Raw genomic sequence first — 72,089 nt, forward strand, 5'->3', positions numbered from 1 at the left:
GTTCCAACACGACTGCACACCACTGCACAAAGCAGCTCCATAAAGACATGATGAGTGAGATTGGTGTGGAAGAACTTAACTGGCCTGCACAGAGTTCTGACCTCAACCTGATAGAACATCTTTGAGATGAATTAGAGCAGAGACTGTGAGCCAGGCCTTCTCTCCAACATCAGTGACTGACCTCACAGATGTGCTTCTGGAAGAATCGTCAGAAATTCCCATAAACACTCCTAAAACTGTGGAAAGCCTTCGCAGAAGAGCTGAAGCTTTTACAGCAGCAAAGCGTGGGCCCACATCATATTAAAGCCTCTGGATTAAGAATGGATGTTACTCAGGTTCATGTGTGTGTGAAGGCAGATGAGTGAATACTTCAGGCAGTACAGTGCAGTACAGACAGTAAATGTTACTGTTGATTTAAAGTTATTTATTTGACACATTTACATAATGATCTATAATCAAAGTAATGTAGCTATTCAACCCTGTAACTATATTATTTTTTATCAAAGTAATCATAAATCACTTTTTCATGTTTGACATTTTTCCTTTTAAATAATTTAAATAATCATATGAACAATGTTTCAAAACAAATATTTGAAAATAAATACTTAATTTAATTTAAATGAAGTCATAACTTAAATCAAATGGTTATTCAGTTAGAATGTTTAGCTCTAATTGCAGAGAAATTATAATTAAAAATAAATTAATGTCATTTTTTCAGCTGCCTGAATGTTGGAAACAGAGTTTCACCTAATTTAGCAAATAACAAATAAAACCTATAATATAAATTATACCTTTGATGCCTGAGCTGAGCCAATCAAACTCTCATAGTTTATTACATATTATTGATAAATATGTAACAGAAAATTTAGAAAGAGAAGGTTTACTTTTCTAAAGGTTTGAAGCCAAAATCCTGAACTGACCCTGATCAGCAGGCGGTGACTTTCCATGTGCTGATCTCTTCTTTCAAACTCAGCGTGCTCCAGAGCAGGTTAGATCTGCAGCTCTGAGCTCCAATCTTAAACTAAGTCCATCACAATTTGGGATCCTGAGAGTTTTGCTCTGCAGCATCTGGGCTAAAGCCTTCCACTTGCTGCTACCACTTAGGCACAACCAGCTGTGACATCTTCTACTGTATGTGGTGCTGTGGCTCAGTGGGTTAAAGTGCTTGTCTAGTAAACAGGAGATCCTGGGTTCAAATCCCAGCAGTGCCTCAACGCTAATTGTGTCCAATTAGATTTACTGCAGCCCTGTTTTGGAGAAAGTCACAAATAAGTGTTGGTTTAATCTTCACATGATCAATTTGAGTTTCAAATTAAGAGCCAAATGAGCTGATTTAGAGTTTCCAATCAGCTGCATGTTTTTGGATAATGGGAAAAACTGGAGAACAAACTGCAGGTTTTTGATGCTGTAACAGGAATTTCCCATTTTTGGGTGTCAGTAAAGTAGCCTCTAACTTATCATCTAAAAATAGGCAGGAAATGTCTGAGTTTTTCCTTTAATTTGTCCAAATGAGTGAACAGAAGCAGCCTGAGGAGCCACTGCTGCAGGTGTTTCTGGGATGTCTGGATCTAAATGACATCTCAGGCTCAGCTGCTGAGACACAGACAGTCAAAGAGGCGTCAACAGCAACAGTGTGTCAGATGTTCCTGCTGCTCAGCTCTGAACTGGCCCCTGACCAAAAACACTCATTCCATTGTAGAGAAACACTCAGACTGACACTGAGAGTGAGAGCAGCTCAAAGCTGAGGGACAAACATGAAACAAAGTCACTGTGAGGACCAACTGGAACCAAACTGAGCTCCAACTAAAGTTTACAGAATCACATCATTCAAATATGAACCAACGTTTCAGTGCAGTGAACTCACTGTAATGTTGAGGAAAGCAGCATCAGAAGATGGAGCACTGAGCTCCTAAAGGGATGGACGTGCTCAGCAACAACACTCAGGTAGGCTGTGGTGTTTCAGTGATGCTCAGCTGGTACTGAGGGGCCCACAGTGTGCCAAGAAAACCTCCCCAAACCATCACAGCACCATCAGCCTGAACTCTTGGTCCAAAGATGGAGCCGTGCTGTCATGTTGTTGATGCCAGATTGTGACCATCTGAATGTTGCAGCACAAACTGAGACTCATCAGACCAGGTGACGTGTTTCCAGGTGTTCTTTATCTTCTGTTGTCCACGTCTGCTGAGCCTGTGTGAACTGTAGCCTCAGTTTCCTGTTCTTAGCTGACAGCAGGGGCACCCGCTGTGGTCTTCTGCTGCTGTAACCCTCTTCAAAGCAGCCTGACCTTCACCTCTGACCTCTGTGTTAGAATGCAGCTGGACAGGTGTACCTAATAAAGTGGCTGGTGAGTGTTAAATAGCTGCTGATCCAGTGAAAGTTGCTTTGGAAGGTTGCTCAGTGAAGTGAGCCTCAAGTTTGTGCATGCAGCCACAATGAGAGCTGCTCAGATCCTCTGAATACTGAGGAAAGCTGCTTCAGTGCTTCCTTTATTCCTGCCTTTATCAGAGGACACACTGGAGCTTCCTTCATCCAAGGAAAGAAGAAACTAACGTCCCATAACTGAGGAGGGACACAGATGATGGAAATGTTCATTAACAGTGTGTTTTCCATTTGATGCCATAACCTGCTGACATGTTTGAACCTTCAGAGTGTGTTAAAGTCATAGCTGAACATCAAACTGCTGCAATCACATCACATTTTTATAGAAAAGCTTCATTCAAAGACTCGGAGCTTTACTCACAGCATCAGTGTGAGCTGAAGGCTCGCCATCATTCAGGCTGCATTAGTTGTGTGTGCTGCTGTGTTGAAGCCTTGAGGATCATCATGAATGAATGTGACTGAGTCCCAGAAAGTCTTCATAAAGGAGGAGTTACACTGGATCATCTCTGCAACAGGAAACAACACTGCAACAACACGCTGGACAAACATCTAAGAGTCCATCTTCAGGACTTTGGAGTTTCCACCCAGCAGACTCGTGTCATCCTCCATCACATTATTAATCAGTGTCAGAGCAGTCTGAGGCTCCTAACTCCTTATCAACTCTCCTTCACTCCTTTCCTTCAGCTCATGACGTTTTCCATCCACATGAAGGTAAAGTGATCAGGAAAAGGAGGAAGGACGGATTTGGACTCATTTCTTTGGTAGCTCAGACTCGACTCTGGAGCGCCCCCTGCTGCGCTCCCGGCTCAATCGCAGCCACATCTTGTTCAGTGGGATTCACCGGAAGTGGGATGTGTCTGCCGTGAAGCGCGCATGTGTGTGCTCGCTGACCTCTGTGTGTTTGGAAAGCGTTGCAGCTTCATCCCGCAGCTTGTCATCTAAAGGTAAGCAGGAGCTAACTTTAATGTGAGTTCAGTTAATCTGGAGCTGAGCTCCTGAATGAGCTCTTCTGCTGCTCTCCTCGGTGTCTGTTCACTTTATTGTGAACACGCTGAGAGGAGAGTGAGAGAGTGTTTGGAGACAAACACCAGCTAATCATTAGCTCAGCATGCTGGGAGAAGGTGGAGCAGAAACTCTGTTTTTCTGCCTGCTCCAAACCTCTACAGCCTCGTTTCTATTTGAAGGGAGAACAGGAAATGGATGAGAGCGATCTGCTGCAGTATCAGGGTCACAATAAACTTTATTGTCCAGCTGCTGTGGATGAACACGTGAGTGGAAGTGAACTCCTAAAATACCGGAGTCACGCCATCCGCGCTTGAAAAAAAATTGCGCATTTACATCAGTATATGCGGTTCAACCCGTGGTGCCTTTAGGTTCACCTCGTAAATTTAGTGATCTATAGTTTAACAGACTTAAATAATGTTATTTAGTGCAGTTTTGTAATAGTTTACATATTTTATACAAACTAATGTGATACACAACAAAAACAACAGTATACGCGCATATTTACATATCTCCAAGAATATCATAATTATTCAAAAATGCATAGAAAATAGAAATTAAATTGTTTTCTGCAAACTCCACCAAATACTTACTGAACATGTCCTCCACTACACCTGAGACCATTTTCAAACTAAATAGCTTTAGGAATATGAAATTATGACATCTTGAAATCACAAGAATTTCATCATACACTGCTACATCAGCAAATATTCAAAAAAGCGTAGAAATTAGAAATCAAATTGTTTTCTGAAAACTCCACCATATCGTCATTAAACATGTCCTCCACTACACCTGAGTCCATTTTTAGGTCATATAGTTTTAGGAATATGAAATTATGACACCCTGAAATCACAAGATTACCCTCATACACTGATGTTTCTGCAGATATTCAAAAACACGTAAAAAAAAAAATTGAAATCAAATTGCTTTCTGTAAGGACCACCATCACCTTGGTTGTTCTTTTGTATAAGAAGAACAACCAAGTTATGAACAATTAAAGAGGCTAAAACATCAAATATTGCATAGGTGTTTTATAACAATATTATTATTTTCTTATTAGCTGCAGAAGTCAGCAGAAGTGGCAAAAACAATTTGATGTGAATTTTCTATGTATCTTTGAATATCTGCTGATGCAGCAGTGATTGTGTCCATATTTCTATTTCTACGTTGCAAAATTTTTAAATGTCTACAGCCATTTCACTTGAGATTGACTAAGGATGTACTTGAGGATTGGGTGAACAGGAATTTTAGGTTAATTGTTCATAACAGCTTGATTAGATCTTTTTCACGCAGTTACAAGCATGTACCCACATATTATTGAATCTAGGTATCATAATGCATTTGACTTTTCTGATAACTATCTAATAGTAGCCAAAGGCACCTAAAGGCACCACGGGTGGAACCCCATATACTGATGTAAATGCGCAAATTTTTTTTCAAGCCCGGATGGCGTGACTCCGGTGTTACGTCGAGCCGCGTTTCCCCATCAGATACGGTTTCCCCAGCGTCTCTGCGCCGCCCACGCGGCAAAAAACGCGCGTGCTTGTTCAGCGCTCGTAACCAGCGCACCGTGCTTGCGCCGCAAGAAAACTACGGACACCGTGAAAGCTCAAACAACGTGTTTCGGCGAAGTTGTCCCACTTTTTGCAAATGCGCTCCCATCAGATACGTGCGCTCTCTCTCTCTCTATGTTTAGATGTTGATAGATAGATCTCTATGTTTAGATGTTGATAGATAGATAGATAGATAGATAGATCGATCTATATAACCCAAAACTGGGTGAACACATCTTCATAGCCTAATAACAGCCATCAGATACCGTTCCCCCTGTTTTAAAATGTCACATTTAGCCATCAGAGTTTGATCTTTTAAAGTTGGAAAAAATCAGAAAATAAATATCTGATGGCTGTCCCTGGGCCATCAGGAAACGTTCCCCCAGTTTAACACAGGGGGAACGGAATCTGATGGCTGTCCCTGGGCCATCAGAATGCGTTCCCCCAGTTTAACACAGGGGGAACGGTTTCTGATGGCTGTCCCTGGGCCATCAGGACGCGTTCCCCCAGTTTAACACAGGGGGAACGGTTTCTGATGGCTGTCCCTGGGCCATCAGGACGCGTTCCCCCAGTTTAACACAGGGGGAACGGTTTCTGATGGCTGTCCCTGGGCCATCAGGACGCGTTCCCCCAGTTTTACACAGGGGGAACGGTTTCTGATGGCTGTCCCTGGGCCATCAGGACGCGTTCCCCCAGTTTTACACAGGGGGAACGGTTTCTGATGGCTGTCCCTGGGCCATCAGGACGCGTTACCCCAGTTTAACACAGGGGGAACGTTTCCTGATGGCTGTCCCTGGGCCATCAGGACGCGTTCCCCCAGTTTTACACAGGGGGAACGGTTTCTGATGGCTGTCCCTGGGCCATCAGGACGCGTTCCCCCAGTTTTACACAGGGGGAACGGTTTCTGATGGCTGTCCCTGGGCCATCAGGACGCGTTCCCCCACTTTAACACAGGGGGAACGGTTTCTGATGGCTGTCCCTGGGCCATCAGGACGCGTTCCCCCAGTTTAACACAGGGGGAACGGTTTCTGATGGCTGTCCCTGGGCCATCAGGACGCGTTCCCCCAGTTTAACACAGGGGGAACGGTTTCTGATGGCTGTCCCTGGGCCATCAGGACGCGTTCCCCCAGTTTAACACAGGGGGAACGGTTTCTGATGGCTGTCCCTGGGCCATCAGGACGCGTTCCCCCAGTTTAACACAGGGGGAACGGTTTCTGATGGCTGTCCCTGGGCCATCAGGACACGTTCCCCCAGTTTAACACAGGGGGAACGGTTTCTGATGGCTGTCCCTGGGCCATCAGGACACGTTCCCCCAGTTTAACACAGGGGGAACGGTATCTGATGGCTGTCCCTGGGCCATCAGGACACGTTCCCCCAGTTTAACACAGGGGGAACGGTATCTGATGGCTGTCCCTGGGCCATCAGGACACGTTCCCCCAGTTTAACACAGGGGGAACGGTATCTGATGGCTGTCCCTGGGCCATCAGGACACGTTCCCCCAGTTTAACACAGGGGGAACGGTATCTGATGGCTGTCCCTGGGCCATCAGGACACGTTCCCCCAGTTTAACACAGGGGGAACGGTATCTGATGGCTGTCCCTGGGCCATCAGAATGTGTTCCCCCAGATTAACACAGGGGGAACGGTATCTGATGGCTGTTATTAGGCTATCAAGATGTGTTCACCCAGTTTTGGGTTATATAGAGCTATCCGCATGGGCTATATGGAGTATCTATCTATCTATCGATAAACATCTAAACATAGAGAGAGAGAGAGCGCACGTATCTGATGGGAGCGCATTTGCAAAAAGTGGGACAACTTCGCCGAAACACGTTGTTTGAGCTTTCACGGTGTCCGTAGTTCTCTTGCGGCTCAAGCACGGCGGTGTGGTTACGAGCGCTGAACAAGCACGCGCGATTTTTGCCGCGTGGGCGGCGCAGAGACGCTGGTGGGCGGCGCAGAGACGCTGGGGAAACCGTATCTGATGGGGAAACGCGGCTCGACGTAACACCGGTCCTAAAATGATGTGCAGAGAGCAGCTGGGCGGTGAGGGGAGAGGAGAGAAAAGTGTAGCATAAAGATCCCAGCAACAACACACAGGACAAAACACAAAGTGCACGAGACAAAAAGCTTAAGACACGCTGCAGTGACCTCACTCACTGCAGCTACACCTGGCTCCAAAATACTGTGCGCATCTACATCATTATGAAAAGAAAAAAAGAAAAAAAAAAAACTACACCGTTATGTACGGTTCAGTGTGTGCAGGGAAGCGAGGACTTCATGGTGCCTTTAGGAGCATCTCGGAAACTCTACAATGTGTATGCTAAAAGCCAAAAGAAGAAACAAACTGTAAGCTACAAGAATTTTGTTTGAAATATTTAATTTTAAAATTTACCTTTGGTAACAGAAACACACCTGTAGTCGCTTTCTCATTCCTTTTGATGGAGCATTTTAAATGATTCAGTTCAAACATTGTAACAATAAAATAGGTTATAAAGGTTATAGATGTATATGTTTTGTATTCATTTATAGTCTATGTAGTAACATTTCTAGGAAGGAGCAGGTCAGGTTACGTCGTAGAGTTTCAGAAGGGCCTGCAGTTACCATATATCTACAGTACAAATCTAACAGCAGTGTGAATCCTCTGTGAAGCACAAGTATAGTGTGTGTATAGCTTGCATGTGTGCTGGCCTTTTTCCATTAGTGCCTATTGAGCTTGACTCCACTCAGCTCAGTTTTAGGGTTTTCCATTAAGTGGTAGTACCTGGTACCAGGTAGTTTTTCAGTACCTACTCATCCAGGGTTCCAAGTGATATTAGTCAAGCTGAAGATGTGACGTCAGCAGACTGTATGCCACTGATTAGCCAGGCAGTGATGTCACTTGTTGAGTCATGAGAGCGACTCTTTCAGAAGAATCAAAACTAAAGGGAGCAATGATGGAAATGGCTCCACATTAACTAACACAGATGTTTTTGTGCTCAGTGGCTGATGACAGAATCCAGAGGCAGCTTTATAGAGTCACCGCTGTGTTTGTGTCACATACAAATGACATCACTGGACTTTGAGGCCACTTTGTTGAGGCGGTGCTCAAATGTAATCAAAAACAAACAAAACCGAGTAGATTACAGTTGAGTAGGTAGTTGTGGAAAAGAGGCACATGAGGTATCCGGTGTTTCATTCATCCTCAGATGGTCAGTGTGAGTCTGTGTGCACCTGCCAGTTTGTTATGTCATCACTGACTCCTCCACAGAGACTTTAGATCAGGATGCACCAACTGCACATGTGCCCCAGGTGGTGACATACAGCGAGGTTTGTGACGGGTGAGGCACTGATTCGTCTGGAGTCTGATGTTCACGTATATACTGCTGCAGCAGCACTGCCCCCTATCTGTGTGGCACAGTACTTTCTGCCTCACCCTGTGTATTTTCTCTGTGCATTTATGACGGATCACAAAGAATAAACACGTCGAACACATTCATTTAATATATTAGACAGACTGTGGAACATCAGCATGTGTAATCAAACATAAGTAGTGGCAATATTAAAAGAGACATCAGTGGGCATGCACCAACTGTGTGCTTCATTTATTTTATGTGAAACAGCGCCACCAGAGGTGGAGCACAGCACAGCACTGCCTCATCCCGCATTTCTTCCATGTGTTTGAACAGGCAATGTGAAAATTTCACGATTTTAACCATTAAAGTGTTGAAATAATTCAGAAAACAGTTTTATAGAAGTCAAGTGGTCAAATGTATTTCCTCTTATCATTGTTAGTCATGATGACAGGGGAGGCACTGCCTCACCTGACTGCATGCCACTGCCCCCAGGTGGTGAACCTGATGAAGCAGAACAGGAGGAGCTACTCGGCTGTGGTGTCTCCAGTTGTCTTTGTTCCCAGCAGAGTAGAATCCAAAGCTCACTCTCAGCTCTCCTTCCAGGAACAATGATGCTGATTTTCTGCTGTTTTTCACTTTGTGCACAAAATCTCATGAGCTTCAAATGGAGCACCAAACTGCAGTTTCTCAGCAGTGGTGTTAACTGGAGGCTGACACACTGACTGGAGACATTTAGTCTGAGTGGATCTGAACTTTCCTTCTTGATGGTTTCCATCTTGCTTTGACTGCAGCTGCAACAACACTGATTCCAGCAGGATGTGTAAAAAGCATTTTGACAGACACTAGGGCTGCACGATATATCGAAAAAATATCGTCATCGCGATATTGGCACGTGCGATAGGCATATCTAAAAAATGCACGATAATTTCTAATTATTTAATGTATAAATCACGTCTTTCTTTATGTCCGCACTTTGACCAATCCCGCGCGACCTTAAATGTGAAGGTGCCGCGTCGCTATTGGCCAGAGCGAGCACATGCTCTCAGCGGCGCAGGGAGCACGTACACACACAGAAGGAAAACAAGCATGGCGGGAATTGAAGAGACGAGTCGAGACGAAAACAGAGAGCAACTTTTTCCTAAAAGACATTGCACCTCCGGAATTTGGGACGACTACGGTTTTTCCACACAGGACGAGTCACAGACACAAGTTCTTTGCAAGTCATGTCGAAAAATCGTGGCTATGTCAAGAGGAAACACGACAAACCTCCTTCAATACAACCACAAGGAACTTTACAACGTATATTTAACATCTAAAAACCCACAGCCTACTCCGGTAAAGTCAAGCAAACGAAAGGCAAGTTCACAAACTAACATAAATGATAGTTTCGCTTCTGCCGCTCCTTATGAGAAGGCAGAGCTCAGTGAAGTGGATTTTTATGCTAGCACTACTGACTTGTGGTCCAGTCGAACCACTGAGCCATACATGAGTTTTACCATGCACTTTTTGACATGCAAATTTGAGCTCATTACACGCTGCCTATAAGTAGCATACTTCCCCGAGACACACACTGGTGAAAACATTGCTGCTGCCCTGCGGGATGTTTTGAACAACTGGAACTTGCCCGAACACAAACAAGTGGCCATCACAACAGATAACGGAGCGAACGTGGTGAAGGCTGCTGAGGTCAACAACTGGTTCAGAGTGCAGTGCTTTGGCCATCGCCTGCATCTGGCAATTAGTAAGTGTTAAAGATAAAAAATTACTCTCAAGACATATAGCCCTAATGTACTATAACATTTAAATGAAAAAACAAACAAACATGTGAACATGTTTGTTTATATGTTAAATAAATGCAACATTTGAAATGCATATTTGTTGTTGGTATACATTTTATAGATTTTTTTTTCTTATTGGTCATGTATATTGCATTTTTAGGTAAAAAGAAAAAATATCGCGACAATATCGTTATCGCAATACTAGACCTCCATATCGCATATCGCACTAATTTCCAATATCGTGCAGCCCTAACAGACACACAAAGCTGGACAACTTTTGTTCTGAGGGTTTGGAGAGAGTCTGTCTCTGTGTGTGTCTGCATTCACTTTGTTCCTTTGATAGAAAATCACTGTGCAGATGTTGATTCCTGCACTGACTGATGTTCTTCAGCCTGTAGAAACCATCCTGTAGCTGCTGGAACAAATGAATCTTCTAAATGTTGCTTTGCTCAGGTTTTTGTTTGCTCTGATTCTTTTTGTCAGGGATCAAATACAAACAGTCGTCTCAGAGATGTCGGCACATGAACAGGGACTCCAACCACAAACCTGTGGGTTACTAGTCGGCTGTTCAGACCTTCTGTCTTTGTTTCAAACAAGTTTCCCACCTACTGTTTCTAGATGCCCACCCTAACATAGCTGGCCAGAACCGGCCGTATCCCACAAAAGTGTATCAATCCAAATCCAGCCTTAAAGGGCTCATTCCCCCAAACAGTGCAGTGTGGTAGCTTCTAATACAGATCTGTTCTCCTGCAGCAGATTATCAGGAGGAGGAGAGTCTGACGGAGCAGCAGAGGAACATTTTCAGCCTCTACAGAGGAAACAATGAGTTCAACACAACAGGTGAGAAAAATATCAGAGTTACACTATTATTGAAACTGTGTGACTTCAGGGTCATTATAGTTATGAAAAACAAACAGAATAACTAAAAATGAAATTGAGAACATTTTCATTAACTAAAATACATAAAAACTATAACTAAAAGGAAAAAATGGTAAGTAACTAACTGAAATTATAGATAAAATGACTGTCACTTTCTTCTTTTCCATTTTATTTAAAAGCCTTGTGGATTGATATTAAATCATCTTTTCTGCACTCCGAGTTTAAGCTGGGAGCGCCATCGGGCAACTGTGGGTCTGCATGTGTTTGCTCACCGTGCTGGTCTGAAAAGTCATGGCAGGGGTCTGCCAAGAAAGCAGCAGAGTCCCATATGGAGTTTCTTTGCCTACAATAGCACAGATAGAAGCGAGTGTCTTGTTGTGGATGATGAAAAATGTGCGAAACAATTCTCAAAATCAAAGTCCATATATATATATATATATATATATATATATATTTCAATGAATGAATCTCAGCATCAGCCGCTTTTATTCAAACTCACTGCTACTACACTGATGTAACCTGTAACTCTGACCATGAACACAGAGCTTTACTGTAAATACAGTACAACAAGCTAACCTGTTTATTACACACTAAACTGCAGTATTTTCATAGAATTTTTGAATAGCACAGTCAGCATACTTCAGTCTGTTTTGTAGTCCTTTCCTTTAAATCTAACCTCTCTCCTTCGTCTCCTGTCCTCTTTCTCACATCTTTCTCAATCTCTGAGTGAACTTCTCTCTCTTTGCTCTCTCTCTGCAATACAGCAGCTCTTCTTTTAGCTAGCAGACACACTGTGTGACAAACTGCACACACTTTTGTGTATTTGCTGATATTTGTTGGGCATTTAGAAACGTTACATTTACCTACCACATGTTACTCCCCTTATGCTCGCTCCTCTTCAGTAGCGCTAGCTAAGCTGTTTATGTCCCACAAGCACAACTTACGGACTCAGTCCGGCCCACTGTAACCCCTGATTATAGCGCTATAAACAAGGCATTAATTATATGGTTTTGTGTATTTAATCCCTTTGTACGTGATAAGCCCCGGTAATGAAGGATACACCAGTACCATTGTCTCTTTTATGTTATTATTCCTCCATTTAGGCTCAGATCATTTTGACGGAAATGCAAACTTTTCTCAGATGTGATAAACCTAAAGTAACGAGTCTGTTTTGAAAATGTTAGAAGTAGAAGGTACAGATAATTGTGTAAAAATGTAGGGAGAAAAAGTAAAAAGTATTCAGAACAATAAATACATGAATGAATGAATGAAGGTTTTATTGCCATGTGGGTGAACAGGTTCACACATTGGAAATTGCAGTTAACAGAGCACCCATCCAAGAATACAACAAACACAAACACAAACATGGGGAGACAGGTGTCCGAGGTCATGCAGCCGTCTTCCCGGCGCTACCTTTAGCAGAAGAACAGAAAGAGATACACTGGGATAGGTAGGTTCAAAAAATACTCAAGTAACGTACAGATACCTGAAAAATGTACTTAAGTACAGTGACAAAGTATTTGTATTTTGTTACTTCCCACCCCTGAGGGTTCTATACAAATAAAATTGAATTGAATTGCCTCTGTTTGTATCTCTGTCACTGCAGGACCAACATGGCGCGAGAAGTCAGCGCTCTCAGGAGGCTGACAAACCTCACAGAGGGAAGGGAGGAAAGAAATACATCTGTGATCTGTGTGGGACCCATTTTGCTAGTAATGGTTCATTAAAAAGGCATCACGTCGTCCACACTGGAGAGAGACTGTTCACCTGTGAGTTCTGTGGAAAGGCTTTTACTCGGGCTGGAAACTTAAAAGCACACCAACTCATCCACAGTGGAGAGAAACCGTACAGCTGTGATCAGTGTGGTAGAGCTTTTACTCTTAGTAGAAGCTTACAGCTTCATCAAGTTACCCACTCTGGGATTAAGGCATACAGCTGTGACTATTGTGGAAAAACTTTCACCCGTATAGAAAGCAGAAATAGACATCTACGAATTCACACTGAACAGGATGTGTACTGCTGTAATCAGTGTGGCAAGAAGTGTGCAACAGATTCAGATTTACAATCCCACATGTTTACCCACACTGAGGAGAGACCTTATCAATGCAACCTGTGTGATAAGACTTGTAAAACTCCAGATTACTTGAAAAAACACCAACAGATCCACAGCAGAAAGAGACTCTACAAGTGCAGTTACTGTGAGGTATGTATTTTTATTTTGATCGTGTAATTTTATCCTGTCTGTTTTGAACAACTCTGCTCATTAAATTGTGTTAGCATGTTCGCAGTTCTACAGCATGTAAAGGCAGCACTGTGCAAGTCATCACATTTTAATTTCAGTCTAAATTTTTTAAATTTCAGTTAGCATCATAAAGACAAAAATACTTTTTTTGCAGTGCTACTCTTCAGTCATTGTGCTGTATCAGAGGACCGGGTCACCCAGGGGAATGCTAATGGCTGCGCCTCTTTTACTAATTGCTTTACTAACTGATTTTTGCTTCCCTGTCCATAAGAAATTAAATGGTTGCTTTTTAAGACTCTGCACTTTTCTGGTATATCAGGTATTATTATTTTTGCATAAATGGGCCTTTATGTTGGTGTACAGTGGCTCTTTCTTCAGTCAGGTGTGTATGGAATAAGAATGTTTTGTCATAAAAGAAATATAAATGGTAAATGAACTCGTTCTTACATAGCGTTTTTCTACTCTGAGTACTCAAAGCGCTTATACAACATGTTTACATTTACCCCATTCATAAAAGCACCTCCATGATTATCTAAACTAAGTGCTTTTTATTATCTAACATTCACACTTCAACGGTTGCGTCGGAGAGCAACTTGGGGTTAAGTATCTTCCCCAAGGATACACTGGCATGCAGCTTGGAGTAGCCAGGAATCAGACTGCTGACCTACATTAAAAACATCTAATCATACTCTGACAAGAATTTAAATATTTGGCACATTTGGTCCTTAACAGGCTGCCTGTTCTGCTGTCTGCTTGTGATCCCACTTTTTGTCGTATATTTGGCTCGTTTACATTAATGTTTCTACAGCAGAGCTGGAAGTGGGTTTTTAAAACCATTTACATTGTTTTTGACTCACCTGGTTTCTTGTTGCTATGTGTGAGTGGAGCCTTCTGAGTGGTTTAGCTACTTCCTACCATATCTAGGTCCATGTTACATTTGCCATTACGTCTCCTCGAGTGTCCCTAAAGAAGATAAGCTTGAATTCAAACTGATGACTCCTTCTAGAAGCGAGTCCTGTTATTTTGCAGTCATATTGAAACACACTGGAGCACTTAGTTATTTTAAAGCATTATCTAAATTAACTTTCATTTCAAAGATCAACAGGACATAAAAGATAGAGATGTTCCTGGCGACTAATTTCTTAGTCGATTAAACAAGGAAAAAAAAATTAGAGTAACCGACTTGTCTAAAACTTAGAAACACTCAGATATCAAATTAAATTTGATGGATGTTTAATGGACAGTATCACAAGCTGTCTAAACAAAGGCATTGAAACAATTAATTGCATTCTTCTATAATGAATCGCTCTTCAAATGCTGCTTAACTGTGTGGCTTCGAACATTGTGCATTATGAACACTGCATGTTATACTTTAAACAACGGAGAATAAAAACATAAAATCAGTTGATATAAATATATGGAAATGCGTTACTGCAGACTATGTTCACACATCATTGAATGTGACAGAATAACATTGGAAAAACAAATAAAATGTGAATTAAACATGTGGCTCATTGTTCCGCATATTAGCAACAATGCTCATTGCTCTACATTTCATGACATACATCACAACAGTACAATACAAATATCCATCCATCCATTTTCTTCCTCTTATCTGGAGCAGCATCCTGAGCAGTGGAGCCAAGACCTCCACCTTACCCTTTACCTTTTGGTTTTCCATTTGGTATCGGCAAACAGAAACATGAAATGCTGCCAGTTTTTTCCCTCCTGGGTCCTACACTTTGATCTGGTCAGTTTTTAAGGCGCAGACACCTTTGGGCACACTAATTTTTTTGCTTTTTTTGTACAAACTTGGGGGAAGTAGTCAGAAATGCAGGGACGGAAGGGTGTTTCTTGGGAGGTGTGCTTCAGGTTATGTTATGGCATTTTTCTTTGACGATGTAAGGGCTGCAGCTCCATCTGGTAGAAGAAAGGGCCTGCAAACCAGCAAAGCTCTTGACTAATAATATTTATTACAGACAAACCTTATAGGAGAGTGACATTTTGGGCCATAGATTGCTATTTCTCAGTCTGAGCTCCATGTCTCTCTCTCATAATGTCTCTGCTGCTACCAGGACCTAACCTAGCAGTGACCGAAGTTACCAAAGGCTGCCCTGCAGCAGTCCAACAGAGTTCATCACTGTAAACTGAACCACAACACTGCAAACTACCCAGTTTAGCCTGCACTTACTGTCCAGTAAAAACTTTGAATAACATGGAATTATCATTTCATTTGCTTTCAGAAAACTTTCTAGAAGATGAAACATCATGTACAGATCCAATATCTGACTAAAACTCTAAAATGAATGATAACGTTACCTGTAAGCTTTAAATTAGTAGTTTATTAAAGGACACTGGCTGAGCAGTCTTTACCTTAGAAAGAATCTCATCTTCCTCTCATGTCCTCTCTTTGTTCCACCGTTCTCCAGCTCACAGAGTCAAAGTGTGACTTGTTTGAAGGCTGCAGGAGAAAGTCTGTATGAAATGAGCCGTATGAAAAATGAACAGACACAGCTGTGTCCAAAATCAGTCACTGCTCACTTATAGTGAGTCCCACAGTATGTCGTTGTGTATGACAAACTGTTTGGCTGTAGCTCAGGAGGTAGAGCAGGTCACCTACTGATTGGAAGGTCGGCGGTTTGACACCTGGCAGCTCTAGGTGAACCCCAAGTTGCTCTCCAATGCAAACCTTGGAGTGTGAATGTGTGTGAATGTTAGACAATAAAAGCACTTAACTTAGTTAATCATGAACGTGCTTGTGTGAATGGGTAAATGTAAACATGTTGTACACTGCTCAAAAAAATACAGGGAACACTCAGATAACACATCCTAGATCTGAATGAATGAAATATTCTCATTGAATACTTTGTTCTGTACAAAGTATTCAATGAGAATATTTCATTGAATACTTTGTTCTGTACAAAGTTGAATGTGCTGACAGCAAAATCACACAAAAATCATCAATGGAAATCAAATTTATTAACCAATGGAGGCCTGGATTTGGAGTCACACACAAAATTAAAGTGGAAAAACACACTACAGGCTGATCCAACTTTGATGTAATGTCCTTAAAACAAGGCAAAATGAGGCTCAGTATTGTGTGTGGCCTCCACGTGCCTGTATGATCTCTGTACAAAGCCTGGGCATGCTCCTGATGAGGTGGGGGATGGTCTCCTGAGGGATCTCCTCCCAGACCTGGACTAAAGCATCTGCCAACTCCTGGACAGTCTGTGGTGCAACGTGACGTTGGTGGATGGAGCGAGCCATGATGTCCCAGATGTGCTCATTCCGATTCAGGTCTGGGGAACGGGCGGGCCAGTCCACAGCTTCAATGCCTTCATCTTGCAGGAACTGCTGACACACTCCAGCCGCATGAGGTCTAGCATTGTCCTGCATGAGGAGGAACACAGAGCACCAGCATATGGTCTCACAATGGGTCTGAGGATCTCATCTCAGTACCTAATGGCAGTCATGCTACCTCTGGCGAGCACATGGAGGGCTGTGCGGCCCTCCAAAGAAATGCCACCCCACACCATTATTGACCCACTGCCAAACCGGTCATGCTGAAGGATGTTGCAGGCAGCAGATCACTCTCCACGGCGTCTCCAGACTCATCTGTGAAGAGCACAGGGCACCAGTGGCGAATTTGCAAATCCTGGTGTTCCCTGGCAAATGCCAAGCGTCCTGCACGGTGTTGGGCTGAGAGCACAACCCCCATCTGTGGACGTCGGGCCCTCATACCATCCTCATGGAGTCAGTTTCTAACCATTTGTGCAGACACATGCACATTTGTGGCCTGCTGGAGGTAATTTTGCAGGGCTCTGGCAGTGCTCCTCCTGTTCCTCCTTGCACAAATCGGAGGTAGTGGTCCTGCTATTGGGTTGTTGCCCTCCTACGGCCTCCTTCATGTCTCCTGGTGTACTGACCTGTCTCCTGGTAGCGCCTCCAGCCTCTGGACACTACACTGACAGACACAGCAAGCCTTCTTGCCACAGCTCACATTGATGTGCCATCCTGGATGAGCTGCACTACCTGAGCCACTTGTGTGGGTTGTAGAGTCCGTTTCATGCTACCACGAGTGTGAAAGCACCACCAACATTCAAAAGTGACCAAAACATCAGCCAGAAAGCATAGGTACTAAGAAGTGGTCTGTAGAACCTGCAGAACCACTCCTTTATTGAGTGTGTCTTGCTAATTGCCAATAATTTCCACCTGTTGTCTATTACATTTGCACAACAGCATGTGAAATTGATTGTCAATCAGTGTTGCTTCCTAAGTGGACAGTTTGATTTCACAGAAATTTGATTTACTTGGAGTTATATTGTGTTGTGTAAGTGTTCCCTTTATTTTTTTCAGCAGTGTATAAGTGATTTGAGTGCTCAGAGTAGAAAAGCGCTATATAAGAACTAGTCCATTTACCATTTATGAATGTGCTCTATATACTATGGTGGTGGTATAGAGTATTTCATTTGCAGTATTGTAGTATTACATTTAGTATCATTATAAATTTAACATTAGTATTGTAGCAGTTCAGAAGGACAGTGATATTGCACTATTATGGTGGTATTATTGAACTGTTACAGTGGTATTTAGTATGAAATTATGGTTATTATAGTATTAAATGAGTATTATTGTAGTATTATGGTGGTAGTATTGTAGTTATTGTGTCCCAGTAAGCTGAGTGTTGTAATGTAAACAGTAAAATGTAATTGGACGTTGGCAGAGATGCTCTTTATTCCAGGCGACGTACAGGATAAAAATGTTGAAGGAATTCTCTGACTCACACTGTCTTTGTGTCTTTGTGTAGAAGCAGAGCCACACAGATGGATCCAGTTCTCAGCCCTGTCATCGCTGTGGTGGTGGGAAAGCGTTTCGCTGTGACCTTTGTGGGAAAACTTTCAATCATCAGCAGAGCCTAAAAGCACATCAGCGTAGACACACTGGACACAAACTGAACTATTGTAAAGAATGTGGGAGAAGCTTCCCCACAAGACGTGAATTGAAACAACATGAAATCTTCCACAGTGGGGTTAAAAAGCACCTCTGTGACCAGTGTGGGTCATCCTTCACCACTGCAGGTAACCTTAAAGCACATAAACGAGTCCACACTGGAGAGAAACCATACAAGTGCAGACACTGTGACAAAAGCTTCTCACAATCAAGTCATCGTAACGAACATGAAAATACACACATTGAAGGGAACTACAGCTGTGACCTGTGTGACAAGAGCTTCAGGAATCTCAGTTCATACTCCCATCACAAACGATCCCACGCTGCAAAGAAACTGTTTCACTGTTACCAATGTGCAAAAACATTCACTACTTTATCTGCTCTGTGCAAACATCAGCGTGATCATGCAGGCCTGAAATCATTCCCATCATTGGATCACAATGAATCTGCTGACTATTGGGTTTATTTCTTTACTCAATGAATACAATGAAAAATGCTTAAAAGTAAATTCCAGGAAGTTATTAATTAAATGGTGTAGGTCTGCGGTATTCAAATAAAATCTAAAGGGGTCCAGTCAGACAAAATTTCATGAGGCCAAGGTCTGGAAGTCCTATCATTTAATGTGATATATATATATATATATATATATATATATATATATATATATATATATATATATATATATATATATATATATATATATATATATATATATATATATGTGTGTGTGTATATATATATATATATATATATATATATATATATATATATATATATATATATATATATATATATATGTGTATATATATATATATATATATATATATATATATATATGTGTATATATATATATATATATATATATATATATATATATATATATATATATACACACTGGAGATCAAAATTAGGGAACAATGTATGAACACTTGATTTTTTCAAAAATGATGTAATCTACATTGATCAGCATTTGAAGGATTTTGTGTAAGTGGTACACTGTACCACTAGAGCGGTGTTTTACAAAATAACCAAAGTATATCATCATAAAACCTTTATGTTGCAAAAAACGTGATGATCATAATTGGAGAACAACAATGACTGTAACACAGTAAGATTACAACTACATTTTCTGAAGGTTACAACAGTCAGTCATCAGTAGGAATTGTACAGGCCTTTGCTTTGAATGAATTCAGCACATCTGTGGCCACAGGACATCAGTAGTCTCTCACACTGCTCTGGTGTGATTTTGGTCCACTCTTCTTCCACAGTTCTGTGACTGTTGTGGGTTTCTTGGCCATAACTTTGTCACCAAGGATTTTCCAGAGGTTTTCTATTGTGTTTAGATCAGGACTCTGGGCTGGCCATTTCATTGCTTAAATTTTTTCAGTTTCAAGGCACTGCTTTTCCCCGTTTTGCTGTGTGACAGGTGGCATTGTCCTGCATGAAAATTGCTGGCTGATTGAGTGATGAACGCAAGGAAGGAACCACATGTTGTTGAAGAAGGTTCTGATACACACTTGCATTCACTCTGCCGTGTAGCTGCATGAGAGGTCCAACTCCTGCTGCCGAAAACATTCCCCAAACCGTGACACTTCCTCCACCTTTCACTGACTTCTTTACACACTTTGGATTCAGTCTTTCCCCAGTTTGTCAACGAACATAATGTTTCCCATCAGACCCAAATAAATTAAACTTGCTTTCATCACTAAAGTGAACTCTGGACCACTTCTCTTCTGTCCACACAACATGCTCCTCAGCAAAGGTGAGTCTAGCGTTTTGAGTCTTTCTGCTAAAGAGAGGTTTGGTCACTGCAGAGTGGACTTTCAGTCCAAATGCTCTTAAACATCGAGACACTGTATGACGAGACAGATCCTTATCCTGTTCAGTGCTGAACTGGCGAGCAATTCCAGCTGCAGTGTTGAACCGATTACCCATGGAGATTCTCCACATTATCCTGTCCTCTTTTGCATTAGTCTTTCATAGGCGACCAGCCTTCTTGGGGGACTTGAACGAGTTTGTGATGTTGTAAAGATGCACTATTCTAGAAATCACAGACTTGGAATGACCAACTTCTCTTGCTATGGCTGATAGGGTCACCCCTTTGGCCTTCATCTGGACAACCTGCTGCCGGAGGGTTTCAGTCACTTTGGAACGGCTCACCATTTTTGCAGTCAGTGAAAACTGGAAAGTTGGGCTTCCAGTTAAATAGGGTTTTGTCAGATAATTAAGGAAAATGGCACCAGGTGCCAGATTAACGCCGATAACTTGCAGGTATCTGAAAGTGTTCTCTAATTTTGATCAGTGTTCTTTTTCAATTATATCATTTAAGTTTTTTATGCTTAGCTTTAGAATATATGCAATTTATGAAATAAGCTTAAAATACTGCTATTTCACTCCTGCTAGGATGATTTCACATAGGACTACACAATGACCTTTACATTTAGGAAATTGTGTGTTCTATAATTTTGATCTCCAGTTTATATATATATATAATTAGTAATAATAGTTTGGCATTTAACATTATAGTTTAGTTTTAGTTATTTTTCAGTGTGGTTTTTATTAGTTTTCATTTTTTGTTTCATGCTTAGTTTTCATTAGTTTTAGTTTTTCATACTTTGACAGGTGCAAGATTGACTGTAATAAAAACGTGACAAAAGATACCATTTCATTCAACAACCAACCATTTACAAAATAGCAACATTACGTGCTTAATGTATATAATATTAAGGACACACATGAACATCAACAGGGGGAAACATAAAGAAAAACATGAACTCCGAAACTCAAACTCTACAACAAATTTCATCGTCAGTGCAGTACACGTGGTGTATAACATCAGAATACAGCGAATGCTGGACAAAACCAAACTGAACTTTTTGAAGTTGTCAAAGCTGAAATCCAGCTGCATCCTGATGTTCTCACCACCTGAAGCTGCTTCTGTTTTGGAGCTAGCTTGGTTAGATGCTCGCTGATTAGACTTGCAGGGTCTTTGCTGCCTCTGTACACAACCTACAAGTGGCCGACTTCATGTCCGCATTTATGCTTGTGTAGCTGGATTACGTATGTGAATTACCTTGCAGTCGCGTGCTGTTGTATATGCGGTGCCGGCTGGGACTTCTTTTGGTCCTCGCTCTTTGTGCTCAATTTTTTTGGCTGCAAACATATTTGTTCTTGTTTTTTCACTTTCTTCATTGCCTCAGGTAAATTACGATAGTTTCAGCAGTGTCCCTCCAGGAAATTGCTGACATTTGAGAGTCCTTTGATGCTTTGATTATTATTCCTGACTTAAACTGCATGAAAAGTAGCCGGAAATTCACAAGAACTGAACAGGTTAATCACAACGTTGTGGGCTGTGTGGACCCGACCTGTAGTTCGATTTCTCCGGCAGCGCGCATCAGGTTACGTTGTAGGATCAGGGCAGTTTCTGTAGCTGTTGTACGCTTCTCAGGTGGACTCTGTCGCTTTCTTGGCAGACTGCTGTCATTACTTTGCAGGCCAGCGTGGTGAGCACACATGCACACATTTGCCCTATGGCACTTCCAGCTTAAACTGCTAGAGCGAAAAATGATTTCATATCACTCCACAAGGGTTTTAAATAAAACAATGAAAACGAAGGTCATTTTTATCTATAATTTGAGTTAGTTTTAGTTAGTTTTGTAAACTCGTCACCATACAGTTTTAGTTATTGTTTTTTTCTTTTTATAGTTTTTATATATTTCAGTTTGTTTCACTTTTTTGTTTTCAATTTCAGTTTTCGTTATTTAGTTCGTTTTTGACTATAATAACCCTGTTTGTTGCAAAGTTTACCGACAGACACCGGCAGGAACCAGCTTGGTGGTATCACGTGGTATGGCCAAACTCGCATGCAATTGGTCAGTGGGTTTCCTTGGATGCTTCATAACTACCGTAAGGACTGTAAAAGCTGCACCAGTAAACTGATGTCTCTGTCAGTAAGAATGCTGTAAAACTGACAGTGATGAAGATGATGAAGAGCGGCTTGGAGCTATTTGATTTTTAAGACCACAAGCATAGATTTTTGTTTTTCAACAGCCAGATTATCAAATCAGTGTTTCTCTTCCATTATGTACAGTGGATTTGTTTGTTTGTTTTTTCCTTCACTGTGTTTGATTCTGTTTCTGTTGTCTGTGATGTTTGGAAAGGTTTTCATTTTCACATGGATGAGCTGCTGAATTCAAACCAAATGTACCTGCAGGAACAAATAAACTCACCTGAACCTGAAGCAATCTGATGTTTATGCTGATGAATATGACCACACTGACACACATTTCCTCTCACTTTGTATTTGTTAGTAATTAACCAGAGGCCTTGATATCTGGCCATATTGTTGTGAATGTAACTCAGAGTTCAAGAGATCAAATGTATATGTACACATGATTGCACTAATAATAATAATAATAATCTAGTCTGCTCGCTTACTACTTGTGAGGGATTTACACAAACCAGCCAGGAACCCACTGAATGGTTTCAAAAAAAAGTTCTTAATTTATTACAAAAATTATCTCCAAAAAATTATAAGCTGGGCCCAGAACAAAAGTCAGCAAACAAACTTCAACTCAGGTAGGAACTCGAACACAAAAAAACCCCCAAACAAGACAAAAGGGGAACTTAAATAGTGGCTGATCAGACCACTGCTGACAAACAGAAGGGGGTAAACAACTAACAAACAAAACTTAATTAACAAACAAATTGCCCCCCTCCCCTTACAATCAGATGGTAGAACCCACTAAGGAGTTTATGCCGGCCATATAAGGAGAAGGGCAGCTGGAGCTTCTTGTTGTCCTCCAGCAGCAGCTCCATAGAAACAGCCCCAATCAGCTTCAATGTGGGTGACAACAGGTACGGCTGTCACACTACTTAAGAGTAGAATGGGAGGCAGAGCCTTCAGCTTTCAGGCCCAGAGTAGATTTTAACACAAATATTTGTACTTCTACTTAAGTGCAGAATGTCAGTACTTGTGCCACCTCTGCAGAGCTGCGCATCAACATCTGATCAATATGGAAGTTCATATTTCTGTCATTGGATCAGTTCAAAAGCAAAAAGCATGTAAATGTGCTCTTATTGTGAAAAGGTGCTTCTGCTGAGAGCTTCCTTCCTGTCCTGCTTCAATCACAGCTTCCAAAAAGGAGTCAAACAGTAAGAGCATGTGGAGAGGTTGGAAAAATGCCATTAAGAAAGAGAAATCAAAAATTTGGATTGATTTGAATGAGCTCAGACTTGTTGAAAATGCAGAGGAGCTGGTTGTGAAGTGAGCTTCAGAGAAACACAACATCCTGATATTCACTGTGAAGCTTTGAGTGGAAACAGACAGAAAAACAACATGTGGATCCTGGAATAATCACAGCTTCCATCTTTAAAGGACTGAAGAGGAAGAAGTTTACAAGGAATCATTGAGAACAGTTTCAAACATCAACTGATTGAATCCATGAATGTGAAAACGTGTTTGTGAGTGAAAGAGACAGACATGTACAGACTGAACTATCTGTTCAACAGTCAGAGTGTTTCTCTAACAGGAGGACGCTCTTTACACTCAGCTCAGCACAGACACACTGAGGAACCAAATCCAACCCAAAACCCAGGATAAAGAGGTTCAGTGAATGTGGAGTTGAAGGTGTGGAGGTGGATCAGAGTGTCAGACGAGACTCTGTAGAAGGACAGAGTGCCAGCAGGACAGTCCACATACACTGCTACTCTGTTAGAGACGGAGGAGGAGGAGGAGGAGGAGATGGATGTTTTTATCTTATTGTGCCAGACACACTGAGGACCATCATCGGTGCAGTATAGACTCCAGGACTGATCATTGTGTCCAAACACACAGTCATAACTGCCTCCTTTCCTTCTGATTCTTCTGTAACTCACTGAAATATAAACGTCTCCTCTCCACTCGACCTCCCAGTAACAGCGACCAGTCAGACCATCTTTACTCAGCAGCTGAAGATAACCATCAAATCTGTCTGGATGATCAGGATATGACTGAACCTCCTCCACATGTGTCACCTTCCTGTTGTTGTCACACAGTTGTAGGTTTCTGTTCACTGTGTTTGTGTCGATTGTGAGTTGACAGGAATCTGATGGAGAGAACAAACACAATCCAGCTGCAGTTATTGATCCATCATCTGTTCATTGATTGACACTTTGATGATGACTCCTGACATCAGAGATGTGAATGAGTGATGTGACAGTTTGAAGATGGTTGAATGTGTGCTGGTTTGTTTTCATCAATCACATTAAAAACACACTTACACTTCCTCAGACCTGGGCTCAACCATCGGACTCCAGCAGGCTCCGCCCTGAAAGGAGGAGGGGGGTCAGAGGTTATTTCCTGTCTTCCTCTGAGTGTCTGTGTCTCTGTTTTCTACATGTTTTTGTTCTCGCTTGGTTGCACAGCTAATTTCCCTTGACTTAGACTTAGACAGACTTTATTGTCATTCAAATTTACACTGTACAGTGTGCAATAGTCTAAAATTCTAAAATTTAAAGTGTCAATGTTGTGTGTAAAATATAGTGTAAAAATTTGGCAATAAAATATATAAACAATATATACAGTAGCAGCAAGCTCACAGCAACAACATATTTCACAAAGTAAGTTGTATGAGGTAGTTAAGAGGAATAAGCAGCATTTATCTAGCGTTCAGCAATCTTATGGTATATGGAAAAAAGCTGTTTCTGAATCTGGCTGTTCTGCATCTAAGACTCTGGAGCCTCTTTCCAGAGGCCAGTAACGAAAACAGTCCATTGTAAGGGTGGGAGGGGTCTTTGTAGATGTTTTGAGCCTCGTTGCCATGACCTGAATGGGTGGAAGTGAGATTCCTATTATTCGCTCCGCTGTCTTCACCACCCTCTGTAAGTACCTCCAATCAGAGGCGCTGCAGGCTCCTGCCCAAACTGAGATACCACTGGCCAGCATGCTCTCTATGGTGCCCCTTTAGGAGATGGTGAGAATCGGAGGGGGGAGGTGTGCTCTTTTCATCCGTCTCAGGAACAGCATGCACTGCTGGGCTCTTTTAACCAGAGCTTCAATGTGAGTAGTCCAGGTCAGAGTGTTTGTTAATTGTACCCCCAGGAACTTCGTTTTGCTGACAATCTTTACTGCTGTGTCATTGATAAGGAGTGGTGTGTGGATGGGTTTGGTCCTCCTGAAGTCGATAATGAGCTCTTTGGTTTTCTCGACGTTCAGGGCCAGGTTGTTGATCTCACACCATTGGACCAGATGGTTCACCTCATCCCTGTAATTCAGGTCGTTGTCATTCTGGATTAGACCCACAACCCACAAAGGGCCAATAAAAGTGAAGCTGTGAGCACCACGAGGGATTATTGAACTGTTCTCAGATCAGCATCAAAATCCTGCAGCTGCAGGTCTGACCCGGCTACAGGCAGAGGCAGTGATGGCCAGTGGGAGCCTGTTTGAACACTCTGGAGTTCATTCTTTGAAGCTTTCAGTCTGGATGTTGTGTGATGATGTCATTGGCTCCGTCTCTAAACCATCCATCAAGGCTGCTCTCCCTCTGTCACACATCCACTCTCTTCTTCACCTCTCTTGGGCGTTGCCATCCACCATGGAAGGCTGACCCCGTCTCCCTAAACTGATGTGTGGGTTAGCGCGTGTCCACTCTGATGAACTTCACATGAATTTTGGATGAACAAAATGTGTCAGTAAACATGTCAAAACGGCGACTTTACAGAAAGTGAAGAAGGAAGGAAGCTTTAATGCATGAAAGAAGATTTGCTGAGAAAAATAAAAACAGAGGTCAAAGTTCAGAGCAGAGCTGACCCTGCTACTTCTGTGCTCTTTAAGCACTGCTACAACACAACACTGTGACGCTGACAAACTGTGTGTTAGACAGTTGTGTGTTAGACATCCTCATTCCAAAAGCATCAGAGTTTGTGTTCAGAGGCTGCATCACTGCAGGAACAGTGAATCTACAAGAACATCATCCTAAAGATGACCTTTGGCCTTGATGCAGTGAAATCAATGAAACAGATGATTTTGGATCTGAAAATGTAAAAAGCATTTATCAAAAAAAGCTGAGCTCATTTTCCCCGGACACGGTGCAGAGACTTTGAGGTGCATTTGAAATGCAATAAGTCTCCTTATCATCAACAACTTTCCTTTGAGAGCAGCTAGAAGCCTTTAAATAATCACATTTGCTGTTCCAACCATTTGATGCACGAGGGCTGAAGCATCAATTGTTACTGAATAAATGTCTGAATCTGTAGAGCTCCTAAATAAAAAGCTTTAAATATCTTCAAAGAGGATCAGAGTGGATCAACTGTTACTAAAAGCATCAATGTTGAGACATAAAATGACTTTTGTTCTCTCTTTGCTGCCTTTTGCTTGCTCATCACTGCCAATGGTGACTCTGTATCTGCTGCTGACTTAGTGAAACATACAGGCTGATGTTACAAAGATCACATCTGTAAATAGTTTATTTTACATTCACAATATTCTTCATCTATGTGAGCCTCATAAAGTAGTAAGGACAACGCTGTTTCTACAGACTCGAGGAGTCTGAGTCAAACACACACGGAGAGAGCCGTGGAGACGACGAGGAAGGAGAGAGCAGAGGAGATGAAGAGTGCAGCAGGACCATGAAGAAGAGAGAGAGGAAACCTGCGCTGGTAAAGTTTAGAAGCTGAACTAAATGCTGCAGCATGGCTCTCACAGACGATGCTTCATCAACATGTTCCAGTTTCTCTGAAGCTTTTCCTCCTGCTGCTGACAATAAAAACAGGAACAACTCAAACTGTACTGATTGATTATTTCAGGATCCTCGTGTGACTTCAAGCTTTAGCTCATACACAGTCTTTGACATTTCATTTAACTCTCAAATACAGGAAAATCCGAAAGGTTTCAGTGTGTAGCAAAGGCCCTGGTCAGAAGCTTCCAGAAACATGTAAGGGTACCAGAGCGGGCCTTTACAGGCTCTGGGTCAGTGCCCCTACCACCGTTCCTTCACAAGTCCCAAGTGTGTAATCCTTAATCAAGTGCTTCTCAGTTATTTTCTGTTATACCCCCCCAGGAAGAAGAAAACCTTTTGTGCCCCGCACTCTCCGGCGCGAATATAAATAGTCGCTGCGGAGCCTGCTCTACACTGTGAGTAGGAAAAAAAAAACAAAAACATGCATCATAGAGCTATTACTTACTGCGCACACGCTGACAATGAGAGCGCCACTGCCATCTACTGTTGTGGATGCGCAATTACACTTTATTGTAGTACGGCAAAAAAAAAGCATGTTCCCCGGGGTCAGAGCCCCCCCACACACACACACACACTATTTGAGAAGCACTGCCTTAATCCAAGAACAAGTGACAGCAGCAACAGCATCCAGGAATAATTCAAAAAGCCCACCAATCCTGACACGGACACACCGTCCAATCAGCTTGTCTCTAACAAACACTCTCTCACTGTCTGCACCTGTGCTTTGCTCCCAGCTGTCTCGGGTTTGCAGGTAGCTCCCAGTGGATATCCTGCACCTGGGTCATCTCTAAATGTGTTTATTTATTGCATTGTTGTCACTTCCATTATTTTATAGTGTTTACCGGCTTTTTAAAGCACACTGTGACCTTTGTCTCTGAAAGCACTAGAAATCCAGAAATGTATTTGTGCATGGTTGCTGCCTTTAAATGTAAACATCTCCCTGTAGTTGTCAGCTTCTATCACAGCTCTGATTAGAAAACTTTCATCTTTGATCAGTTTGTTCTTCTTTGGATCAAGCTAAGCTAACAGTTTCCTGCTTCCAACGTTTGTATGAAGCTAGGATAAATATGTCCTCGGCCTCTCTGTACGCACAATAATCTGATCTAAATCAAGCTCAGAGGGAAAAATGAGTTTTCCCAAAAATCCTACACTGTTAAATATACTGAGATATTTACAACTTGTTCCTGGAGAAGTTCTCCTTGGAGGGCCCCTACATTAATATCCCTTATTGTTCAGTTCAAAGAGTATTTTTGTTGTGATCAAAGGAAAAATGTTCCTGCATGTGTGATTGTTCATGTCACATGAGCATGAAACAAACAGGAAGTGAGTGAAGGACACAGGAAATGTTTCAAGCTCTTCCTCCTGTATAAGACATTCTCTCCATACCTGAGAGTGTCCAGTCTCCAGCGTGGATTCTTCAGTCCAGCCGACAGCAGCTTTATTCCTGCGTCTCCTGGATGATTGTAGCTCAGGTCCAGCTCTCTCAGATGGGACGGGTTGGAGCTCAGAGCTGAGGCCAGAGAAGTACAGCCTTCCTCTGTGATCAGACAGCCTGACAGCCTGCAGACACACAAAAGAATAATCCATCTGTGAGCAATGATTTCCTGTTTGTCAGATACAATAACATCTATCCAGTTCCATCCATTCAATTTAATTTAGCTTTATTTATAAGTGACAATTCCCAACAGACAACAGCAGTCATCTCAGGTTGTGTAACAGTGTAAGGTAACACCCTACAATATTTGAGAGAAAGCCCCAACCATCAGACAATCCACTGTGAGCAGCACTTGGTGATGGTGGGAAGGAAGAACTCTCTCTGACAGAAAGATGCTTCCATTGAAAACAGGCTCCAGGAGGAGCATGAACCATGACTGGTTTCAGTGTGAGGGGAAAGAGAAGAAAGCAGAGAAACGGTTAACCAATATCACCACTAACCTCTTATTATTGATTATTTATATGAAGACATTTCTATCACAAGTTTCCTGAAATTTTAGGTCTGAATACATAGGTTATTAGATACGCAATCATTTTTATTAATGTCCAACAGACACCCAAACATGTAATTTGGACAGTATCCTACCACTATGAAAGGAAATTAGTATGTTATGGATGCAAATAGCCCTCAATCTGTAATTGAACAGGGCATGAATTAATTTTTGTTTAACAAACAAAAATGTGACTATAAAAATTTTATAGACAGTAATTCTTAGCTTTAATAATCCACCAAAAGGTAAATAAAACGGTCCCTTGATAATTCTTTAAAGGTTAGCTATTGTACAATAATGTGACTCAGTGGAAAAGACTGAATCCTCACCTGAGAGTTTCAAGTGTACAATGAGATCTCTGCAATCCAGCAGAGAGAAGCATCACTCCTGAATCCTGCAGGTTGTTGTTACTCAGGTCCAGCTCTCTCAGACTAGAGGATTGGGAGCAGAGAACTGGGGACAAAGTTTCACAGCTTCTCTCTGAGAGGGTACAGCCACTCAGTCTGAAAATTAAAACATTAAAAAAAAGTGTTGTTAAAGTGGATGTATCACCCTGGTGTAGCCTCTTATTTCATCCTCTAATTCAGTTTTGTTTATATGGCACCAAATCACAACAACAAGGCACTTTATACTGCAGGTAAAAAGTCCCTACAATAATTACAGAGAAAACCTAACAGTCAAATTGACGCCCTTATGAGCAAGCACATGGTAACAGTGGGAAGGAAAAACCCCCTTCAGCAGAACCAGGCTCAGGGAGAGGGAGCCATCTGCTGTGACCAGTTGGGGGTGAGTGGAGAAACAAAGGACAGAAGACACACTGCGGAAGAGATCCAGAGATTAATAATAACAACTAGTGATTAAACGCAGGATGGGGTATAAAAAGAGTAATAAGAGGTGAATAATCCCCCAGCAGCCTAGGTCTATTCCAGCATAACTAAGGGAGAGTTCAGGGTCACCTGATCCAGCCCTAACTATAGGCATGATCAAAGAGGAAAGTTTTAAGCCTAATCTTAAAAATAGAGAGGGTGTCTGTCTCCCAAATCCAAGCTGGAAGCTGGTTCCACAGAAGAGGGGCCTGAAAGCTGAAGGCTCTGCCTCCCATTCTACTCTTAAGTATCCTAGGAACCACAAGTAAGCCAGCAGTCTGAGAGTGAAGTGCTCTGTTGAGGTAATATGGTGCTATGAGGTCTTTGAGATAAGATGGTGCCTGATTATTCAGGACCTTGTATGTGAGGAGAAGGATTTTAAATTCTATTCTAGATTTAACAGGGAGCCAATGAAGAGAAGCCAATATGGGAGAAATCTTTCTAGTCCCTGTTAGTACTCTAGCTGCAGCATTTTGGATCAGCTGAAGGCTTTTCAGGGAACTTTTAGGACAGCCTGATAATAATGAATTTGTGGGAGGCCCTATGATGTAGCAACGCGAGACTTCATGAATCGCGGCAATATTGTACATGGTGGGGTCACTGTAAATACAAACTGTTGTGTGATTAGTTTTTTTTTTTCTTTCCGCTAACTTATTACTAGACAGCCTAAAAACAAATAAACTTAGTTTTCTAACATAATTTCAATTATTTTCAGCACTCTGGAGAATGGTGATGAGGACCTGGAGTGTTTGTGATTTTATATTGACCAGTGTTTTGAGTGAGTCGTCAAGGGGAAAACGGATAAAACGCTGACTCCCTCCACCAGGAAAGGAACTCCATCTACAAAAAGAAGCCACCCCGAAGATTCCCCTGAGACAGTATCTTCACCTGCCAGCAACATTTAGGAGATTGTGGAGTCCATTAATAACAAATTGTTAAGCTTTGACGCCAGCTTGGCCCTGGTTGAAATCCTCCACAAAGAGGTTCAGGCCTTGCGGGAGTCTGTTGAGTTCAAGCAGCAGCAGGTGGAAACACTCACTGCTGAAAACGGGAGTTGGTGAATTCCCTCACTGAGGGAATGACCCGACTCCCAGAAGAAAATTAATTTAATAAAAAAGAAATGGTTATCGAGGTTCAGGCCTGCAGAATGAGGGAAAATCTTGTGTTTTCAGGCATCCCAGAGAAGACAGAGGAGGAACCGGAAACTACAGGGAAAGAGTTTATCCAAACTCACCTAAAGCTCCCAGAAGACACCGTGAGGAACATCGCCTTCCATAGAGACCACCGTTTGGGAGGAAAGCGACCTGATGGACGCAGACCCAGAACAATCGCAGCCCAATTTGAACACTATAAACAAAGAGCTGGTGAAGAGCCGTGGCCAGGAGGCGAGAGGGACGGACTTCAGCGTAAACAATCAGTTTCCAAAGGAGATCCTGGAGTGTCGCAAGGTCCTGTTCCCCATTCATGCAAGGAGGCTCCCGGGCTGTCATCGTTGTGGACAAACTTTATGTGAACGGACAGCTTTACCGTGACCAAACCACCACGCCATGGCTCTAACGATCATTCAGGTGATCTGTGTCCATACTGACATTTCTTTCTGATTCTCTCCGCTTACTCTCATCTTCATTAGTTATCTGGGATAATAGGCACATCTGCATAGGACAGTTAATGCCGATTCAAGTCAGCATAGTGTGTCTTTGTTGTTGTTTGCTCATTTGTTTTGAGTTTTCTCCTGTGGTTTTTTTATGTCACTTTTCACACCCCTTCCCTTTGTTTGCCCCACTCAGCAATTTGATTGCATTTTATTAAATGCTGCGATTAGTCACACAAACATACAGTGCACAGCTATGCAGGACGGACACACATCAACATACAGCGGGCACACACACACACACACACACACACACACACACACACACACACACACACACACACACACACACACACACCTTTAGTGGACACGCAACACTGCAACAGTTAGTTTTAACATGAGCACACGTGGTTTGTTGCATGGAATGTACACAGAGTTTGTTAGAGGGAAAAAATTATTAATCGATTAAACAATTTAAAGGCTGATGTTGTTCTTCTACAGGAGACACATCTGTCCAGAACATCTGCTCACATACTGTCCTTTGCACAGTTCCCTCATGTGTACTCAGCCTGCTACAACTCCAGACAAAAAGGTGTATCTATATTGATTAACAAAAAGATAAACTTCACAATTAGGAACATCACATTAGACCCAGAATGTAGGTTTATAATACTTAATTTATCTATTCAGAATACAGATTTATGTATTGATAGTATATATGGGCCAAATGTTGATGACCCCTCCTTCTTTCATACCTTCTTCACTTCACTCTCGGATCACTCTGACTCCACACTTGTAATAGTAGGGGAGACTTCAACCTGGTACTTAATGCAGATATTGACAGGCTCAGTACAGCAGTGAGTCAGAGGAACTGGCAGTCTGCAGACATTCTTAAACAGTACATGAAGGATTTTGGTCTTTGCGATGCTTGGCGTTCACGTCACCCCACTCTGAGAGATTATAGTTTTTTTCTCACCAGTACATCACTCTCACTCCTGCTTAGATTACTTTTTAGTTAGCATTCCATGATGATGGATATCACAGACACTCAGATTCATCCAATCACTATCAGTGATCATGCACCGGTGTCTATGTCTCTGACACAGAAAAGAGTCACACCAACAATCAGGAACTGGAGATTTAATACATCATTACTTAAAGAACAAGGTTTTATTAATTATTTCAAAAAGGAGTGGGCTATATATCTAGAAAATAATGATCTGCCAGGAATATCACCATGTGTTCTTTGGGAAGTAGGAAAGGCAGTAATGCAGGGCAAAATAATATCTTACTGCTCCCATAAGAAAAATAAAGAAAAAACACTTGTGTTAGAATTAGAGCAGAAAATTAAATCTTTAGAAACTGCCTATGCTGCTTCACCACACGAACATATAATTAACAACCTGAGGAAACTGAAACTGGAGATAAATGAAATAATTGATAAGAAGACAATTTCTGTTACAGACAAAAACTTTGAAAATGGAAATAAATCTGGAAAATTCCTGGCTCACCAGTTAACACTAAATAAAGAAAAAACAGCTATTTTTTTTCTATTAAAGACTCAACTGGTAACATTACTCATGACCCACAACAAATAAATAACTCTTTTAAAGACTTTTATGAATCCTTATACTCATCACAGATTAATCCATCAGATGCTGCCATTGAGGAATTTCTTAACAGTATAAATCTACCAAAACTAAATGAGGAACAGGGTGCAGCTCTGGAGTCACCTCTCTCAATGTCTGAATTCCAAGAAACCCTATACATCTCCCAAATAATGAAGCCCCAGGTCCAGATGGTTTTTCAGCTGGAACCCCATTGGTGGAAAAGCGGCCTTTGAATTCTCTGTAAGCAAATTTCACATACTGGTGGAAGTGAGGGACAGCAGTTTTCATACTGGCCTGACAGAAGTCTCCAGCCACAATAAAAACTCGCTCTGGATGTTCAGATTGCAATTCACTGATAGAATGATAGAGGACATTTTGGGCTTCTCTGGTGTTTGCGGGGGAAGGGGGGGGGGGGGCAACAGTGAACTACCTAGGTAGATAAAAAGGCCTACATTTTATACTGAGCAGCTCCACGTCAGGGGAGCAGTGGCTTGAGATCTTTACTGCATTATTACACCAGTTGTTATTAGTAAATAATCAGATCATTGCCACCGCTGCAGCAATCCGAAGCAGTGTAGGAATTCCAGAAGGGATGCATCAATGAGTCCAAACACCCCAAACTCTTTAAATCCAATAGCTCCTGGTGGTGATATATATGTTTGTGATATCTATGCTGCAGATTAGTAGTCAAATTGTGCAAAATCACTGTGCTATTTGTCTCTAACTCTCCAATACTAACACGAGCTGTAGGAGCCACAGCCGAGCAAGGCACTGCCATCTTTATATTCCACTCCTGGAGGGTGGGTGCTGCCCTCGCGGTTGGTGTTACTCTGGGGTAATGTTCTCCCAGGCCCCGGGCCTGCTCTCCGCTGCCCTGTGGTGGGGTGTGGGAAATGAGGGTACTTACTGAGCCACTCAGCTGGCTCTCTCCTTCTGGGGGTAGTCTACTACTTCTGATCTTATGTCTCCTGGCCCTTCTCCTCGCCCCACCTCCCCATATAACACATCACTCACACATGTAGGGCCTTGGGGCTGGGCATGTGTGGAATATAGGCCACAGTGAGTAGGGCCCTTAACATTGCTTTGCTTGCTGTTCTGCACTGCCACCCTCCCCTCCCCTTTTTAATTAGACTATAGACATTATGGCTAATGACACTTCACCATACACATAAGGTGTTTATGGGCAGACGTGTCCCAGAGGTTGCACGGTGGCTCCACTCGCTACTTCACTGCTGTCTGCCCCTCAGTTTTATTTACACTTTAGACATTGAGGGCTTTTCAGAGGTAGGTGTAGGTGAGCACTGCTGATTGACAGTCTGGTGCTCATCAGGTAGCTGTCCCCTCAATTTTAATAGCACTATAATTTTCATACAGACATACTCACGTTTTACACTTTATACACTTACATTTTCTGACACATGCACTCAACATTTCATCTTCCAGCTGAGTGCGGAGGGAAATAGACAGATCTTTTCATTCCCCTGTTTCCTACACCCGCGCGGGGGGGGGTTGGCTAAGGTGTCGGGGATGGGGCTGACTGCACTCTGGAATGACTGCTGGCCCCAGAGGCACTTATTTGCCCACGCATCGGACGATGGGTTGATAAGTATGGGGCTATTATTGTAGCAAAACATGTGTCCATGTTCAGATTTGTGTCTGTAATCAGATTTGTAAATGTGCAAAGAAAGTCTTAAAGTTTTTCTCAAGTCACTGAAAACACGCACAATTCAGGACACCCAGCTTTCCACTTGGCTCTTTTTACACTGTGCACCGATTTATCCGTAATTGTGGGTTTTTTCACCCTCAGTCACGCTCACAGAACTTTGATCAAATTTTCACCCACATGTGAAACATCGACACTTTCAGCTGCTTTGAAACATTAAGGGATCATATGCCTCATTTAGTGCTGATCATATTTTGTTCTTATTTTTTTTCAATGATCAGTAGCAATTACACAGGTTATGAGATAAATAAAGGTATAGTAACATATTTACTTACAGAGCTTTGTTGGAGGCTTTGACCACTGGCAGCAGCCTCAGCAGAGCCTCCTCTGAAGCAGAGTATTTTTTCAGGTCAAACACATCCAGATCTTTTTCTGATGACAGTAAGATGAAGGCCAGAGCTGACCACTGAGCAGGAGACAGTTTATCTGTGGAGAGACTTCCTGAACTCAGGGACTGTTGGATCTCCTCCACTAGAGAACGATCATTCAGTTCATTCAGACAGTGGAACAGGTTGATGCTTTTCTCTGCAGACAGATTCTCACTGAGCTTCATCTTGATGTACTGGACTGTTTTCTGTTTGGTCTGTGAGCTACTTCCTGTCTGTGTCAGCAGACCTCGTAGGAGACTCCGATTGGTCTGCAGTGAAAGACCTAGGAGGAAGCGGAGGAACAAGTCCAGGTGTCCATTTGGACTCCGTAAGGCCTTGTCCACAGCACTTGGATGGAGAGATTGTAGTTTTGGTTTAAATAATTTGGTCATCAGGAAGGTTGTTTGTTGTTCTTCCAGCAGATTGACTCCAGAGTTGATGAAGGTCAGATGGACATGAAGAGCAGCCAGAAACTCCTGAACACTCAGATGGATGAAGCAGAACACCTTGTCCTGGTACAGCCCTCTCTCCTCTTTAAAGATCTGTGTGAACACTCCTGAGTACACTGAGGCTGCTCTGATATCGATGCCACACTCTGTCAGGTCTGATTCATAGAGGATCAGGTTTCCTTTCTGCAGCTGATCAAAAGCCAGTTTTCCCAGAGTCTCAATCATCTTCCTGCTCTCTGGACTCCAGTGTGGATCTCTCTCAGCTCCTCCATCATACTTGACCTTCTTCACTTTGGCCTGAACCACCAGGAAGTGGATGTACATCTCAGTCAGGGTCTTGGGCAGCTCTCCTCCGTCTCTGGTTTTCACCACATCCTCCAGAACTGTAGCAGTGATCCAGCAGAAGACTGGGATGTGGCACATGATGTGGAGGCTTCGTGATGTCTTGATGTGGGAGATGATCCTGCTGGCCTGCTCCTCATCTCTGAATCTCTTCCTGAAGTACTCCTCCTTCTGTGGGTCAGTGAACCCTCTGACCTCTGTCACCCTGCCAACACACTGAGGAGGGATCTGATTGGCTGCTGCAGGTCGTGTGGTTATCCAGAGGTGAGCAGAGGGAAGCAGGTTCCCCCTGATGAGGTTTGTCAGCAGCACATCCACTGAGGTGGACTTTCTAGGGTCAGTTAGGATTTCAGTTTTGTGGAAGTTCAGAGGAAGTCGACACTCATCCAGACCATCAAAGATGAACACAACCTGGAAGTCTTCAAAGCTGCAGATTCCTGCTTCTTTGGTTTCAGTGAAGAAGTGATGAACAAGTTCCACCAAGCTGAACTTTTCCTCTTTCAGCACATTCAGCTCTCTGAAAGTGAATGGAAACATGAACTGGATGTCCTGGTTGGCTTTGTCTTCAGCCCAGTCCAGAGTGAACTTCTGTGTTAAGACTGTTTTCCCAATGCCAGCCACTCCCTTTGTCAGCACTGTTCTGATTGGTTCATCTCTTCCAGGTGAGCCTTTAAAGATGTCTTCTTGTCTGATTGTTGTTTCTGGTCTGTCTGGTTTCCTGGATGCTGTTTCAATCTGTCTGACCTCATGTTCATCATTGACCTCTGCAGCCCCTCCCTCTGTGATGTAGAGCTCTGTGTAGATCCGATTCAGAAGGGTTGGGTTTCCTGCTTTAGCGATGCCCTCAAACACACACTGGAACTTCTTCTTCAGAGCAGATTTAAGTTTGTACCGACAAACTGCAGCAGGATGTTCTGAGGTTATAAAAAAAAAAAAATCACTTTGTGATTTATAAAGTGCAAATTAAATGTTTTGAGTCATCCAGCAGCCTCAATCTTTAGAAAACTCTTCTTACTGCTCTGCAGATGCTGAGCCAGCTCCTCCTGCTTCATTCTCCTCAGGAAGTCCAGTGTGATCTTCATAAATGCCTCTCTGCTGCTCCTTCCCTGCTCTTCATCCTCCTTCTCCAAGCATTCTGGGTAATCTTGACTCAGACGCTTCTGGATCTTCTTCAGCTCGTTCTTCACAAAAGTGATGATGTTTTCCTCCAGCAGCTGGAACAAAATATGTTGGATAAGAAACAGATCAGAAACTCATCAAAAGCCAGAGGCCACAGCTCTATCTCCAGTAAAGGTATTTTAATCCTCTTGCAAGAAAATTAAAGGAGCTTGTACATCATTACAAGTTCGGTTTGTTCTCTCCTCTTTTTATACACACACTTGAGCACATGAACAGGAAACAGGAATGCACATAAACAAAGGAAGTAACAGAAACACTGACGTCTTTCAATGCGCTCTTTAGTGCGGTCTCTAAAGGTCTGAGTTAAATGGAAAGCTGAATTTGCTTTTTTCTATAGCTATAATTAAACACATTATCTTCACACTTCTGTCCTACATTTCGTTACAAAGAAACACATTCTGTACAAAGGTCATAAGGTTATAGAAAAACTCCCTCACATAGGCATTCTGTAACACAGTCAACTTAAATGAGCAACACATATACATGTAACATAAGCATAATAATAATACAAAAATCATTATCATACTATTACAGAATTAATTTTTCCAACAGAATACCAATCAATCCGATCATTATAAAGAAAAAAACTCACAGCTAAGATCACTGACATTAAAACGATTATAAAAATTATTGAATTCAGCTGACAGCTCAGCATCAGTTTTGCCACTGAGGGAAATTAAACACTTATTTGATTTCTATCCCATAATAGACTTCAGCCCTTCCCAAGCAGGCAGAGATTTACCCGCTTTGAGCATGAACTCAACTCTGTCCTTAGAATATTTCTTGGCAGTTTGAATTTCCCTTTCCACTTGTTTTTGTAATTTATTGTACTGGGTTTCATCACCTAGATTGAAGCTAATGTTATTTGGACTAATGGCCCTCTTAGGAGATTTGGAGACTCATGGCTTATTGTTTGGATAAACAACAATACACTTCAGAGGATCATCAACTCTTCACAGATCTTAATGTAGGCAGACACCGTGTCTGTGAGCAGATCCAAATCTTTGCAAGAACTTTTAATAAACGTCCCAGTCTGAGGCTCCAAAGAGCAGCATGGAGATGACTGTGAACAGAATAGATGTAGAAGTAGTTGCTGTACATGTACAGACCATAAATATGGAGTCCAGGTGTGTTTGATGCTGCTGGGCAGACTGACCACTGGGACCCTCTGAGCTCTCCTGGTCCACGCTGTGGAGAAACCATCAAAAATTGGTTCGAGCACAGGAGAATTTTTATGAGAATGTTTCCCAAGAAAAACCCAAATTCAAGTCCTCTTTAGGACAAACAGCTGTGAAACATTTAGCGAAGGTAAAAGCAGCCGTCTGAGAGATCATTCGTTCCTCCCTCAACTCAACAACTTGAGATTTGAACTTGAAATTCGTGATTCTGGATCCAAACTTCAAATCAATTCAATTTTATTCATAGAGACCAAATCACAACAAACAGTCATCTCAAGGAGCTTCTATTGTAAAGGGCATGTAGTGGAAAAACTCTGCCAGATCAAAAACATGCAGACCTGCTATGGTGACCGCTGTGACCTTAGTGTATTCCTGGTTACCTTTAATTAATCAGAGTCAGGAAGAGCTGACTGGACCAATATCAGAAATACTGAGTACTGCAGGAGCCCAGGGATATAACATCAATAATGAAAGACACCACAATAAACTTGGTACAAAATGTGGATTCAAACACATTTTTAAGATCAGCTGCTCCATCTTTCAGGGAGGTTCTCTGCGTCTTTTGGCTGAGGTCATGTGAGCTGCATGTTAGCCAATCACCTGTCACCTGTGTCTGCTCAGGATGCATTCAGGTGCAGGATTTAGTGTAGGTCAGCTGTGTTTGGACTCAGCTTCATGTGTGCAGAGTAAGAAGCTACTTCAGACAGACACACACAGCAGTAACACAACACAGCCTGTGTGGACAGATCAAACTTTAGTTTCAATGTCAGAAGATTAGACTTTAAGTTTTATTTGGTGGATTTTCAGAGAGGAGAAAAGTGAAGAGCAGCTTTTGTTTTTACAAGTTTACAAAAACCCACAATAACCAGAGTTTGAGTCATTTTGATGCTCAAAGTTTTAGGAGTAAAAGTGAAATCTGTGCAGTAAAGTTGGTGTTTCCATTGATTTCACTGCAGAATGAACCCCTTTAACTTTCTACAACATGACTGATGGAAGAAAAAATGATCCCGAGCATCACTTCCTGTTTGCTGAAGTGGATTTTCAGCTCTTTAGAAACCAAAGGCTTGTTTTTCAGAGACAGTTTCAATGGGATTGAGGGAACGACGTGTTTGCACTGCAGTTTCTATCCAACATCAAACAGTTAAATCAAAGAGTTCATGTTACAAACAGCTCACCTCTCTGCAGCAGAGGGACACTGGCCTTTAAAATCAAGGGGAGGAGTTTTAGACCGGTCACTCTTTAAGGACACACAGCTGCATTCAGGTTCAGGTTCTGGTTCAGGTTGGTTCCTGTGAATAATGATGCAGCAGTGATGTGAGTGCTGAGCTGTGACATGGAGAAGAGTCATGGACAGTTAGTGACGGTCATCTCACCTCTGAGCTTTGGTCTGGCTCTCATGTTCCCCACACAGAGTGGTTTTAGAGGGAGGGACTCCCTCCTCTCTGTCCTCACACTGATCCATGCTGCTGAATTCACACCAGCTCACACACACTTTCTACCTTCACCTGCAGAGGAAACACACATCATTCATGTGCATATACACTGACAGCTGCAGAGTTCATGTATGATGTGTTGGACTAACATCCACTCCATCTGAGACACAGCTTTCATCAGTTCACTACAAAAAGTGTCCCAGAGAGCCGATTTCAGCCTCCAAATGCCTCCATTCCTGGAGTCCTACAAACCAACAGGTCCAACATGACTGTAGACATGGCAGAGAGCAGCTTTATTTCAGGAACAATGCCCAGGACCAAGCTGCTGCTGTCAGAGGCTTCACACTCTGACTGCTAGCTGCTATACAAACACACACACATGCACACATGCGCACACACGCAAGCACACACACACACACAGCAGCAGCCTCTGACTGCTGCACATGTTCATAGATTTATTGGTGAGTTAATATGGAGTGTGTTTGTAGTGAAATCTGTTTCATACATTTATGTTTGATGTTATTGATGTTGCAGTGCACTCCATGATCACCCTGCTGATGTTCACCTTCCTGCTGTCCGATTCAGCCTAGCAGTCAGGTTTAATGGCTGTGGTCTCTCAGCCTCAGATCATCACACAGCGATCAAACAGCTCAGTTTCTCCAAAGTCAAACTAATGAAGCAAACAAAGATTTTCTCCTCTCTGTCAAACAAAACTGTCCAAAATGAGCCGAACTCACAGCGAGCCGGAAGCCATTTACCATTAAACATTTAACAGCTGCTCACTTCTGGCCTTGGAGGCCACGGTCCCTGAACATCCAGTAACATCCGTCCCTGTTTCTCAGTTCCAGCTGTGAACTATGGAGCGGCAGATTCCTGCTGGAAATGAGCTCCACACAGCTGATGTTAGCCAGGAAAACATTTCAGACTGACTTTAATGGAGAGACGACGGTTTTCTTCCAGGACATAAAAACACATTTTTTTGTTGAAGAAATCAAACATGAGCTGACCAAAGAGGAACGTTCATGAAGACAAACTGTTAAAGGAGGAAACAAAGCAAACTTACAGTTTCTGCAAACAGAGCAGAAGAAGAAGCTCCACTCCACACCTGCACACTAAACACTGACACACAGGTGAGCTGCTTCACAGCTCGTCTCTGACACACAAACACTTCAAACCATAAAAGAGTCTCAAGCTGCAGCTTACAGGTCAAAGATCAGCTGCTGCACCCTGATGTGACTTTAATCTGATCAATTGTTAACCTGCAGCAGCTTCCTGCTCCGACTCTGACCAGCTGAACACACCTGAGAACAAACAAAGCTCCTCTGACGCAGCCACAGTCAGACTGTTATCTGAACATTTCTGCTGCAGAGCTTCAAATGTTCAGCAGCCTGTGTCTCTGTGTACAGTCCACTAGATCCAGTCAGAGCAGCAGCTGCTCCAGTGATCCAGAAGGAACCATGTGACCTCAGCAGCAGCTCTCAGAGATGTTCCTCCTTCACCTGTACAGGAAGCACTGAGAGCAGAGCTTCAGTATTTCCTCTGATTCTGAGGTCGTTCATAATGTGCAAATGGGCAGAGAAGGGGTCAGCTATTTTCCTGAGGACCTCTTCCCACCCCCCACATTTCTAAATGCAGCGAGCTGTTGTTTTTCTTTTTTTTTAATGATGCTGCTGCTGTCACAGCCATGATGTGTCAGCTCTGTTTGTACTGAAAGGACGCTTTTCTATGACAATGACATGTTTCCATTTAAATAGAAGCTCGAGGGAGCAGACTGGAAACCAGCTCCTGTACAACTCATGCTGCTGTGAGACATCAGCAGCAGCAGGTTTACTGTTTGACAGCAGTGAGGTCGATTTACAGACACACAATTTACAACATGGAAGCACGTAAGGACACACACACACCAGAAATAAGGTTAGTACTGAGAGCAGAGCTGAAATCATCCGTCCAATCAGTGATCAGCATCAACACCTGAAGGAGGCCACAAAGAGCAGAGGTCATCAGCTGGAGATGATTTGGAGCCTTTCCTGCCCCTGCTTATTTCAAATGTTTCACTGGCATCAAATTTCAAATGTGTGTTAAAAACAGGAAAGTTTCCAGTTTCAGCTTTGATCTGTTGTCTCTGCAGGATTTGACCTGAAATATGGACGCAAGTGACTGCAAATCACTGCATTTGCTTTTTAGGGACAATTTCTAATCATCACAGGAAGTGATGAAAGATCGGGGAATGGCTGTTCTGCTGGAGGAGGAAATCAGCTGACTGGGAGCAAACACACTGAGGCCACCTACAGGACAAGTGGGGAACAGCAGGGATCTGAAATCAAAGAGATTTTAGTGAGTGAGAAATTTCAAAGAGTGACTGCAGATGGCTGTGAGTGATAAAGAGAAGAAAAATCCATTTTATGTAAAGTTCAGCTCCTTCTGATCAATGTTTTTATCATGTGAACATTTAGAGCTGATTACAGGATCATTGAAGGGCTGCAAACATCTTTAATAGTGTCACTCGACGAGTTTGTCATTGATCTAACTGGATAAACACTAGTAATGATGTTTAAAGATGAATTATTGATGAAGCTCAGCAGAGCATTAATATAACTAACATGTAGTGGACATTAATGGTATCCCAAGATGACGGCACGCACAGACGCAGCGGCTCACGGCTCTTCCTTTCGGTGCTCTTTTTTGTACTTTTTGTTTTTCTTATTTGTTAGTTTTTGTGCATTTGTTTCCCTGAACAACTGCTACACACGCCAGGATCCAATCTGATCACACCAAGTTTGCACTTTTCTGTAAAGGCAGTGGCAAAGCCAGTGGTTCAAACTCTGCAGCTTTTTATCAGTTTCACACATGGAATCATTTTCATTTCTTACAGGAAGAATTCTCCAACAAGGTTTTCCAACAGAATTCTTTGTCTTTCATCCATTTTGAGAGCAGCTGAAGCCACAAAGCTGAAGTTCCAGAGCCCAAACTAACCAAATGTAATGCTGCTGTTGATCAGCACAATAGTTTGAGCTCTGCTAATGGAGTCACTGCAAAGATGTGTGATGAATAGTAGGGCCTTTGGTGCTGCAGAGTATGAGTAGTAATTGAACTCACCTGTGGAGGAGGAGATAAAAGGGAACAGGTGTAGCGATGAGAGCTGTTCCGGTGAGGCGTGGCGCTTTTAGGTAGCTAAGGATTGGGTATTAGATATACCCTTTCAGCCAGTTGTGGCTAAATTTGATTGAAGTGTGGTTCAGTCATTTGGAGTGGAACCTCACCTGTCCATTGGAATCATGGTGCAACTGAAGTTCCTTCATCTTGGGAGAAGACCCCTGAAGCCAAGGGTGTGTCCAAACAACCAAGGGGGGTTTCTATATCTAGACCCCACGGGGGGTCTTGTCACCTGACCGGTACTGTGGCGGTCTGTTTGGGTTGCAGTGGTGTTATGAAATAGCACGTGCTGATTTTCGTTTTTGCAGTGATTGGGTGCAGTCGTTTTGGAGAGAGAACCTTACCTGAGCTGGTCTTTGATGTCTGTTGTCTGGGGTTGTCATACCGAGTTCCTCTTAAGAGATTTTAAGTCTTAGAGTATAAATAGTTATATTATTAAATTATTATATTATTATATTATTATTTAAGTTTTCTGCCTAAATAATTATTACAGATGTTTCTAATGAGAGATCAGCCCTTTGACAGGAGCCTCTTATGTCTTTCCATGCTCAGTTTCTGAAAGTGCCCTCTGCTACTTTAACATCCACAATGAGCTCTGCTCTATCTTTCTGCTGCTTTTTCTCTCCTCATCCTGCACCTTCATGTCTCCTGTCCTCTGTCCAGCTTTTTGTCCTTCAGCTGCTCCTGTAACTTTGATCTTGCACTTTGATCCATGTTGATTGAATGTGGTTTTGTCTCCTTAGTATTGGTGCTTGTGGTGTTGTGTCTGCATGTTTCTTTGTCAGAGGCTCATTTGTGTCTGCATTGGTTCCTTTCAGCTTCTTTCTTTGTCTTGGAAGCTCCTTTTTTGCTTCCTGACATCTTTGAGCTGCTTGACTTTGTCACACAGCTTGTGTTTAAGGGCCTTCGTGATTGAGCAGCTCTGCAGTAATCAGGCCTGAGTGTGGCAGTGAGACTGAAGTCAGCTTTCCAACAATCTGCTTCATCACAGTTCATTGATCATTGAACACGAGGGGAAATGAGTTTTTCCCACAGGGCAGGTAGGTTTGGATGACTTTGTTCCCTTAATGCATGAAATGATTGAAAAACTGCAGTTTGTATTTACTCAGGTTATTGATGATTAATATGAATTGATGATTTCCCTCCTCTTTGTTTCTTTGTTGCTCTTTTTCATGTCTTTATAAGTTGCTGCTGTTGCAGAGAATTTCCAGCACACGTGGTTTCTGAGCGCAGCGGAGTCACGTGACCGCGCAGCAACAAACCACAGCTGAGGAAGGAGGGGGTGGAACAAAGTGCGGCTGCGTGGTTGGAGCAGAGAGAGAGCTGCTTTTTCATGGAGGAGAAGAAGTGAACTTAGAGGAGAAACAAACTAAAGCATCGATCCAACATCACTACCAACGTTTGTATCGATACTATTGATACTTGGATCGATCCGCGCACCCTGATCACCTGGATCTGACCTGAGAACAGCGTTAATCTGTGTCTCTGGGCTCAGCTAAAGGTAAGCATCGAGCTAACTTTAGTAGTTTAGTAGAAAACTGCTGTGGATGAACACATGAGAGGAAGTGAACTCCTAAAAAGTCTCATTTGAATGACTCGCTGCTATAAACTAATGCAGAGGAAGATGTTAACAAACACTGATGAAAGTAAACAGAGTTCATATCTGAAATCACTGAGAATAAAAACATATTGTGAGGTGGTGAGCAGGTTCCTGTTGTAGTATGAATGGTGAAGCTACAGCAGAAGCTGTTCAGGCTGTTGGTGAGGTGTGAACTGCTGGTGCAGTGGGGGGGGGGGGGGGGGGGGTGATATAACAGAAAAAGCACACCAGTTTTGACTTTCAAGCTTGCAAAGGGGAGACCTTTCACAGAGCTCAACACCTGAACACTGCAAAAATGAAGCTGCCCCCTTGCAGTCAGTTTTATTGCTTTGATTATGTCACAGGTGAAGTCCAACTCCAGGTCATGACCTTTTGACATAGATGTTTTTTTATAACTGGGCCTTCGCCTGTGGTATGTGCAGCACATTTACACACAGCTATGTGTTTGGGCAACATAATGGCTTCAAGGAGTTTTGTTAGCAGCTCAGCATGTTTTACAGGTTTACTGGTGGAGGTCATCATGCCTCTCCAAGCCCACTGGCTTGCAAATAAATGCACAGTAGAAAATGCATATTGGCTGTCAGTGTAAATTGTTACATCTTTATTCTCATATAAAATGCAGGCTTCTATAAGTGCTACTGTCAAGTGAGTTGAGATCTTGATTACCCGATAGCCCAAGCCTGGTACTGAATGGACAATAATAATACAAATTTATAGAATTAAAGGACGATTTAGAATCAAATAATGTGTGTAAGTGTAACACAGAAATCATAGTTAAAGCAGTGCATTAAGGAAATTGTGAAATCACTGAGCTAAGGGTAAAATGAGGAACTGTTGCCTAGAGATGAGCAAGAGCAAAGTTGAAAACATGTTGAGACATATCCCAGAATGGAAAGTACCTAAGAGACCCATATGTGAATAGAAAATGAAGTAATGGTTAAGTCTAGCACACCAATTGGATAAGGGCAGTGGGGTGATGGTCTGTCATGAAGTATGAAATCTAGGACGTGTCTTAGATTCAGGCTATAAAAGATGATGTGCAGAAGCATCAAATGAGAATTTCCGGAGATTTTCCCCGGACAAAGACTGCTCTGCAGAGAGGACTGGCCCAAACCCTCTGTGGATGCTAACAATGAGAGAAAATTAATTTTAATTTGGAACAATAATATTGACACTGCATGAGGCACTTTTTAAATGTGAGAGGGTGAAATAGGACTAATTCACTTGAGGACCAATGCTGCGGCGCATACAGCCTGTACACATGGTGGCAACGCTCGGGATACTGGCAAGTCATGAAGTCTCCTAAAAGCTGCCCCCTTGCAGTCAGTTGTGTGTGTGTGTGTGTGTGAGTGTGTGTGTGTGTGTGTGTGTGTGTGTGTGTGTGTGTGTGTGTGTGTGTCGTCTGGATGTGTGAGACTTGAAACTGTTACTTCCTTTTTCAATGCTTCAGTTTCCAGTAAGTGCAACATGTTCCAAAGGCCATATATGGTGATTTTGTGCACTCAGTAAAATGTGACAAAGAATTATGATAACATGTATTTAGAGCTCCAACAGGGGGCTTTAGGCTTGTGGTTGGGTCACTGAGAACTTTCTAGACAGAAGCAGAGTCGTTCACTGAAAACTGGTTTTGGAGTTTCTCTCAGTTCACCTGTTTAGCCTCTCACTGCTTTGCTAAACCTGAACTTTGAACCTGTCTCCACTCTGAAACACTTCCTCCTTTTCCAGCCTCAGCCTCCTCAGCTTAGCTGTGAACCAGGGCTCGTCATTACTATAACTCACCCTGGTGTGTGATGGTGTGCAGCTGTCCTCACAGAAGCTGAAGTAGGACGTCACAGCATCTGTACACTCATCAAACTGTTGGAGCGGTCCTGAAAACCTCCCAGTCGGTGCAGTCCAGATCCAACAGGGACTCCAACCACAAACCTGTGGGTTACTAGTCGGCTGTTCAGACCTTCTGTCTTTGTTTCAAACAAGTTTCCCACCTACTGTTTCTAGATGCCCACCCTAACATAGCCGGCCAGAACCGTCTGTATCCCACAAAAGTGTCTAAATCCAAATCCAGCCTTAAAGGGCTCATTCCCCCAAACAGTGCAGTGTGGTAGCTTCTAATAAAGATCTGTTCTCCTGCAGCTGATTATCAGGAGGAGGAGAGTCTGACGGAGCAGCAGAGGAACATTTTCAGCCTCTACAGAGGAAACAATGAGTTCAACACAACAGGTGAGAAAAATATCAGTGTTACACTATTATTGAAACTGTGTGACTTCATCAGCTGCTGTTGGTTTGTTTTATTATGGTCCCAATTAGCACTGAAGTTACAACAAGACAAAATAAAAAGGTCACATTTTAACAGGACACTGAAACAAAGACATTAATAATCAAGATTCAGATCAAACCCACAATTTATCATACAATACATCATTTTCATTGAGCAGTATTTGATCTATAATGTCATTTTCATTACTGTTATAATTACACATTTCATATTTTCATAGGACTTTTCCACTCTCTCCTCATTAGATCTCATTGTTTTCCAACTGGTTTGGAAATGCTGTACCAGTAGCTGTTGATGTTGCTGTTGTGGTGATCCCCAGAGTCTCTCATCCCGTGGTTCAACACACTCCAACTCCACTGTGTTGGACTGCAGCTGGTGGCAGTAGTCCTTGTTCTGCTCTGAAGATCTGCTTCAAGCTTTAGGGTCACTCTAAGCAGAAGCTGCAGAAGGTGGAGAGCTGCTTCATGTGCTGCTACACCAAACTCACAGAGGCTGCAGAGCAGAACAACAACTACCATCACAAACTGCAGTTCAACACTGTGGAGTTTGTCTGTCAGTGTGATCAGAAACTCAGTGACAGAGAGCTCATATTTGCTTTATTTATTAGAAAATATATGCATACAGTACTTGAAAAAGTGTGTTTGCTGTCCTTTTATGGCATTCATGTGGCCTGCAGTAGTCCTGTGAGGAATCTTGGATTCATCTTTGACCAGGATGTGTCTGTTAGCTCACAGATAAAACAAGTTTCCAGGATGGCTTTCATCCATTTGCAGTGTTGTCCCATCCTTTGGCATTTTGAAGCTGGACTGTTGTGATTCTTTATAACCAGGATGTCCAATTAATGCTTTGAATTCATTTTACATAAATTTATGTTTCCTCTTTTTTTCACCAGTAGGTGGAGGTAATAGACCTAGTAGATCTTTGGAGGCTCCAAAAAAATTCTAATATTAATGGAGTTTGAAGTTTGTTCCACGACTGCATTTCACTCACTGCCTCTGTTTGTATCTCTGTCACTGCAGGACCAACATGGAGCGAGACGTCAGCGCTCTCAGGAGGCTGACAAACCTCACAGAAGGAAAGGAGGAAAAAAATACACCTGTGATCAGTGTGGGAAGGATTTTACTAGTAAACAATCATTAAAAAATCATCAAGTGATCCACACTGGAGAGAAGCCATTCAGCTGTGACTTGTGTGGAAAGTCTTTTACCTGGGCTCAAAGCTTAAAAACACACCAACTCATCCACAGTGGAGAGAAGCCGTACAGCTGTGATCAGTGTGGCAGAGCTTTCAATCGAAGTACCCACTTAAAGAGGCATCAAGTTACACACTCTGGAATTAAGGCATACAGCTGTGACTATTGTGGAAAAACCTTCAGCTGCATAGAGAGCAGAAATACACACCTACGCATTCACACTGGACATGATGTGTACAGCTGTGATCAGTGTGGCAAAAAGTTTGCAACAGCCCAACAATTACAATCCCACATGTTTACCCACACTGAAGAGAGACCTCATAAATGTGACCTGTGTGATAAGACTTTTAAAGCTCCACAGTACCTGAAAAAACACCAACAGATCCACAGCAGAAAGAGACTCTACAAGTGCAGTTACTGTGAGGTATGTGTTTTTATTTTGATCTTGTAACTTTAGCCTGACTGTTGGGAACAACTGTTCAGTTATGATTTTTGCTTCTATGATCATAAGAAACTAAATTATTACTTTTTGTAGTGACAAACATTTATATCACTGTATTATTTATGATACACCAGTTTCCTGGTATATCATGGTATTATTATTTCTGCATATATGGGTCTTTATGTTGGTTTACAGTGGCTCCTCCTTCAGTCAGGTGTATATTGAATAAAAGTAATTTTATTGTCATAAAAAATAAATTATAAAATACAACCATAGAACAAATGATCAAAACATTTCTGTTTAATTCTTTGCTTTGAAGCCCAAATTCTTCTCTCTGCAGGTAAAAACACCTGTAAGCTTTGTTAGCACAGAGTAAACAGAGCCAAACTACAAACAGTTTAAATATTTGTCACAGGGAGTCGGTCCTTAACAGGCTGCCTGCTCTGCTGTTTGCTTGTGATGCCACTTTTTGTCGTATATTTGGCTCGTTTACGTTAATGTTTCCACAGCAGAGCTGGAAGTGGGCCTTTAAAACCATTTACATTGTTTGTCTTTGACTCACCTGGTTTCCTGTTGCTGTGTGTGGGCGGAGCTTCCTGGGTGGTGTAACCTCTTCCTACCATATATAGGTCCATGTTACATTTACCATTATGGCTGCTGGAGTTTGGCAAGTGTCCCTAAAGAACACAATCAGCTTAAATTCAAACTGATGACTCCTTCTAGAAGTGAGTCCTGTTACTTTGCAGCCATATTGAAACACACTGGAGCACTTACAGTTATTTTGAAGCATTATCTAAATTAACTTTCATTTCAAAGATCAACGGGACATAAAAACTTCATGCACAGAATATTCAGTCAGATCTGATAAAATCAGCTAAAAGTTTCTGACTTTGTACACAAATAAGATTTTAACAGCTTCTCTCCTGATAGTTATACTTCCACCATCTTTCTATCTAGTATTTAGTCAGAAATTTCAGTTCAGAGTTGAGCTCCATGTCTCTCTCTCATAATGTCTCTGCTGCTACCAGGACCTAACCTAGCAGTGACCAAGGATCCCACAGTCTGCCCTGCAGCAGTCCAACAGAGTTCATCACTGTAAACTGAACCACAACACTGCAAACTACCCAGTTTAGCCTGCATTTACTGTCCACTATAAACTTTCTTGAAGTTGACAGCCTGGTGTTCAGAGAACAACCTGGTACTGAACATCATGAAAACCAAAGAGATCATCATCGCCTTCAGGAAGCACAGGACTGACCCAGCTCCCCTCTACATCAACGGCGAGCGTGTGGAGAGGGTCCACACCTTCAGGTTTCTTGGTGTCCTCATCTCTGCTGATCTCTCTTGGTCAGATAACATCACAGCTGTTATCAAGAAGGCTCAGCAGCAACTTCACTTCCTGAGGGTCCTCAGGAAGAACAACTTGGACTCAAACCTGCTGCTGACCTTCTACCGCTCATCCATTGAGAGCCTGCTGACGTACTGTATCACAGTATGGTACGGCAGCTGCACTGAGGCAGACAGGGTGAGGCTTCAGAGGGTAGTCAAGACAGCACAAAGAATCGTTGGACATCTACACCTCCTGCTGCATCAGCAGAGCAGGAACATCATCAAGGACGGCTCACACCCTGGCTTTGACTTGTTTGACCTGCTGCCCTCTGGCAGGAGCTGTAGGATACATTATAGGGGTCTCCATATTCCTTTTTGACTTCAAATTAAAACCCAATTAAAACCAAAGTTACCAACAAATCACAGGGTTGAGCAGGTTCTGATGCAGGCTGTTTATTAGACAGTAGCATAGTGAAGACTGAGTTACACACACACACAGAGTAACAGAAAAGAAGAACCTGTTGATCATGCGCCGGCTTCCTCATCACTCCCTCCGACCGAGGAGAGCCCGTGCTGAGATTAAGTATGAGTCCAAATAAAATCAAACTGTCCAAATGATCCATGATGATGAGCAAGCTCTGTTGCAAAAAGTTACTAGTTATTAGAAATATACAAACACAAAAAACAGAGGACAAAAAGTAAAAAGTGAAAGCAAGAAGTCCTCCCGGGAGGTTGCGCCTTAGTAGCTGCTAGAAAAATAGACGACACGGACAAAGACAGTCGCTACATCTTCTCTTCTCTCCTCTCTCCTCTTCTAACCGTGGTATTTATACTCTTTCCCTTTCTTTGTCTAAGATTTGTGCTGAGTCTGCACTTTGTAAGCATACATTAGAAACTGTCATTAATTCTACTGACATTATCTAAAAGGCACAAACATCCCGGAGCATCTTCAATATATCAACAAGACAGTAAGAAAAATTCATCACAATAATTGTCAGAAACGACCTCCTTGTGTCCATCCTATGGTACTCCTTAAGAAGGATTTACAGCTGCCCACACTGACACAGACCAGATATGAGGGAGAAAGTGGGGCCCAATTTGCCCCTAGACTTGTTTCTTAGACAGATTTACACTTTTTTAATTTGCATTTCCCAAATCTTTGGCTGTGCTACATAAGCAACGTAGCCTATGGTTAAGTCTACTGGACTATTACGAGTATAAATTGAAATTTGGGCAAACAGGATGACTGGTGTCCTATACATGAACCCAAAAAGGGCAGTTTTATGAGCTGAGACCCCAAAGCATGAATTTGAATGAGCAACAGGTTCATCACAGGGCTAGAGCAGAAGACGAGTATGCTTTGAGAATGATCTGAGAGGGCCTGCAGGGCCACAGCAGACTGCTAGAGAGGAGTAGCAGAGCTTCTGGTGCCTGAACACAAATAAGAGCAACTCAAACAGGCCTCAAATCTTCCTACTACATTTAGACACACAATATATATTTATTACAGTGTAGAAAGCAGTTTAATTTCAAATAAACAGAAATAGGAATAATAACTTTAAATTAGGGGTGGGACTTTAACGCGTTAATTTTAATTAATTACTGGAAAATTAACGAATTAAATATTTTAATCGCACTTTGCACCGTGGAACGTTTCTCAGTGCGCGAGTTCCAGGCATACAGATTATATCGACGCACAATGTCCAAATTCAGAGGCCGGATCCTGCGAAGGACTCGGCCCACATCCTTCGCAGCCCACGAAGTCCGCAAAGGCTGCAAGTGAGCGGCTAGCCTTCATATCAGCGTCACCTGCCCTCACCTCTGCGTAGCTCATGTCGCCTAGCAACCGTGAGTGTGAAGCACAGCTGTGTAAAAGCAGCTGGTTAAACGGAGAACGAACTTTTTCTCCTTTTTGTGGTTTAATTTTAAGTCTTTTATTCAAAATAAGCTGTTAAAACAAGCATAACACATTTCAACATCAAGGAATACAGCTGAGAGAATGATTAATTTCCAACTATATTAAGTGAGACATTAATGTTGAATAAAACTATCCAGTTATGATGCTTAACTTTAATTTCAGGAGTTTGCTTATCACAGGAGCACTTCCACCCTTTGTTGGTCTGTGTAGTAGACTGGTGGGAAAATAAACAATATTTTGAAGTTTAAGCTTATGTATACTGATTCATTCATCAACCAAACTTAAATTAATATTTCTCATGTTAAATATTTAAATGTGATTAAAATGCGATTAATTTCGATTAATTAATTAATTACAAAGCTTGTAATTAATTCGATTAATTTTTTTAATCGAGTCCCACCCCTACTTTAAATATCAACATTGGGTGGTATTATTGCAGTGTTATAGTGGTAGTACTGTAGTATTACATTAAGGTTATTATAGTATTAAATGAGTATTACTGTAGAATTATGGTGGTAGTATTGTAGTTCTTGTATCCCAGTAAGCTGAGTGTTGTAATGTAAACAGTAAAATGTAATTGGACGTTGGCAGAGATGCTCTTTATTCCAGGCGACGTACAGGATAAAAATGTTGAAGGAATTCCCTGACTTACACTGTCTTTGTGTCTTTGTTTAGAAGCAGAGCCACACAGATGGATCCAGTTCTCAACCCTGTCATCGCTGTGGTGGTGGGAAAGCGTTTTGCTGTGACCTTTGTGGGAAAACTTTCAATCAGCAAGTGAGCCTAAAAACACATCAGCGTAGACACACTGGACACAAACTGAAGTACTGCAAAGAATGTGGCAGAAGCTTCACCAGAACAAGGGAATTAAAACATCATGAACTCTTCCACAGTGGGGTTAAAAAGCACCTCTGTGACCAGTGTGGGTCATCCTTCATCACTGCAGGTGACCTTAAAAGGCATAAACGAGTCCACACAGGAGAGAAACCATACAAGTGCACATACTGTGACAAAACCTTCTCACGATCAGATAGTCGTAATGATCATGAAAGTAAACACATTGAAGGGAACTACAGCTGTGACCAGTGTGACAAGAGCTTCAGGAATCTCACTTCATACTCCAAACACAAACGATCCCACGCTGCAAAGAAACTGTTTCACTGTTACCAATGTGCAAAAACATTCTCTTCATTATCTGCTCTGTACAAACATCAGCGTGATCATGCAGGGCTGAAATCATTCCCATCATTGGATCACAATGAATCTGCAGACACACAAAGATCCTCTTCTGGTCAAACTTAAAAACCTTGAGATCCGGCTCCACAGAATTCTGATGGAATCTCCTGTAAAGATCTGATGAGGGAGCTGTGAAAGAAAATGTTACCATAGTTACATTTTTTCTAGAAATTAGTAGCATGCAGTTATTTGTATTTAGTTTTAGTATTTGTGTTATAAAGTTGCAGAAATGTGTGTTGTGTTCAGGTGAGATTGCTGCAGTATTATAAGTTTGCCATCCAGTGGGCTGGATTGGACTGAGTGAATATTTTTGGTGGGCCTCAGGCCTTATGTTTGACAACCCTGAATTTAACACATCTGAGACAAAAGATCCATAAGATTGAAATGTTTGAGGAAACCTTCTTCCTGGATTTAAAGTGTTTTAGCTGTTAGAGTTCGTGTTAGTGATTAGCTTTTCTCCAGCAGTCAGATTAAAAATCAGTTCTTATCTTACATGTTAGTTTGTACTGAATCTGTTTCATCCTCATGTTGTTGTTGTTTTATTGTTTAAGTAGCAAATCCTGCAAAGGTTAAATAAAAATATTATAAAATGTTAAAGAAACAGTTCAATAATGAATCATTTGAGCCATGATGTCACTTCCAGTTCAATTTTATTCATGAAGCACATTTAAAACAACAAGGTTGACCAAAGTGATGGACATGAAAACAGGACAACACAATAAAATAAATGTGATGCACACAGCAATAAATATCCATCCATCCATTCTCTTCTGCTTATCCTGTTCAGGGTCACGGGGGGCCTGGAGCCTATCCCAGCTGTCATAGGGCAAGAGGCAGGGTACACCCTGAACAGGTCGCCAGCCTGTCACGGGGCCAACACATGCTCACATTCACACCTATGGGCAATTTAGAATAGCCAATTAACCTAACCCCAGTAAGTGCATGTCTTTAGAATGTGGGAGGAAACCAGAGTACCTGGAGGAAACCCACGCTAGCATGGGAAGAACATGCAAACTCCACACAGAGAGAGGGAGAGGCCTGGGCCATTGTGGAATCGAACCCAGGCCTTCCAGATGGTATTCTAACTGTGAGGCAGTAGTGCTTACCACTGCGCCACCATGCTGCTTCAATAAATATATGGATGACAGGGTTGGAGCTGATCCAGCTGAATGATGTCATCAGTATTTCATGTCATTTTCCTTCACAGCTGTTTCTCTGCTTTTTTCTTCTTTCAACTGTTCTGAGCTTTTCTTCTTCACTGGATGTTGGACTTTCGGTTCACAATCATCTTTTTCCTGTTTAGCTGCTCATGTTTTTATTAAATATTGTGAAGGTTTCCACACTTGAAGCTCTGCAGGTAGAAATGGCTTTTCCTGCTGTGCATGTCAAAGGTCATATATGAAAGTCCTCACAGTTGAAGCTCAGAGTTCAAATCTCCAGTTTGATCAAAGCAGTTTTCTTTTCTCCTCAGCTGCAGCATCCAGTGCAGTTTGTTTCAGAGCATCTTTTAGCTCACTGTGATTCTAATGACTCTGCTGGCTCTTTGAAATGGTGGCGATATTTTCATGTTCTTCCAGCTGTTCAGTAAATTTAGTGTCATCATCCTTGCTGTGTATATTGTAATGATATCAGAGCATCTCTTTGTGCTCATATTACAGAAGTGTTTGTTACAGATCAATCAGAGGCTGCACAGTACAGCCCTGCTGACACAGCAGAGGGACCACATTGAAACATGATCATGTTTAAAGTTACACTTGAGGATTATTTACTGTTCATCACTGTGGCTGTTCATCCCCCTTGCACAGCACATTCAAGCTGCATGCTGCAAACATAAAGATCCTTCTCTGCAATTCAGTTCAATTCAATTTTATTTATATAGTGCCAAATCACAACAAACAGTTGCCTCAAGGCACTTTGTATTGTGGGTAAAGACCCTACAATAATACAGAGAAAACAGTCAAAACGACCCCCTATGAGCAGCACTTGGCGACAGTGTAAAGGAAAAACTCCCTTTTAACAGGAAGAAACCTCCAGCAGAGCCAGGCTCAGGGAGGGGCAGTCATCTGCTGAGACTGGTTCGGCTGAGGGGAGAGAAAAGACATGCTGTGGAAGAGAGCCAGAAATTAATAACAATTAATGATTAAATGCAGAGTGGAGTATAACCTGATCCAGCCTTAACTATAAGCTTGATCAAAAAGGAAAGTTTTAAGCCTAATCTTAAAAATAGAGAGGGTGTCTGTCTCCTGGATCCAAGCTGGGAGCTGGTTCCGCAGAAGAGGGGCCTGAAAGCTGAAGGCTCTGCCTCCCATTCTACTCTTAAGTATCCGAGGAACCACAAGTAAGCCAGCAGTCTGAGAGTGAAGTGCTCTATTGGGGTGATATGGGACTATGAGGTCTTTGAGATAAGATGGGGCCTGATTATTGAAGACCTTGTATGTGAGGAGAAGGATTTTAAATTCTATTCTAGATTTAACAGAGAGCCAATGAAGAGAAGCCAATATGGGAGAAATCTGCTCTCTCTTTCTAGTCCCTGTCAGTACTCTAGCTGCAGCATTTTGGATCAGCTGAAGGCTTTTCAGGGAGCTTTTAGGACAGCCTGATAATAATGAATTACAATAGTCCAGCCTAGAAGTAATAAATGCATGAATTAGCTTTTCAGCATCACTCTGAGAAAGGATGTTTCTAATTTTAGAAATATTGCGCAAATGCAAAAAAGCGGTCCTACATATTTGTTTAATATGTGCATTGAAGGACATATCCTGGTCGAAAATGACTCCAAGATTTCTCACAGTGTTACTGGAGGCCAAAGTAATGCCATCCAGAGTAAGTATCTGGTTAGACACCATGTTTCTAAGATTTGTGGGGCCGAGAACAAGAATTTCAGTTTTATCTGAATTTAGAAGCAGGAAATTAGAGGTCATCCAGGCCTTAATATCTTTAAGACATTCCTGCAGTTTAACTAATTGATGTGCGTCATCTGGCTTCATGGATAAATAAAGCTGAGTATCATCTGCATAACAATGAAAATTGATGCAATGCTTTCTAATAATACTGCCTAAGGGAAGCATGTATAATGTAAATAGAATTGGTCCTAGCACAGAACCCTGTGGAACTCCATAATTAACCTTAGTGTGTGAAGAAGACTCCCCATTTACATGAACAAATTGGAGTCTATGAGATAAATATGATTCAAACCACTGCAGTGCAGTACCTTTAATACCTATAGTATGCTCTAATCTCTGTAATAAAATGTTATGGTCAACAGTATCAAAAGCTGCACTGAGGTCCAACAGGACAAGAACAGAGATGAGTCCACTGTCAGAGGCTCTAAGAAGATCATTTGTAACCTTCACTAATGCTGTTTCTGTACTGTGATGAATTCTGAAACCTGACTGAAGCTCTTCAAATAAACTGTTCCTCTGCAGATGATCAGTTAGCTGTTTTACAACTACTCTTTCAAGAATCTTTGAGAGAAAAGGAAGGTTGGAGATTGGCCTATAATTAGCTAAGACAGCTGAGTCAAGTGATGGCTTTTTAAGTAGAGGTTTAATTACAGCCACCTTGAAGGTCTGTGGTACATAGCCAACTAATAAAGACTGATTGATCATTTTTAAGATTGAAGCATCAATAATTGGAAAGACTTCTTTGAACAGTCTAGTAGGAATGGGATCTAACAAACATGTTGCTGGTTTGGAGGAAGTAACTATTGAAGTTAACTCTGAAAGACCAATCAGAGAGAGTCTAACACATACCAGCAGTGCTGAAAGCAGCCGAACATGAAGATAAATCTTTGAGATGGTTATGAATAATTTTTTCTCTAATGTCTAAAATGTTATTTGTAAAGAAATCCATGAAGTCACTGCTAGTTAAAGTGAAAGGAATACTCGGCTCTACAGAGCTCTGACTCTTTGTCAGCCTGGCTACAGTGCTGAAAACCTGGGGTTGTTCTTATTTTCTTCAATTAATGATGAGTAGTAAGATGTCCTAGCTTTACGGAGGGCTTTTTTTATAGAGCAACAAACTCTTTTTCCAGGCTAAATGAGCATTTCTAATTTAGTGAGACGCCATTCCCTCTCCAGCTTACGGGTTATCTGCTTTAAGCTGTGCGTTTGTGAATTATACCACGGAGTCAGGCACTTCTGATTTGAAGCTTTCCTTTTCAGAGGAGCCACAGTATCCAAAGTTATACGCAGTGAGGATGTAAAACTATTGACGAGATAATCGACCTCACTGGGAGCAGAGTTTAGGTAGCTGCTCTGCACTGTGTTGGCACATGGCACTGAAGAGCATAATAATGAAGGAATTAGATCCTTAAACTTAGTTACAGCACTTTCAGAAAGACTTCTACTGTAATAAAACTGTAGTTGTTGTCTTCACAGCAGCACACACAGCAGAGCACATTCAGAAGAAGTGGAGGAAGAAATGTTTGAGCTCGGTCTGAGAAGCTGCTGTTGGTGTTTAACACAAAGAGAAAAGCTCACTTCTTTGAACTGATTCACAGCTACAAAAATGTGACTTTAAACAGCTTTGACAGCTTTGATCTTCTGATCATCACACTATATCTGAGCTGCTGGACTTCATCTCAGAGCTTTCTGGGTCCTGATGCTGCGTTTCCACTAAGCAGTGACACTTTGATTAGGACACATTTGGAATTAAGATCCCAGATTTGCCAAAGATGTGTTTTTGTGTTTGTTGTGCTGCAGCTTCACAGCAGATGGAAGGAAACTCAAAGAGCCACTAATGCAGCCGCTGTGCTGACTGCACATGGAGGATCTCTGCAGATCGTTGTGTTCCTCATCTTCCTCGTCAGCCGCTGCTTCAGGTCTCGCTGACACTATCAGACAGCAGCAGCTGTTATTGAGCCATGAAGCATCTGTAACCTTGTTGAAGCTGTTCAGGAAGAAGCACTGAGATTAATGAGCCCGTTTCCCACAGAGATCTGGAGACAGAAGCAGCAGAAACATGAAGATACAACAATAAGAACAGATGTGGAACAGCTGCTTAGATCACTGAGAGCTCGACCATTGAAGAGTCTGATTCAGCTTCTTCACATAGAAATGAATATCAAATATAAAGATGGCCGACTTATGAAGCTCATGTGTCCATGATGATTGTTTTTATATCTCGTCTACCTAAGCAGCCAAAGCTAACTAGTGGGGGTATTTCCACCCTCCAAAGCAGTGGGGTAAAGAGAGCAGCAACAAAGCTGCAGCCTGCACAGCCACAGACGTTCTCCCACCCACGTTCACGGCCACCTAAACACAACAGGTTCCCCTGAGAACCTCACTGAGCCTGACAGTGGATAGGTACGACATAAGCCCAGATACAGCCCAGCCACAGAGAGAAGCACATCATTGAGCCAATGACAGCAGAGGACCTTTGACCTCCCTGAGTTAAATGGATGATGGAAGTGAAATGGTCAGAGACATAAAAAGCACTGGTTCCCAGACAGGAGCTCCCTGACACTGAGTGTTCCTGTAGTGAGCTGATCTCAGCAGCTGTGACAGACTGAGCTCCCTGAGATGCTGCATTGAATTCCTGGATATATCTGAGTCAAATATATATATATATATATATATATATATATATATATATATATATATATATATATATATATATATATATATTCTTTTTCTAATAGTGTAAAATATTATATTTATATTAATAGTGTAAATTATTATATTTATAATAACTGAGGCTCCTGTTATACCCAAATTTCCCTTCTGTGGAACAATAAAGGCTGTTTCTTCTTCTTCTTCTTCATCCAGTGAGCTCTCATTAAAACATTTGAGTGTTTCAGGGTTGTTCGTGTGTTTGTTGCATATTTCATTGTTTATTCTTTTGTTTTGAACTGAGTAGATGAACATAAGGATACCTTGATGTTTTTTTTTTCTTTTCACAGATGCTCTGAGTCAGGTTGGTGTAGTTGACCAAAAAGCGAACATTCGGTTGAATAATCTCCTCCTGTGGATAAGGGACGAAGAAGAAGAGGAGGAGGAGCCAGTGAAGGATTGTGGAGGGAGACAGAGGGTCAAAGGAGACAGTTGGGGGGGTCAGAGCAAAGATGGAGCAAAGAAAGAGAGTTATAATGATGCAATTATTGTTCTGAAGAGTTGTTGATCAATAACTTGATAACCATGGGGGTATTAAATTGGAGTTGTTGGGGGTTATTTTTTACTCAATGAATAAAAGGACAAATGTTTAAAAGTAAACTCCAGTAAATAAATTAATAAACAGTGGCTGAACCAAATAATAGACACTTAAATAAATACATTAGACAGATAGTGTCAGACCAACTTCACCACCTTTGGGCGATATGTTTATCTTATTTATGACCTTTTCGGTCTCAGAGAAGAATATGTTTATCTTGTCCTCAAAGGTTTTGCTAAAACATGAACATCTGTGTCTGAGGAGTGAAGGGTGTGTGTAGGTCATCGTACTCTGTTGCTAAGGAGAATAAAACTGCCAAGTCATGATTAGGAACATGTGAGAGGGGAAGGTGTGTGTGTGTCTTTTATGGAGCTTTTATTGCTGATTGGAGAAGCTTGTGCCATGATGCTGGAACAACCACTGGATGAACCAATCTGAGAAGGCCAAGTCTAAACCACGGCTCTCTGCAACTGTTTTTGAATTGATGGTGCTTGTAGTACAAAACTGTTATGTTTAGCTTAGAGCAGTGCTCTCCTGGGGAGGGAGCACAGGCAGCTGCTGGGAAGGTCTGTGTCTCCCTCAACAAGATTTGCCTTCATGTACATGTGATTTCTTCTGATTCTTTAATAGATTAAATGTCTTAATTTTTTAATTAAAGTGTTTCAGGTGTCTTCCTTCACAAATAAATCACATGCCCTAACATCAGGCTGTCCTAAAAGCTCCCTGAAAAGTCTTCAGCTGATCCAAAATGCTGCAGCTAGAGTACTGACAGGGACTAGAAAGAGAGAGCAGATTTCTCCCATATTGGCTTCTCTTCATTGGCTCTCTGTTAAATCTAGAATTGAATTTAAAATCCTTCTCCTCACCTACAAGGTCTTGAATAATCAGGCCCCATCTTATCTCAAAGACCTCATAGTCCCATATCACCCCAACAGAGCACTTCGCTCTCAGACTGCTGGCTTACTTGTGGTTCCTCGGATACTTAAGAGTAGAATGGGAGGCAGAGCCTTCAGCTTTCAGGCCCCTCTTCTGTGGAACCAGCTCCCAGCTTGGATTCGGGAGACAGACACCCTCTCTATTTTTAAGATTAGGCTTAAAACTTTCCTTTATGATCAAGCTTATAGTTAAGGCTGGATCAGGTGACCCTGAACCATCCCTTAGTTATGCTGCTATATATAAAATTCATTCTAGACTCCTTAGAAGAGTAGAACATCAATATGTCAACATTCATCATAATTACTTATGATATGCATACGATCCACTACATAACAAGTAGCTTAAACTGTTCTTTAACGGGGATTTTAACCAACCCTGTAACCAGTTAGATTCTCATAAAGAAACCACTTATAACTCACATTTTGGGAGAACTTTGAACAAATCATACTTATTCATTGAGGTCCTTTAGAATGAAGACTTAAAAATGTCAATTCTAGTTCAGGACTCCATGTTATTCTTCTTTGGAAACCTACAATGCTAACACAGCACTGCCCCTAACTAATTAAACTTTCTCTGATCCTTTTCCTACGTTCAGGACTCAATGTGACTCTGATTTATGGAGAAACCAAGTATGTTAACATCACCCCACCCACTGCTGTCAGGTGTGCTTCCATCTCCCATATCACAGCAGGTCAAACCTACATATACCAGTGTGACTGAAGCAGCGTGGAGGGTCACTTTGTGAGCGTGTTTCTTTGTGGACAGAAGAAGACTCTCACCCTGTGTGAAGTGGAGGTGTATGCTGCTGGATTTTACTGACTGAAACACACCTGCCTGATCTTGACTCATGCCTGTTTGTGCTTTTCAACACTTTTATGGGGATATTTTCACTGCTGCCTTAAACAAACAGTCCAGTCTTCAGCTTGGTGTGGGCTGGTGTCTGGGCCACAACCTATCGATCGGTGCAGAAACTTGAAGGATGGATGTTACACACATGTTTCAAATGATCTGGATGCCTGATGGAGAGCAGACTTATTGGCTGTCACTGCTGTCACCATCATCAACAGACATTATATAGACAGGATAACTGGGGTGCAGGTCCTGATCGGGGGGGGGCTCTCTAGAGCAGAATGGCAACCAAAGCCCAGGTAAGACATGACTTCAGACAACTGGATCATTTCTCCATAAATATTAAAGAAGAAAAAACATTTCTGATTTAAACAACACTTTAATGTTTGAACAAAGATTACAGATGTCAGCCCTGCATTTGTTTCTGTGCAGTAAATCAAACTGACACATTTTTAGTGATTTTTCAATAAACCATCAGGTTTCCTTACAGTGTTGTCAGACCTGGATTTGGACTCACAGGAAAATGTCCAGTTTTTACAATTTCTCTGGCCGAGCCAGAACCACCATCAAGAAAAACATTGCTGACATTTTTTTTTCTCTCACTGATCATTGTGTTTGGACCTGATCATTATCTGGATATTCCAATAATTCTTGATTGACAACATTATTTAGTCCTTTCCATGTGTTTCCACTGAGGGACAGAGACTGATGCTGCACAGTGTGTGGATGAAATCAGTCATTTCATAAATCTGTCTTCAGATCAGCACCAATCAAATTCATTTTCTTCTTCTGAACAAAATTGTCCATGTTGAGCATTTCCTCTGGAAACATTTGTATCCATGCTGCAGGGTTCCTGTAAATACAGCCGTTTCTTTAACTTCTTCCATTTCAATAGTTCTGCACTCCATTAGATTCTCCTGACATTTCACTGAGCGTCCTGCTTTTGTCATTGTTATCAATATACAGGGCAACCCCCCCTCCTTTTGTTCATGTCTGTCATACATCTCATATCCATCAATCAAGTCTCTGAAACTGCAGTCACAGTGAAACTCTGAGAAATTTGTGCTCAACAGTCCAAAAGTTGGGACAGATTTGCACTGAGACTCCTACTATTGATCTGATTGATGTGATCTGCTGTTCCATTGTGGAGAAGCTGCTCAGTATTACAGGATTCACAGCTATTATTATGGATCCTGGTATAGAAATGATTTTCAGGCTCTGTGATCAGTGCACTCAAAGAGTTTTAGTCCCAAATCCTCATTTTCACTCTTCATTTATGGACAGAGTTCATTTGGAGCAAACAGAGCAAAGTGATTATTGTTCCATTGTTATATGATAGTAGACTGTTGTGGCTTCCTGATGGGAAATGATGGTTTGGATGAAGCTCTCATAATTGTGAACATTTGTGATATTTGTCCAAAGCTCAAAGTTCTTTAATGATCACAGCTTTTTGTCCTTCAGCTGCTCCTGTAACTTTGATCTTGCACTTTGATCCATGTTGACTGAATGTGGTTTTGTCTCCTTAGTATTGGTGCTTGTGGTGTTGTGTCTGCATGTTTCTTTGTCAGAGGCTCATTTGTGTCTGCATTGGTTCCTTTCAGCTTCTTTCTTTGTCTTGGAAGCTCCTTTTTTGCTTCCTGACATCTTTGAGCTGCTTGACTTTGTCACACAGCTTGTGTTTAAGGGCCTTCGTGATTGAGCAGCTCTGCAGTAATCAGGCCTGAGTGTGGCAGTGAGACTGAAGTCAGCTTTCCAACAATCTGCTTCATCACAGTTCATTGATCATTGAAGACGAGGGGAAATGAGTTTTTCCCACAGGGCAGGTAGGTTTGGATGACTTTGTTCCCTTAATGCATGAAATGATTGAAAAAGTGCAGTTTGTATTTACTCAGGTTATTGATGATTGATATGAACTGATGATGATTTCCCTCCTCTTTGTTTCTTTGTTGCTCTTTTTCGTATCTTTATAAGTTGCTGCTGTTGCAGAGAATTTCCAACAAACGTGATTTCTGAGCACAGCGGAGTCACGTGACTGCGAAGCAACAAACCACAGCAGAGGAAGGAGGGGGCGGAGCAAAGTGCGGCTGCGTGGTTGGAGCACAGAGAGAGCTGCTTTTTCATGGAGGAGAAGAAGTGAACTTAGAGGAGAAACAAACTAAAGCATCGATCCAACATCACTACCAAAGTTTGTATCGATCCGCGCACCCTGATCTCCTGGATCTGACCTGAGAACAGCGTTAATCTCTGTCTGTGGACTCAGCTAAAGGTAAGCATCGAGCTAACTTTAGTAGTTCAGTAGAAAACTGCTGTGGATGAACACATGAGAGGAAGTGAACTCCTAAAATGATGTGCAGAGAGCAGCTGAGCGGTGAGGGGAGAGGAAAGAGGAGCATAGAGATCCCAGCAGCAACACACAGGACAAAACACAAAGTGCAGGAGACAAAAAGCTAAAGTCACTGCAGCTACACCTGGGAGAGGAGCTACCGAGCCGCCAAAAAATCTGTGCATCGTTATATACATACACATGTGCACCGGAGTCACGCTATCCGCGCTTGAAAAGAAAAATGCGCATCTACATCAATATATGCGGTTCAAGCTATGGTGCCTTTAGGTGCACCTCGTAAATTTCGTGATCTGTACTTTAAAAGACTTTAATAATATCTTTTACTGCCCTCTTTTAATAGTTTGCATATTCTATAAAAACTAAAGTGATACACGACATGGCAACACTATACAGGGATATTTGTATATCTACAAGAATATTGTAACCAGGTTCTTACAAGCATATGGATCCATTGTTCCTGCTCAAAGTTCATTTGTGAAATGACAAGCTTCAAATGGTTAATGCAACATTTAGCTAATATTAGATAATCAGCAGATAAGTCAAATGCATTATGATACCAAGATACAATAATATTTAGATACACAGTTGTAACTGTGTGGAAAAGATCTGATCAAACTGCTATCAACAATTAACCTAAAATTCCTGTTCATCCAGGTCTCAAATACATCCTTAATCATTCTGGAGTGAAATGGCCATAGAAATTTGATTTGTTTTGCAGCCTAGAAATAGAAATATGGCCACAATCACTGGTGCATCAGCAGATATTCAAAAATACATAAAACTTGAAATCAAATTGTTTTCTGTAAACTCCACAAAATACCTACTAATTAGTGTTGTAGTACTCGAGATCGGTCTTGGTCTCGAGACCGGTCTCGAGACCGCTTTTTGATGGTCTCGGTCTTGTCATGGACTCGGACCTTGCGGACTCGGGATTTTATTTCAAGACCAGTCAAGACCACAGCTGTGGAAATATCACTAAATTGCCAGAATACTGTCCAATTTATTTGTTAACATCTTTGCTTTTATTGGATGCAAAACGTACTGATTCAAATCCAACAAAGTTTGAGCTCCTCTGCCTCTCAAAGGAGCACCTCGCAGACTCCGCCCCGGCTAGGTCGCTGCTATTATCGCTGCTTACGCCTGTATCATTTCACCGCAGTTTGCAATCTACCACAGAGCACGGACAGTTTCATTCACAATGTGTACGTTTGATCTCACTATGGTCATGCGTGTGCTGCATAAATCGAAATAACCGCATGAACACGAAGAGAAGTAAGAGGGAAAATGAAGATCAAAGGAAAATTTCAGGCTTCCGATTCAACAAAAAAATCCCAGCATGAAAGGTAAATACCAACCTTCATGTATTTTGATACACAAACTAAAAATTTAATGCAAGTTTTAGGGCTGCAACGATTCTTGGAATAACGCAATTCGGTTATTAAAAATCCTCGACACAAATTTGTTGCTTTGATGTTTGGTTTCAGCTCTGCAGCTCAGGTGTCTCTGTGTAAGCGGAGCATTTCCAAAAAAAACAAAAACGACCCTTTAACACGAGTGGATCGCTGAGATGTTTTTCCACGCCCCCACTTCTCTGTGCTGTGAGTGCGCATGTTTGAATGTGCGCACGTGTTGTGCAGAGGATGTCAGCTGTTATTTTTTTCTTTACGTCAGCTGTAGCCACCAGAACAGATCTATAACCACAGTGTACTGGGGAAAGGGGGGCTGCCATTAGCACTAGCAATCGTTCGGTGCCCCCCCCACCCCCTTCAGTACAGAGGGGATCTGTCAAAATGTTTTTATCAACCACCTGATCAGCAACATGAAGAACAGAGAACTTTGTAGCTGCTCCATCCACCCTGTTTGTTTCACCCAGAGAAACATCTGCAGTACGGAAGTTAAAATATGCTGATGAATTGTTAAAATGAAAAATTATTTCTTATCCAATTACTTGATTAATTGACGGAGTAATCAACTGAATACTTGATTACTAAAATAATTGATAGTTGCAGCCCTACTTGTATTCAGAAAGCCATAGTCAAACATTAGTTTTCAGCACCAGTAGAGCTATGAGAGGCCTTCAAGAATAAAATATTACAGTTCCCAGCAAGATGATGTCACTTCCTATTGTTGCATTATATATATATTTATATATTTTAAATAGGTGTCATTTATATATATTTATATATATAATGACACCTATTTAAAAATTTTTGCACTCACAATTTTCATATGTGTATAGATTTAGATGTGTATATAGTCAAAATATCTCTTTAGTCTTTATACTTTTATGCCTTTAGTGTATGTTATTGTGTTTTAGGTTTACTCGTTTAAATGAAACGGTTGCAGCTGTAACAGTAGTAATTTCCCTTTGGGATCAATAAAGTATTCTGACATTAAAAACGTGATAGTTTATGCTCACAACATGGTGGCTGATATTCAAATGTAGGAAATGCTATTAGCAGCTGAGGAATCTGGATTATGTTTTTGTTGTGTATGTTTTTTATGTGATTTCTGCAAACACAGTGGAAGGAAACGGCACTCTGGGACACATTAAATGCTTGATGTATAAATGTAACTTTTCTGGATTATATGCAAAAATGATCATTCTATCAATCTAATAAGGCCTGATTTAGAGTTCTGCATTGATCCTTTGTGTATAACTGAAAATCCTCTCTGAAGCAAACCTGACATGCACCTCGAGAAATGTAACTACACATCCAAAGAAACTGATTACTGCTTTCTGGTTACGTCTTAGGTCCCATCACTCAATTAACAAGTGGGAGCGGCATTTAGTGGTTAGTATTAGCTTACTAATTAGCATTAGCATTAGTGCTGGGGTGAGAAATATTTCTTGCTAGAACCCGGAAGTTACCATGGCCACCACCAATGGTAACAGCAGAGAAGTAAGTAAGTTATTTCTCCACCATTAGTACATTGAGCTAGTGGTGGGCAGATTGATCCTGATATCGATAATATGGATACCAATGTTGGTATTGGTATTGATCAATATCAGTGTAATGAGATCGATACTTTGGCTTCAGGTTCTCTCCTGTATGCAGTGCTGAGGTTTCATCAAAGATGCGAGCTGACTGTCTAAGTGTCGCTCCTGTCACAGCACAGAGCACTTTGCTCCCCCCCTCCCCACAGTGTTTTGTTATACTGTCATGTGATGCATAACATATTTTATTTGGGAAAAAAAAGGATTTTGCTATGAAACATTTAAATCAAATTTAAATTTAAATTTGTAGAAAATTAGTGAATGAAGGAACATTTTTTATTAAATTTTTTTATTATACTTTCTGAAAAATCTACCTGGAAAAAAGTTTGCATTTGTTCTTGAGTGATGATTTTGTACACTTAATTTATGAAAAAAAAAATCCAGACATCAATTTATGGGGAAAATTGTTTTGTTCTATTGTTTCAGAACAATAACTTTTATTTTGATAAAGCATTTTCTACTTACACATAAACTTTGCCCAATTCTATCCTGGGCTTTAACTAATGATCCAAAGGAAAAAAATCTCAAACCCGTTAAACTTCATTGAAATTCTTCATAGTTATTAAAAAGTATTGGTATCAGTATCGGTGATAATGGCCCTGTGTTTACTTTACATAGGATCGATACCAAATTATGAAGTGTTGCACACAACTACATTGAGCAGCATACACGAGGAGTGATTGACAGTGCTAAGACCCTCCTCCTGGCTCTGATTGGTTGTTTTTGACTGGGAGCGGTTCAGGGAGGAGGTGGAGGAGCTCCATTTTTTTCGCAGATTATCGGTCTCATACTGTCTGACATGGTGACAGTTTTAACAAATATGTAAAAACCAGATTTTTTTATAAAAGTTACATCCTGCAGCTTTAATCTGTATAAGATTAAAGGCTTTAGTTCTTACTGTTGATGAGTGTTTGCCAGTTTTTCAGTTTTACACATTTAGCTATGTGGTTTTGAAAAAGCACCCATTTTTACAAAGGTTGTTGGATTAAAAACAACACAACTTTATGCATTGTTTATGAAAGGCAGAGAAAAGTTAAGACTATTGTGATGAACTATGAATAATTGTTTTACATTCTGTGATAAATGATGGAAGTCACCCAGGAGTATTAAATAAAGATGGTTATATTTATTTGAGCTGTGACTGTTTAATATCAGGATGATTTTATGGGAATGCGGATCTTTCAGATCAATTTGAGAAGTGATTTTGATCATGTTTCACATTTTATTGTGTCATGTAGTGTCAGGCACTGGTCTTGGTCTTGTCTCGGTCTCGCCCCCCCTCGGTCTTGGTCTCGACTGGTCTCGGACCCTAAAAGTCTTGGTCTTGTCTCGGTCTCGATACCCTCTGGTCTTGGTCTTGTCTCGGTCTCGGGTTAGGTGGTCTTGACTACAACACTACTACTAATTATGTCCTCCACTATACCTGAGACAATTTTCAAGTCATATAGCTTCATGTGCAGCTCTTGGTGATTTGGGAGAAGAAGAATGTTTTAATCATGTTGTGGATTAAATGTTGGATTTTATTTTGTCTACAGAAGCCAGAAGTTTGTCCACTTGTGATCAATTAGATTGATTTTTTTCTTGTGTATTGGTTGGGTTCACTTGAATCATTTCAGGGTATCTGCGGGGTAGTCAAAGGTAGTAAATCAAATGAGCTCAAATTAAGGCTATTAAAAGGTAGTAAAAGCTAACAAACAGAATTTGACTTGGTAGTAAATTTTTCATCACCCCTTCAATATATTTTGTCTTTTCCATTGATGCAGACTTTCTGTTTTAAGTTCGTTAAAGTATAAAATCTGTATAAAAATATAACTACTCAGCAGGACCTGAGCTGACGTTGATAGGCGCGATTGTTTCCGCTGTCCGATCTACTGTGCGCATGCGCAATGATGCACCCGCCTAATATATTGAGACCATAGACATATATACCTAGATGCCGCATTGAGCGCTGACCCGTATGTCAGCGTTGCCACCATATTGGAGGTGGCAAAAGCGGCCAACATAACATGAGAGAGATGCTGCACTCTTGTGCTGTTTGGAGTTGTTTGAACCATTTTACAGTCAAAACAGGATCACATGGGATTACCTTTCACAGGTAAGACTGACGAATTGTTTTTGATCGTATTTGGACATTTTAACATTTTGACAACAAATTAATTTTTTTATGCCTAACAGTTTCCCAGTGTATATTAGTGCATATTTGAATGTGTGAATGAATGCATTTACTTAAATAACTTTGTAGAAAGGCGCTTTATGAAGTTCAGTCCATCAACTTCTATAGGTTCACAGCGCAGCTTTGCCTCCTCCAATATGACAGACACACAGTTACGTCACATCAGCGGGCCAACCCAGTCAACGAGGCGTCTGCGTATATATGTCTGTGGTTGAGACTAGCAAGTCATTTGGCACCTCGTCATGGGAAAATGTAAATTTTCACAACTTTGACTCGATGACCCGGCATTCAACGACTGGCTCAACCCTCTGGAGTCCACGGACACACCGGGATGTCAAAATGACATTGCCGTTTTGAGATGACGTAGCATCGGGACGCTGCGTCCCCGAGTTTCCATTTCAACATGAATCAAAAGTGCAGACTTCAAGTTACGAACCAGTTTTTAAAATTATGTTTATAGGCCAAGTAAAACTGGAGTTATGCCCAATAATTTATGCCGTATTTTTTCCTGTATATTGTCCTCGCCTTCGATGCGCGTTTTGTGCAGAAATAAAAAGCAAAACCTTGAGTTTCGCTAACAGGAAGTGCCTGCTAATAAAAAACAAAAAACAAAACAACCCCTTTCCTATTGGTGGAAAAATACACCATATCAACCAATCAGAAAATTATGTGGTAACACGATGCATTTGGGTGCATTTGGCTGCTGAGGAGCAGGTGAAAAAATGGTAAATAAGACAACGTTACTGGGAATTTTTGCCTATGATGGGCCCCTCAGTCTTGTGGAGGACAGAAACCGTTTTCTGAGGTGGCATAAATAATTTGTGTAGCATCTTAATGTGAGTCCTGATTGCTCTGCAAATATTTGTACAGAAAAATGCCAGAGGCCTTTCCTGTATTTTAATGTGAATAGTTGTATATAACTTCATTATTTTGAAAATTTACAACTTATATTTGCATTTTAAATTGTAAAAATAATTTGATAAGCATGTTTGTGATTTTTTACGGTGAATAAAAAATCTAACTATTTTCTACTCTGATTTTATGTTTTTATGTGATTATAAGTCCAATGTGTTAATACAGTATGTCAAAATGAAAGAATAAGTATACAGTGGTGCTGAAAAAATTATACCAAACAAGGCAAGGTTTGGTATCAAACTATAGTTTCTAAGGTCAACTATGAAGCTATAAACTAAAGTAGTCAAAAATAGCCAAATATACCCTGGACCCCAGAGGTTTAGCCATCATGGGGAATGATTGAGAGGTGTTTTGTAAAGTGTGCAGAAAAAATATAAATTTGACCTGGAACGGTGTGATAGCAATCAAATCACACCGAGCATCCACCGTTCACCAGCAGCAGATTCTTGCATGGGGAGCAGATCCCTATTTTGTTTTTTGGTGCTACACAAAGAACTGCAACTGCATTTTGTTTACATTCTTAAAAAAATGAATTTCCTGTGTCTTCTTGAAATGCATTTTGAATATTAATGTGTATGAGGTCTTAGTCAAGATAAAGTTTTGTCACGTGCGTGACTGGGCTGTATGGCTGTGTATGGAGGTGAGGACCCAATGGCAGGATGCAGGAGATGGCAGGTAAGAGTGATGAGAGGCGAATTTTTATTTAAGTAGGAGTGCAGTGGCAACAGGAAGCAAAAGATGAGGCAAACAGATGAAATAACCTAAACTGGGAACAAACTAGAAATATCCTGGAAACAGGGAGCCAGAGAGCAGACACAGCCATAAAACAACAACAGTCCAACAAAGGACAATGGGAAAACTGAGACTATAAATACACAAGGTACTTAGGGAATGGGCGACAGGTGAGGGCACAGCTGAAACTAATTACACAAACGAGAAGGGGAAGTAACACTAAACACAGAGCACAAGGGACAAGAACTGACAAAATAAAACAGGAAACAACAAGGCGAAGACAGAAATGCAGACTTGACACTACACAGGAAGTAAACAAGACCACAATACACAGAAGACCAGAGACATGAAAAGGAACAAAACAAACACAGGGGTACCACAAAGGGAACAGTATGAATAACTAACAAATAAGGACCACAAAACAACTGAGACACTAAATGAATAAACTAGGAAACACCATAACACCAAATCATGAGAAGGAAAACACAAAATGCTGGCCATAAGGCCCAGGATCATGACAAGTTTTGTCTTCGGTGAGAGATGGGCTATCATCTTACATGGCTTAGTGCTGTGAATCCACCGCTACCCCAAAAAAATCTGCTGTTTGATTTTGTGCTGGTAGTAAAAATATTGTAGAGGAAGTAAGAATAGGTAGCAAAAGGTAATGAATTGAACTCTAGGATTCCTGTATTAACCTTGCATTTAAAGGTTTAAAGCTGCATTTCCCCAAAAGAATAAACTATAATCATGAAGAATGAAGAAGAATTTAAAAATGTCTTCCAATGTCAAACACAGCTGCAGCAGTCAAAGCCAGGAAGGAAAGCTGGTAAAAAGTGTTGAATGTGTGAGTTAAAAGGCCCCATCATTAAAGCTTTAGGTGTTTTTCAAACAGCAAACTTCACAAAGTCAGAGAAAAAACACACAAACACAATCACTGAGTCACAATCTGTCCTCTGTTATCTCGGTCCCACAGGAATGTGGGAGGTTATTTCTACTGTCAGTGTGTGTTTTTTATTTGTGAAGGAAGACAACTAAAACACTTGAATTAAAAAATTATGACATCTAATATATTAAAGAATCATAATAATTACGTGTGCACGGGCTGACAGTTCAGGCAGACACAGGCCTTCCCAGCAGCTGCCTGTGCTCCCCTCCTCACAGAGTGAAGCCTCTGAGCCAGACATAACAATTTTCTATTACATGCACTATCAACAAGCACTATCAATTCAAAAACAGATGGAGAGAGCCGCGGTTTAGACTTGGCCTTCTCAGATTGGTTCATCCAGTGGTTGGTTCCTGCATCATATCACAAGCTTCTCCAATCAGCAAAGAGCTCTGTAAAAGAAATGCATACGTTCCTGTCCTCGGCAGTTTTATTCTGCTTAGCAACAGGGAACGATGACCTATAAACACTCTTCTTAGACACACAAGTTTTAGCAAAAACTTTAAGGATAAGATAAACAAATCAAGAATAAGAAAAATAAGACCAACACTACAACACACACAATAGCTGTCCTTCTGTCTTTGTTTCAAACAAGTGTCCCACCTACTGTTTCTAGATGCCCACCCTAACATAGCCGGCTAGAACCGGCCGTATCCCACAAAAGTGTATAAATCCAAATCCAGCCTTAAAGGGCTCATTCCCCCAAACAGTGCAGTGTGGTAGCTTCTAATAAAGATCTGTTCTCCTGCAGCTGATTATCAGGAGGAGGAGAGTCTGACGGAGCAGCAGAGGAACATTTTCAGCCTCTACAGAGGAAACAATGAGTTCAACACAACAGGTGAGAAAAATATCAGTGTTACACTATTATTGAAACTGTGTGACTTCATCAGCTGCTGTTGGTTTGTTTTATTATGGTCCCAATTAGCACTGAAGTTACAACAAGACAAAATAAAAAGGTCACATTTTAACAGGACACTGAAACAAAGACATTAATAATCAAGATTCAGATCAAACCCACAATTTATCATACAATACATCATTTTCATTGAGCAGTATTTGATCTAAAATGTCATTTTCATTACTGTTATAATTACACATTTCATATTTTCATAGCACTTTTCCACTCTCTCCTCATTAGATCTCATTGTTTTCCAACCAGTTTGATTTCGGTTCTTACTGGTTTGGAAATGCTATACCAGTAGCTGTTGACGTTGCTGTTGTGGTGATCCCCAGCGTCTCTCATCCCGTGGTTCAACACACTCCAACTCCACTGTGTTGGACTGCAGCTGGTGGCAGTAGTCCTTGTTCTGCTCTGAAGATCTGCTTCAAGCTTTAGGGTCACTCTAAGC

General features: G+C 41.5%; 2 protein-coding genes across 2 annotated transcripts; one reads left to right on the top strand and one right to left on the bottom strand.

The window, feature by feature from the left end:
• The first annotated feature begins 10,830 nt into the window (after positions 1-10,830).
• Positions 10,831-18,719, top strand: LOC115775785 (zinc finger protein 347-like). The gene is made up of 3 exons (XM_030723319.1): positions 10,831-10,886; positions 12,532-13,128; positions 17,975-18,719. The coding sequence occupies exons 1-3, from the start codon at positions 10,869-10,871 to the stop codon at positions 18,596-18,598; spliced, it is 1,239 nt and encodes a 412-aa protein (XP_030579179.1). The 5' UTR covers positions 10,831-10,868; the 3' UTR covers positions 18,599-18,719.
• A 4,951-nt stretch (positions 18,720-23,670) lies between these two features.
• Positions 23,671-39,587, bottom strand: LOC115775780 (NLR family CARD domain-containing protein 3-like). Its single transcript, XM_030723312.1, is given in 8 exon segments — positions 23,671-24,203; positions 24,379-24,425; positions 28,221-28,394; positions 29,149-29,322; positions 34,885-36,682; positions 36,784-36,982; positions 38,057-38,148; positions 39,302-39,587. Coding segments are annotated over 8 exon segments (3,303 nt in total).
• Between the last annotated feature and the right edge of the window lie 32,502 nt (positions 39,588-72,089).

Source organism: Archocentrus centrarchus, unplaced genomic scaffold, assembly GCF_007364275.1.
Source record: "Archocentrus centrarchus isolate MPI-CPG fArcCen1 unplaced genomic scaffold, fArcCen1 scaffold_24_ctg1, whole genome shotgun sequence".
Lineage (NCBI taxonomy): Eukaryota > Metazoa > Chordata > Actinopteri > Cichliformes > Cichlidae > Archocentrus > Archocentrus centrarchus.

Coding starts and splice junctions, on each gene's coding strand:
- LOC115775785 (XM_030723319.1), top strand. Junction 13,129..17,974: donor ACAAGTGCAGTTACTGTGAG/GTATGTATTTTT, acceptor GTCTTTGTGTAG/AAGCAGAGCCACACAGATGG.